Source organism: Sebastes fasciatus, chromosome 7, assembly GCF_043250625.1.
Source record: "Sebastes fasciatus isolate fSebFas1 chromosome 7, fSebFas1.pri, whole genome shotgun sequence".
Taxonomy (NCBI): domain Eukaryota; kingdom Metazoa; phylum Chordata; class Actinopteri; order Perciformes; family Sebastidae; genus Sebastes; species Sebastes fasciatus.
In genome coordinates this window covers 36,859,416-36,931,504 of record NC_133801.1, presented here as the reverse complement: position 1 = coordinate 36,931,504, position 72,089 = coordinate 36,859,416, and the positions used below count along the sequence as shown (strand labels likewise).

The 72,089-nt window shown below is 42.1% G+C and overlaps 2 protein-coding genes across 3 annotated transcripts; one reads left to right on the top strand and one right to left on the bottom strand.

The window, feature by feature from the left end:
• Nucleotides 1–17,869: 17,869 nt before the first annotated feature.
• Nucleotides 17,870–19,936, top strand: LOC141770856 (melatonin receptor type 1B-like). The gene is made up of 2 exons (XM_074640702.1): nt 17,870–17,994; nt 18,318–19,936. The coding sequence occupies exon 2, from the start codon at nt 18,333–18,335 to the stop codon at nt 19,065–19,067; it is 735 nt and encodes a 244-aa protein (XP_074496803.1). The 5' UTR covers nt 17,870–17,994; nt 18,318–18,332; the 3' UTR covers nt 19,068–19,936.
• Nucleotides 19,937–34,992: 15,056 nt separating this feature from the next.
• LOC141770704 (vascular endothelial zinc finger 1-like) lies at nt 34,993–71,827 on the bottom strand. 2 transcript variants are annotated; one of them, XM_074640552.1, is made up of 8 exons: nt 58,170–58,393; nt 56,867–57,621; nt 42,519–42,588; nt 40,672–40,840; nt 37,732–37,773; nt 37,052–37,117; nt 36,021–36,864; nt 34,993–35,914 (listed from the first exon to the last, which is right to left on the bottom strand). In XM_074640552.1, exons 1-7 carry the CDS (start codon nt 58,323–58,325, stop codon nt 36,503–36,505), a joined length of 1,620 nt encoding a protein of 539 aa, XP_074496653.1. In that variant the 5' UTR covers nt 58,326–58,393; the 3' UTR covers nt 34,993–35,914; nt 36,021–36,502. The 2 variants fall into 2 exon arrangements, with proteins under 2 accessions (XP_074496653.1, XP_074496654.1); XM_074640553.1 differs by lacking the exons at nt 37,052–37,117; nt 58,170–58,393 and adding an exon at nt 71,666–71,827 and having other exon boundaries at nt 34,993–35,898.
• Between the last annotated feature and the right edge of the window lie 262 nt (nt 71,828–72,089).

The following is a 72,089-nucleotide window of genomic DNA, read 5'->3' as shown; positions in this document are numbered from 1 at the left end:
TGAACTAAACCCAGGACAGAAGATCCCATATCAATGGGATCTTCTGTTGTGTCTAGTTAAAAGCCGAGCAGCTGCATTTTGGACGGTTTGAAGGCGGTTCAAGGAAGTTTGATTAAGACAGGTAAAAAGGGCGTTACAATAATCTAAAAGAGAAGAAATAAAAGCATGAATAATCATCCCCATCTCAGCCTTGGTCACCACAGATCTTAATTTAGCTATGTTCCTCAGTTCCTCAAGACCGAATAAACTGGCTGACATGATTGTCAGGCGAAAGGGATTGGTTGATGACACCTAAATTTCGGAGCTTATGTTGAATACAAGCACTTAAAGACCCCATATACTGTTTAATAACGGGAATTTGGTTTTCAGGGCTTTTTATATATGTATAAACTGCGGAAAAAAAATTCTGAAACTTGTGTTTGGTCGATTATTTCTCTGTTGTTACAATGCTAATGGTCATTGTATTTTACATCGTTGGAAAACCTGTTTATTTACCTTCACAATGATGTCCAACTTGTTAGGATCATACATTTGTGGGATGAGCAGCACAGCTGATTATGTGGGTAGCATGAGGAGGAGGTGCCAGGCTGTTGTGGCTGCGTATGGATCTTCCACCGCTACTGAGGCTCCTGGCTGTGTATTTGACACTCAGATCTACCTCAGCACCAACTCCCCCCACAACCCTCCCCTCTCCCACATCAACTCCTGCCTCTCTGCAATTAAAACCTGGATGCAACAGAATCTTCTCAAACTAAACAGTGACTAAACAGAACTCCTCCTCATCGGCTCCAAATCCACCCTCAGCAAAACCAACAACCTCAAACTCACCATTGATGGCACCTGTTTCCCCCTCCCCCAAGCCACGCAGCCTTGGCGTGATACTTGACCCCACCTTGAGCCCCACATCCGCCAACTTGTCAAAATATCCTTCTACCACCTACGCAACATTGCAAAGATCCGACCCTCACTCACACCTCCCGCTGCCGAGGAGCTCATCCACGCCTTCTTCTCCTCCCGCCTTGATTACTGTCAACTCTCTCCTCTACGGCATCAGCACCACCTCCATCAATAAACTCCAACTGGTCCAGAATGCAGCTGCCCGACTCCTCACCCACACCAAATCCTGGCATCACATTACCCCAGTCCTCAAAGACCTCCACTGGCTCCCTGTCTCCCACCAGATCTCCTATAAAATCCTGACCCTCACCTACAAAGCCCTCCACCAACTTGCTCCCCACTACCTCTCTGACCTCCTCTCCCCTTACCAACCCCCACGGTCCCTCAGATCCACCTCAGCTGGTCTACTTTCCACCCCCAAGTCCAACCTCCGCAGCTTTGGGGACAGAGCATTCTCCAGGGCAGCTCCCAGGCTTTGGAACTCCCTCCCACAACTCATTAGACAGTCTGATTCCCTCCCCCTATTCCAGTCCCGCCTCAAGACCCATCTTTTCTCCTCTGCCTACTCCTAGCCCCCCTCCCCTTACCCATTTGTCCGTGTGTATGTATGAGAGTGCGCCTGTGTGTGTCGTCTGTCTCCTGTTTGTCTCACACCATTTCCCCTGATAATGTAAAGCATCTTTGAGTTCTTTAAAAGCGCTATAAAAGTTGAATTTATTAGGGCCTGAGCACGAAAGTGCCAGGACCCCAACGGTGTCCTGGCACGAAGTGCAAGGAACCTATTGTTTTTGTCGGTATTATTAGGGCCCGAGCACGAAAGTGCCAGGACCCCAGCGGTGTCCTGGCACGAAAGTGCAAGGAAACCTATTGTTTTTCAAAGTATTATTCTTTTTCTGCTGGGAGATCGCCTTTTTGGAACCTTAGCCATCCCCAAAAACTCACCAAAAGTGGAATATGTGTCAGAACTGGTGGGAAATTCAATGTTCTGGAGTGACTGGGCTCGGGTGTGTCCAGGGGGCGAGATAGCGCCCCCGAATGTAGGCAGTTTTTAAGAGAAAGTTTCTTCAATCGTCACGAAATTCAAGTATTCAAGAAGTTCACATCCTCATACCTGGAATAAATATTTGCGAGATTTTTTCGGCCAGCAGGAAGTCAGCCATCGTGGACTTCCTGCGTTTTTTTTTAAATTTACGAACAGATGTTTGAGGACTTTAGGGTGAACAAAAACTCATGAAACTTTACACGCACATCCAAACTAGTAATTACTTTGATTTAGTGGTGAAATTTTGCTTTGGCGTGGCATGTTGGCTCTCTAGCGCCCCCTTATGTCTTTTAGCATTTGAACATGCCTTTGACGCCCTTGGTATACTCGAAAACTCATGAAAGTTGTCAAAAAGATGGACACCTGTGAACTTTACGTGAACGTACAGTTTTTGGGTTCAGCGTGTTTAGCCGGCTCTATAGCGCCCCCTAACGCGTGGAAGGCTTTAGTTTGGTCAAAGTTGATCCTATATTCATGAAATTTGGTAGGCACATCCTGTTCATTATTGATAACATATTCCTCATTGGGTTTCATTAGCTCCGCCCACCCGGAAGTCGGCCATCTTGAATTTTGTGTTTTTCATATAATTTATGTATTTTATGCATACTTTTACGAACTCCTCCTAGAGATTTAACCCGATCAACTTCAAATTTGGTCAGTAGTATCTTTAGACCTTTGTGATGAAAAGTTAACGTCTCAAATCGTGAGTTTTCATGAAACGGTGTTGACGTGGCGTGGCGGAGAATTTAAATGATTCGCCATGACACAGGAAGCTGTTGTAAATTGACTTTAGATAGTCCAATCTGCTCCAAACTTCACAAGCTGGATAATAGTCCAGGCCTGAAGACATATATGTGGTATTATGCGTGATAGTCATAGCGCCCCCTACAGGAAACAGGAAGTTGTTGTAAATTGACTATACATTGTCCAATCTTCCCCAAATTTGACATGTTTTATAAGAGTCAGCCTGAAGACATGTACATGCCCCGACGTGCGCGTTCCCCAGACGTGCCCGCAGACGCTGCTCGCAGCTTTAATTAGGGCCCGAGTACGAAAGTGCCAGGACCCAACGGTACCTATTGTTTTTGTCAGTATTATTCTTTTTCTGCTGGAATATCGCGTTTTTGGGACCTTAGCCATCCCCAAAAACTCACCAAAAGTGGAGTATGCGTCAGAACTGGTGGGAAATTCAATGTTCTGGAGTGACTGGGCTCGGGTGTCTCAAGGGTGCTCCATAGCGCCCCCTAACGTACGCAGTTTTTCAGAGAAAGTTTCTTCGATCTTCACAAAATTCAAGTATGGCATACCTGGATTAAATGTTTTTGAGATTTTTTTGGCCAACAGGAAGTCAGCCATGTTGGACTTCCTGCATGATTTTAAAATTTACGAACGCATATTTGAAGACTTTAGGATGCACCAAAAATTATGAAACTTTACACACACATCCAAACTAGTAATTACTTTATTTTAGTGGTGAAATTTTGCTTAGGCGTGGCATGTTGGCTCTCTAGCGCCCTCTTATGTCTTTTAGATTTTGAACATACCTTTAGGTACTCGAAAACTCATGAAATTTGGCAAAATGATAGACACCTGTGAACTTTATGTAAATGTATAGCCATTAGGCTCAGTGTGTTTAGCCGGCTCTATAGCGCTCCCTAACGCGTTGAAATCGTAACTTTGTCAAAGTTGATCCGATATTCATGAAATTTGGTATGCATATCCTACTCATCATTTGAAACATATTCCTCATTGGGTTTCATTAGCTCCGCCCACCCAGAAGTCGGCCATATTGGATTTCATATCATTTTTAGCGTTTTAAAGGCCGCGTACTTTAACGAACTCCTCCTACAGATTTAATCAGATCGAGTTGAAATTTGGTCAGGACCATCTTAAGACCTTGAGGATGAAAACTTATCAAAATGGTGAGTTTTCACTTAACGACCTGACCGTGGCGTGGCGGCCATTTTGAGCCATTCGCCATGAAATGGAAAAATTTATATCCGCACTGCGGTTTCACCTACAAGTACAAAATTTGGTAGACAGATGTAAGATGTGGAGAGAAACAAAAAAGCCTGTTGAAGGTATGCCCAAAACTCAACAGGAAGTCAGCCATATTGAATTTTATGTGCGATTTTGCCCATTTTTCGCCCATTTCTGGGGGTTTTTGTAGGCCGTATACTTTAACGAACTCCTCCTACAGATTTGATCAGATCGAGTTGAAATTTGGTCAGGACCATCTTAAGACCTTGAGGATGACAAGTTATCAAAATGGTGAGTGTTCACTTAACGACCTGACCGTGGCGTGGCGGCCATTTTGAGCCATTCGCCATGAAACAGGCAGTTATTGTAACTCAACTGTACATAGTCCGATCTGCCCCAAATCTCTCAGGTATGATGGTGGACCAGTACTGATGACATGTATATGAAAAAATATACTCATAGCCCCGCCCCAAGACGTTAGCCCCGCCCCCTTTCATATCTCATGAACCGTTTATAGTAGAGTCTTGCGGGATGTGTCATATCACTCAGCAGAGAGTGCCTGTTTCATTGGTGAAGGTTATGCCGACAGTGTGTTCCCCGACGTGCGCGTTCCCCAGACGTGCGAGGGCCCGTTCATCGCTGCTTGCAGCTTTAATTATTATTATTAGGGCCCGAGGGTCCTGGCACGAAGTGCAAGGAACCTATTGTTTTTCTGGGTATTATTATTTTTCTGCTGCAAGAACGCGTTTTTGACGACCTTAGCCATCCCCAAAACTCACCAAAATTGGAACATGCGTCGGGAGTGGTGAAAATTGCAATTTTCTGTAGTGATTGGGAACGGGCGTCGCCAGCGGGCTCTATAGCGCCCCCTAACGCGTCGAAATCTAAAGTTGATCCGATATTCATGAAATTTGGTATGCATATCCCACTCATCATTTGAAACATATTCCTCATTGGGTTTCAAGTACCCAGCCACCCAGAAGTCGGCCATATTGGATTTCGTGTCATTTTTAGCGTTTTATAGGCCGCGTACTTTAACGAACTCCTCCTACAGATTTAATCAGATCGAGTTGAAATTTGGTCAGGACCATCTTAAGACCTTGAGGATGAAAAGTTATTAAAATGGTGAGTGTTCACTTAACGACCTGACCGTGGCGTGGCGGCCATTTTGAGCCATTCGCCATGAAATGGAAAAATTGATATCCGCACTCCGGTTTCACCTACAAGTACAAAATTTGGTAGACAGATGTAAGATGTGGAGAGAAACAAAAAAGCCTCTTTGAGGTATGCCCAAAACTCAACAGGAAGTCAACCATATTTAATTTTATGTGCGATTTTGCCCATTTTTCGCCCATTTCTGGGGGGTTTTGTAGGCCGCGTACTTTAACGAACTCCTCCTGCAGATTCAATAAGATCGATTTGAAATTTGGTCAGGACCATCTTAAGACCTTGAGGATGAAAAGTTATTAAAATGGTGAGTTTTCACTTAACGACCTGACCGTGGCGTGGCGGCCATTTTGAGCCATTCGCCATGAAACAGGCAGTTATTGTAACTCAACTGTACATAGTCCGATCTGCCCCAAATCTCTCAGGTATGATGGTGGTCCAGTACTGATGACATGTATATGAAAAAATATACTCATAGCCCCGCCCCAAGACGTTAGCCCCGCCCCCTTTCATATCTCATGAACCGTTTATAGTCTTGTGGGATGTGTCATATCACTCAGCAGAGAGTGGGTTAACCCTAACTCAACTGTACATAGTTCGATCTGCCCCAAATTTCTCAGGTATGATAAGGGTCCAGTCCTGATTATATGTAAATGCAAAAATATAGTCATAACCACGCCCCCTACACATTAGCCCCGCCCCCTTTCATAACTCATGAACCGTTTGTCGTAGAGTCTTGTGGGAGGTGTCATATCACTCAGCAGAGAGTGCCTGTTTCATTGGTGTTGTTATCCCCGCCCCCTACACATTAGCCACGCCCCCCTTCATAACTCGTGAACCGCTTGTCGTAGAGCCTTGCGGCAGGCGTCATGGCGCTCGTCAGAGTTTCGGTTTCACGGTGCCCTGCCGCGTCGGTCGGCGTCCCGCCAGCAACCCCGACCCGCGAGGAGGGGCGAGGGCCCATTCATCGCTGCTCGCAGCTTTAATTATTATTATTATTATTAAATGAATAAAGTGTAAAATAGACAATATGTCTTGTTTGTTCTTTGTTACTGATAGAAAGTTCAATCATCCAATCCACCAAACAACTCAAAAGGAAAGTCAACACCAACAGGAGAATACACTGTTTACCATTGGCAGAGCATTTTGGCAAATTTTTCTTGGGTGCTACCCACATAATCAGCTGTGCTGCTCATCCCACAAATGCATGATCCTTACAAGTTGGACATCATTGTGACGGTAAATAAACAGGCTTTCCAACGATGTAAAATACAATGACCATTAGTATCGTAACAACAGAGAAATAATCCATCAAACACAAGTTTCCGAACCTTCTTTTTCCCGTTTATATATGTGTATATATATATATATATATATATATATATATACACACACTCACCGGCCACTTTATTAGGAACACCTGTTCAATTGCTTGTTAACACAAATAGCTAATCAGCCAATCACATGGCAGCAACTCAATGCATTTAGGCATCTAGACGTGGTGAAGACGACTTGCTGAAGTTCAAACCGAGCATCAGAATGGGGAAGAAAGGGGATTTAAGTGACTTTGAACGTGGCATGGTTGTTGGTGCCAGACGGGCTGGTCTGAGTATTTCAAAAACTGCTGATCTACTGGGATTTTCACGCACAACCATCTCTAGGGTTTACAGAGAATGTCCAATAAGCGGCAGTTGTGTGGACGAAAAAATAAAGAGTCAGAGTTCACCACTTTTCAGAGATTTAGCAATAAACAACAAACAATAGAAATTAAATTTTTTCAGTTCAGTTCAGTTTTTCCCGCACGAGTGAATCCTCTAACAGAACAAATGAATAAAGGATCTTTGTTCAGTTTGTTCTGTTCAGTTATTTCCACATGAGTGAATCCTCTCCCCGGACAAATGAATAAAGGATCTTTCAAAAAGTAAATAAACCCAACATCTCCGACGCTGTGGTAGAGTGAGCCTGGGCCGTTGTTGTCGCGATCGCTTTGGGGGCCCCCTTCACTTTAATCAGCAGGTGGTGAGAGACAGGAACTTGGCTTGGGTCTTGAGGATTTGTAGCATTTATTCACCGACAAGCAGTCTAAAATGTACACACTACTGTACGCGCTATGTTCACAGCTGTACCGCAGCTGCTAACTTCATACTCTCTCTCTTGAACTCACTCGCTAACGTTAAGCACATGGTGCGCGTGTGTGTGTGTGCATGTGTGTCAATCTCCGACACACAGAGAGCAGAGGACAGAAGCCGTACGCCCTTGAATCACACCAACACATGGTCGAGACTCTCCGTGTAACCGAGCATAGTTTTTGTTATAACATGACTGACGTGATTTTGGTCCAAATGTTTACGCCAGTGTGGTGGATAGCCTTCCAAGATTCACTCACCAAATGGAAAATCTAACCACATTCGGTGCTTGGCGGATGTGAATTTTGGACTGTGATTGTAGTTTGTGGAAAGCCTGTTGCGTCTCATACCGACGCTAAAGGGTGCCTTGTGCATCAGAATCTAACGCTGACGGCCATGACAAAGCATCGGTATTTGACGCCCTGGGAATGAGAACGGGCTGGTTGAATAAACACAACAAACCAATTGTCTTTAAGGTGTTTAAAGATGTCCTGACTCGGACTCCACCCCACTTGGACTTGGTCCTGGAACTGCTCAGACTTGGACTTGTACTAGACTTAAGTGGTCTTGACTATAGCCCTAGCTGTCAATGAGCACCACAAACACCAGACATACTATACAATTCAGAGGTCTCAAAGATAAGTGTTGTTGTGGGAGAAACTATTGTGTAGTTTGCTGGTACAATCAGCAGTCACCTCTGTATGGCTTGTAGTGTGTGTGTGTGTGTGTGTGTGTGTGTGTGTGTGTGTGTGTGTGTGTGTGTGTGTGTGTGTACAGTCTTAACATGGCCATACATATTTATTGAAACCTTCAGAGAAACCAAAGAGCACCACTGGATGTCTCTCCTCCTTTGTCCTCCTGTCCCCTCCCCCACGTTCCCTCCACATCCACCCACTCCTTCCTCTCCTATTCTCCCTCATCCTCCTCTCCTTTCCTGTACTTGACTGTCACCATGAATCAGCAGCAAGCTTTGTGTGTGTGTAGGGGGAGTTGGAGGGGATGGGCGGTGAATGCGTGGGTTAAGGACATGGTAGGTCACACAGACATTTATGTGCTGTAAACCTGTATGCCCCGGGTGCACTGTATATGCCCCGGGTGCACAGCTATGCTGCCGTGGAGCGTATGCTACAATTTGCTAAGATCATGTTTGCTTCTAGTGATGTATGACACACTTTTAATGACTCTGTCACTCGAGCTATCCTTACTGATGAATGGCTTCAATTAAACCTTCTGGGCAGTGATAGTGCTACCTCCCAGCCACTTATGCCCATTAAGTAGATAAGGTAAAACAAACTAAGCAACCCCTTTGGAAGAAGTGGACTGTCCAAAAAGCAAACCAAAGCAATGTAGTGGTACATGTTCTATAACCTTCTTGATGTAAGCTCAGTGTTTCCCTGTCCGTTAAGCTGCGTTGATACAAAAGATCACAAATCATCTCTGGGGTTTCTTCCATGGTGGTGCCCCCGGAGGAACACACAGTTCAATAAACAGCCTACATGACCTTCAGCAGCCTTTATGGACAAACCTGTGTTTCCTTTAAAGGATAATTCTGGCTGATTTCAACTTGGATATTATTTTCATAGTTGTGTCAATAATCAGTTATGATAACATAGTATATACAATTTAATTTGGGTTGGACAGGGATGAGGCTGTATAATATACAGTATATGTTTGTCTCTGAAGTTCAGCATGCTAATTTTTGTCTCATCTCCTCTCAGCAGATGTCACCATGCTGTGGCACTGAACCAAATTGTTGTTCTCACACTCCTTGCTGCTGCGGTCCGATCTAAACACTGTTGGCATTTTAGAGAATGGCCCTTCAGATGATGAAACGCTGTGAAGAACCTCTTTGTGCTGTGGAGAACGCTAATCATCAGGCTTTTTGTGAATGCTTTTGCAAAGATCAACTCAGCAGCCCCGTCCAATGAATGTCAGTAATGCCACTACTGACGCCAATGCATATAAATTGTTACACAATATAACATAAAACCTTAAAGGCATTGTGGCCATGTGTTCTCAGATAATCACATATGTTGTACAAATATATTAAACATGTTTTTCAGAATGAGCCTTTACTGTGATATGAATGGCAGTCCCATGAGTCCCCTGAACAGTTTCTGATACACACACATTGATTACGCTAATGGGAATGTTACTGTGGAGAGGGAGAGTGATTACCACTACATTATTAATGCATGCCCTGTGGGAGAGTTGTTAGAGGGAGTAGGTGATTGCACACATCCACTTGGCATGTCTCAAATGATCGGCTTCTCTGAGATAAAAGCTGCAGCCATGGATCAATCTGCCGGTGCGGGGGGTGGGGGGAATCACTCATGTTAAAAAAAAAAGCAGCAAATGTGCCTTCTTGGCGTCCTTAAAGGAAGGAAAACATGATGCAGTGCCCTATAGCTATAGCTGCCCTATCTGTTAGAAAACGTTCCACCGCATGCAGTTGGTTTATTTTTTTTGCCCCTGTCCCTCAGACAGCCTGAGTCTGCCACTGCCCAGAGGTATATTCCCAGCAACCCACGTCTCCAAGTGCACATCGTGTCCATTACTCCCACCCATGTTAGCTTTGGGCCAATAGAAACTCTGATATGATTGGCACACATCACGTCAATCCGTCATGAATGCGTCACTTCACTCAGGGCGCAATGAACTGTGCCTGCAGCTACTTAGCTTAGCTTAGAATATTAGCCGGCTAGCTAGCTGGCAAGCATGGAGAAATATTTGAGTCAGTCCACATCGTCAAGTGACGCTAAGACCAAACTAGCTAAATTAAGAAAATCTGACGACAGTTATATCGAGTTTGGTTTCAGAGAACAGCGACGGGAGACCAATGCGTCATGTGTCTTCAGGTCCTAGAACGAAGCCATGAAGCTAGCCAAGCAGTAGCTACATCTGATTACAAAGCAGCCATATCAAGGCAAAACAAAGTCATATTAACCTGATTCACATTTAAATGTGTTTCTGTTTATCACTATCAAACAGGTCTGAAGTATTTAGGTTAAAAAGTTTTAGAATACAAATATTTCCAATGGAATCTAAGAGTACAAATGGTAGTAAGCATTGTGCTTAATCAGTGTTACAATTATGAGAGGGTCTACAATATATTCCTGTTAACAACATATTACAAATTGACCTCACTGTGAAAGCCTGTCTGGATGTTGAACATTTGCATTTCAACAGATGAAAATGTGTGTGATCAAAGGTGATTGGTTGGTCTGAGCAGAGTGCAAATCCAACCTTTGAATTGCGGTGACCCTATATGTGTGTGTGTGTGTGTGTGTGTGCATGCGTGCGTGCGTGCGTGCGTGCGTGCGTGCGTGCGTGCGTGCGTGCGTGCGTGCGTGTAAAGTTATAAGTCTGCGGCCGAGGTGTGGAAGCTTAGTTGAGCTTTCCTTTTACAGGGTCTCTAGTTTGAGGTGTCTGCAGGGAAAATACATTTAAATTCACAAGGTGAACTGAAAAAAATAACTTCATGGATACTTGCAGGAGAGTTGAAAGAATCTGCACAGAGTTCAGGTGGAATCTACAGTATAATACTGAGGGCGAGGTTACTCTATAAAAGAACTAATTCATACAGTGTGTTTGCTGACCATGTTGGAAGGAAAAAGGGTCTTTGTGCTCAGGAGCTGAAGGGCATACTTGTCAAGCTTTGACCTGGTCACTTCCTTTTCATTCCGATGTGTGAAGGATTCAACTTGCCACAATTTCACGTTCCTCATCAGTTCATTTGCATCCAACAAGGAAGGGGTAGAAGTGAAAAGGCATTGTCCCTCCTGGCAGAGTGTGAGACCAGACCGGTGGGGCCTTGGATGGTCCATCCTAGAGCAGTGAGGATAGCGACAGGGGTTCCGGCCGGGCCAATACAGATTGGCTGTATGGGAACGATCAACTGAGGATAATCAGAGCCAATGAGGACAAGGGACTGGACCTTTTGGATCTGAGGCCTATATACCCTGTAGATGAGAGTAACCTTGTTGCAACGAGAAAAGAATACTCTGCTCGACTCAGGTCTTTAGCAGTAAAGGCATTTTGCATTTGGTAACTGGAGGATTGAGCTCCTTCTGGATATATATGGAAGGTCACAGAGGATCAATGTACATACAAAACTTCTTGTCTGACTTTTTGAAGTCTAAGAACTTCAGGGTGACCCTCCAGAGTTTGGCTGCGGCAGGTAATATGATGGACCGCTCTGACCCATCCAGAATAGCATATGTTTCCAGCTGCTTGTTGTTACCATGGAGGACAGCTGGAACTACCTTCAAGATGACACAAGGAGATCTGTTTGGATGATCAAGGAAAAGAGTTGGTGCTGTTGTACTGACCATCATGCAAGTGATCTCCACTGCTGGAATGGTGTCAAGATACATCGTAACTTGCTTCGCATTACCCTTCTGTGATTGTGATGGTTGAATCTTCTTCACCTCCCTCTTGTCCTTGTCAGGCATATTAAAGACAGCTGCTCAATTTGCGATGCGCCAGGCATGTGCTTTCACCTGCAGCCAAGTTGAGAGGTCTTGCAGTGTCTAGCTCTATTCCACTCCATCCCGTATGATGCCTCTGTGCAGAAAATGTTCCACAAAGGAAACAAAATAGTTTTCAGGCAGCTTGCTGATCAATCTATCCACATGTGACACACATCTCATCTCGTACCCGTTGTATCCCTCCAGAGATTTCAGTAAGCCAACCAGACCAAGGATAGATGAGAGATGAGAATTCCCCATAGGCTTCAATACCTCCAAAGTGAATTGCAGGGGCATTGAGAATGCTAGTTAACTCAATTTGGATCAACTGACGAGGCTGTCCATACTTTGCCTCCAGTGCTCTCATGGCTATGGAATATGGCCGGTTATCATAGATGTAAGCTCTGACTAGCTTATAAGCACTTGTGTGTTTAAGATGGTCCAGTAGGAGCCGATATTTGTATTGCTTCAAAATATGTGTCTGGTTGCCAAGTAGATTATTAAAGGCCATCTTCAATAAGAGGAAGTGACTTTCCTTTCCAGACTCAAAGAAAGGCAAACATGGTTTGGGTATGCCATATGTAGCTGCAGCCAGAAGCTCTGTTAAGTTAGGTTGGATCATTGGTTGTTGAGGGAGTGTCTGTCTGCGCTTAGTTCCCTCGAGGCACGACAGGTGAGCCGGTGGCTCCTCCCAGGGCCTCATCAGGGCCATGACAGACAGGGAAGACTTCCAACACTTTTAGTTAACCCAACCAAGTAGTTTTGTTGCCTCAACGTAAAGTGTTGTAATGTTATGTACTGTTTTTAAAATAAAATAAAACGCTACCTTCAATCATGATGAAGACAAATGTATTTCATCACACTGCAGAGGGCAACTTCTTATTCCTCCTTCTCTATTGGAAAAAATACAAAAAGACTATTGCACATTCACACACATTACGTTTTCTGTCGAGCTTCACAGCATTTAAAACTAGAATGGCACCTCCGCCAAGCTGCCCAAGTACGATTGCCTTCCCCTCTCCATGCAGCTTATGCCATCATCCACGTGTATTTGTGTTTCTGTTGAGATCAGCCATATGCACCAGATCATCGTAAAAAACTTCATTCAAACTGGACAGAAACTAAATAAAACTCACCTAAACCGTCGTCGTTACTCTTTCCAACAATCACCAAGTGTGCTTTGGTCCAACTCCATTGTGATTTCACAGAGTTTAATGTTCAAAAACGCAGAATCTACGGGTGTCCCCCCCCCTCCCTCCACCCCCCGCTCTCTCTCTGTTCTTCTCTCTGCAGGCGGAAGGAAAGAGGCTGGGTGACAGGTCATGAACGCATCATCAGTTACACTGCGCATGTCCTAAAGCCTGTGGTGTTAACGCACAGGCTGACCGGAGTTATTAAAGAAAAATCCCGAAGCCTGGATTGTTCATTGTGCCACACCCCACCCCTCCAAAAAATTCAGTTCATTCAAATCCATCCCGGACTTTTGGAGTAATCCTCCAAACGGAAAAACCAACAAAAAAGGCGCCGGTGAAAACATAACCTCCTTCCTAGGCCTTCGGCCTTGGCGGAGGTAATTATATTCGGGGTGATACACTCAAAACTTTCAGGACCTGGTGACATCAGAATAGCGTCTGGGCTGAGCCCCAGACAGCCCCGACCCAATTTAACTCCTTGCCATATCCATGAGGAAAAAAATGTATCAAGACGAAAGGTCACCTTTACTAACTTCACCTCTTCCTGCTATCTCAAGCTGCCCGTCAAATAGCTGCAGACGAGCCCTTCCTCTGTAAATGGAAAACAACGACATGTTGGTTGTTAAGTCCGCCAACTCCACCTACCTAATTTGCATATTGTGATCTGATTACAAGGCAAATAGAATTAAGACAAACAGAACTTGCATTGTGGACACCTACAGTGGACACCTATTCAAAAGTCCTTTTCTTGTATGTTTCTGCATACATTACAGCTCCATACATACAACATAGTTAACATTATATAAAGCTAAAAATGCTGTGTGTACTATATTTACACTGTATAACAAAAACATGCATCATTCTGTGACATTTTATGTTTTTGCACACATTGATGATGTCACTATCATCTCCTCTCTCTGTAATCCTCCAGAGCTGTAACCCTCCACCCATTTCTAACACCTGAGCTAATAGGTATGCATTGCTCCCGGGTCTGACCCAGGTCGTATCTGAATTGTTCTGACATGGGTTCAACCCGGGTTGACTGGCTTGGTTTGAATTGACCAAAGGAGGGTTGGACCAGGGTTAGGTAACCCTGGTCATTGGTGTAAAAAGGGTATAATACACACTCTCTCTGTGTCTGCCTCCCTGTGGTTGGTTTTGCAGCATAAAGTGTGACATAAAACATAAAGACAACATGAACTCACACAGTAAAAACAGCACAGTCCCAGCAGCACAGACACTGCATCAATGAATAAGCATAATCATCACAACAGCAATAGAAAACGAACCAATGATGACTACCTGTCATCCCCTACTAAATAGGACCACTACAGCATTCTAAACAAGACACCCAACAAGCAAACTAAATCATCCAGCAACAATGACACAACAAGAAATAAGAATCAGTAACAACAACAACAACAACAACATCATAAGAAGTCAGCCTGAACATCATGCACGAGCTGGCCAAATTACCTCCTTTCCCTTGCATTGAGCATGGTGATGGCTGACAAAATGAAGGAGTGTTTTTCTGTTTGTCTTTACTGAGATGATTCTGAAGCAGGTGCCAGACGGTAGGGATTGAAACTCCTGATATGATATGATATGATATGATAAGATAAGATAAGATATTGCTTTATTAGTCCAACAGTGTGGAAATGTGTGTACAGCAGGTGTACAGTTACAGTCGACTTACCTTCTGCCTGTCCCCTACTGGTCCGTCTCCTTGGACCGCTGCCTTTACCTGAACTGTACTGTGTGTGTTTGGGCAAACGTCACCGCCCACTCACCTGTTTCTCGGTCCAGTTTGGCCCACCGAACCCACCGGGTAGTCAGAGACTTTTTGGAGATTCACTGCTGGATTATTGAACGTTTCTGTGTGCTGCTTTACCTGCCCTGCTGTGTAACTACTGAGTTTGGCATTAAAAGTCCTTACCAGCTGTTCCTGGTCTCCTGTGTGCTGCTATCGGGTCCTACCACTACCCGTTACACTAAGTCCGCTAGCCATGTCTCCATCATGGCCAGAACACAGACATCTCTAAATCTGTGTTGGAAACATACCTGGGCTTGACGTTCATCAGTGTTGTTGCGAAGAGATGGGGCATTTATCAGAATGATAGAGGGCAAGGGGATGTGAGACAGGGATTGACATTTCACACTTTCCAGAGCTGCACCCCTCTTTACCCGTTTCCTCACTTTCCTGTGAGACTCGCTGAAAAATGACTTTTGACCATGGATATCATCAAATATATCCAAGTCTGGACAGGTTAGACCGTGGGTGGGTTGAGATTCAGTTGATGATTATTCCATTGGAGAAGAAACTTTCTGCTGTTCTGGATCCGGGAAGATCTTGCCAACTTTTGGCTAAGTGGAACGCTGTCCACAATAAAAACACGGCTGTCAACTCCATACCTCTGACGAGAAGAGGCATTATGTTGACAACAACCTTAAAATGTACGTGATTGATCTACTTGATCATTGTATGCAGTGCTATAAAAACAGATCAAATGAAAAAAAAACAAAAAAAACAGGACAAACAACAAGGGAGAAGCAGCTGGCTGCTGGTCGCTGCATGAGCATACATAACACACACTGTCTCCACATCAGCTGGGGCTCAAACTCCATACCCACTCTACTAAGTGTCATAGCAAACATTTGTCTAGCTGAATAATTTACTGTATATGTGTATGTATATATATATCTATATATATATATATATATAAACTGGAAAAACAAAGTTGGTAAACTTGTGTTTGGTTGATTATTTCTCTGTTGTTACAATGCTAATGGTCATTGTATTTTACATCGTTGGAAAGCCTGTTTATTTACCTTCACAATGATGTCCAACTTGTAAGGATCATGCATTTGTGGGATGAGCAGCACAGCTGATTATGTGGGGAGCGCCCAAGAAAAATTTGCCAAAATGCTCTGCCAATGGTAAACAGTGTATTCTCCTGTTGGTACTGACTCTTGTTTTGAGTTGTTTGGTGGATTGGATGATTGAACTCTCTATCAGTAACAAGGAACAAACATGACATATTGGCAATTTGACACTTTATTCATTTAATACACCGTCAGGAGCCTCAGTAGCGGTGGAAGATCCATACGCAGCCACAACAGCCTGGCACCTCCTCCTCATGCTGGTCACCAACCTGGTCACATGTTGCTGTGGGATGGCGTTCCATTCCTCAACCAGGATTCGTTGCAGGTCAGCCAGCGTGGCTGTGTTGGTCACTCTAACACGTACAGCCCGCCCAAGCTGATCCTACAAGTGTTGAATTGGGTTGAGGTCTGGACTCTTGGCAGGCCGTTCCATTCTCTCTACTCCCACATTGTGGAGGAAGTCTATGATAACCCTGGCTCTGTTGGGGTGAGCGTTGTCATCTTGGAGGATGAAATTAGGTGCCAGATTGTGGAGATATGGGATCGCCACTGGCTGCAGAATCTCATCCTGATATCTCCCTGCATTGAGATGGCCTTCAATGATGACAAACCTTGTTTTGCCAGTGAGGGAGATGCCGCCCAACACCATTACACTGTCCCCACCAAAAGCTGTTACTCCATCGGTTCAACAATCAGCATATCGTTCTCCGCGTCGTCTCCATACTTTGACCCTGCCATCCAACTTTGGCAGGCAGAACCTGGACTCATCACTGAACATGACATTCCCCCACATGTTCAGGTTCCATTGCCTGTGTTGTCGACACCAGCGCCAACAGGCCTGACGGTGAAGGGCAGTCATTCTGGTAGCCTTATGAGAATACACTGTTTACCATTGGCAGAGCATTTTGGCAAATTTGTTTTGGGCGCTACCCACATAATCAGCTGTGCTGCTCATCCCACAAATGCATGATCCTTACAAGTTGGACATCATTGCGAAGGTAAATAAACAGGCTTTCCAATGATGTAAAATACAATGACCATTAGCATTGTAACAACAGAGAAATAATCGACCAAACACAAGTTTCCAAACTTTGTTTTTCCAGTTTATATAAAAGATGCCTGAAGAGACGTTGCAGCCTAGAGCAGTCATGTCACATGATTGATACATAAAACATGATGATCTATGTGGCAGGGTGTTAGTATACATAATGGCTGTGGGTTCTTTTTGTTTTGTGTGTGCACCTATGCTAACTTATCGTGTCAGTTATTGGCAGTGACCAGGCTATGACTTGGTATCGGTCTGCGCAGTGTGGGTTCCCGGACCGCAGATGTTAAAGTATCTGACAAGAATGGACATCTCTTACTGTCCCTCCGCCAGTCACGGACAGTACGAGCAATACGCACCAGGCTAGATACAGTCACTGACATTAGGGATGTGGGCTTAAATGTGAATTCAGTTTAACACCTCTCTCTCTCTCTCATCAGCACCAATGCATACTCTGCCTACCTTTTGTGATCACATATGTACCTCATGGGGCTATATGCAAATGTTTCACTGTATGCAGCAAACTGGGGAAACTAAAGCAGGCTTCCGCCAAGATAAATGGTATAGGTGGATGGTACCTCAATTGACCATAAATTCTTTTTGTAAAAAAATTATAATATTTGGTTACATGTGAAAGGATCTTGTAGAAACTGAGCAAATATTTTTAATTTTTAATTTTTGTTTTGCCACCTTGTTGGGATCAGTCTATGTGACAGATTGTAGGAGCTACTGAGACCACTAGAGAATCGAGGTTTGGACCAGCTTAAACTAGAACACATTATACAATAACAATTATGCTTTAGGTGGAAACATAATCCTGGTATTTTGTCCACCTTCCTGACAGAAGTAGGAAACTGTAATGAAGTTTGGTGCTGTGACAGGACATGAATGTGTAGATACACTGCACAGTGATGAGCTCACTGTTGGTTGTTAGTGGGATTGATTGGTTGACACTGTTAGGAAGCCTTCCATCGGTGAGGTGTGGCCATACATGGACCTGCTACTGCTACACTAAACGTTGTTCCAGCTTCAATCACAGCCTCATGACTCTCCTCTCATTCTGTCTTTTACAGGAAATGTCTTTGTGGTGAGCCTGGCCTTCGCTGACTTGGTGGTTGCATTCTACCCCTACCCTCTGGTGTTGTACGCCATCTTCCATGATGGCTGGTCACTGGGGGACACCCAGTGCAAGGTGAGCCATGACTGAATATCTAATGCTGACTTGGTTTTAGAAGTGTTTGGTTTTCTTTGTTGGAAGTTGTTAATACAGCAACACTAGACTTGTTATGTGTGGCAAGCTACACTAACGCTACTCTGAAGATGGAGCTTAACACTCTGCAGCTATTTCTCATCAAGGGACAGCTACTATTAATTAGTACAATAAACAAATGCACTCATTATATTGTGGTGTTATTATTACTACATTCAGCTGTCCTCTCTCTCTCTCTCTCTCTCTCTCTCTCTCTCTCTCTCTCTCTCTCTCTCTCTCTCTCTCTCTCTCTCTCTCTCTCTCAGGTGAGTGGCTTCCTGATGGGTTTGAGTGTTATTGGCTCCATCTTCAACATAACAGGCATTGCCATCAACCGCTACTGTTACATCTGCCACAGCTTCAGCTACGACAAGCTGTACAGCTACCGCAACACGCTGCTGCTGGTTGCACTTATCTGGCTGCTGACAGTCATAGCCATAGTGCCAAACTTCTTTGTCGGCTCGCTGCAGTACGACCCACGCATCTACTCATGCACATTTGCACAGACAGTCAGCACGTCCTACACCATCACAGTGGTGGTCATCCATTTCTTTGTGCCCATTTCCGTGGTCACCTTCTGTTACCTGCGTATCTGGATCCTGGTCATCCAGGTGAGGCGAAAGGTAAAGTCAGAGGTCCGCCCTCGTATCAAGCCCAGTGACCTGAGGAACTTTATCACCATGTTTGTGGTGTTCGTGTTGTTTGCTATTTGTTGGGCGCCACTCAACTTGATTGGGCTTGCTGTTGCTATCAATCCTGAAGCAGTGGTGCCTCACATCCCAGAGTGGCTCTTTGTGGTCAGCTACTTCATGGCTTACTTCAACAGTTGCCTTAATGCCATCATCTATGGCCTGCTGAACCAGAACTTCCGCAGGGAGTACAAGCGGATTGTCATGTCTGTGTGGATGCCACACCTCTTCTTCCAGGAGACGTCCCGTGGGGGCACTGAGGGCTTGAAGAGTAAACCCTCGCCCGGACTCAATAACAACGAGCAAGTAAAAGGAGAAACTCTGTGACACTGGTTTCCTCCTCTTTCATCTCCTCGTCCTCCTCTTCTGTGTTTACTTGTGCAGTGCCATCGATCAGACTAATCTCTACTGTACCAAAGCAATTAACTCTGGAAATACCGATACAGTTACTGAGATTAACATGAAAACACAGATAAGAAGAGGCCTATTGACTACAATAGCTGTGGGATCCATTCTTTTAAGAGTGACATTCATAAAACCTAAGGCTCATCAATTTCAGTTTGTACTGATTATTATTTTTAAAATAGTAGATAGGCTTAAATTCATTTGCAAAAAAAGATTGATTTAAAATAGATTTATGTTTAGATGTCCAAAACATAGCTCATCTTAGTTTACAGTAAATCACCACAGATGATGGCGAGCACACCTCAGAAAAGGTTTCTGCAAACAAAGTCAAGAGAAAATGGCAAATTGACAAATTACAGATAGTATGCTGCAGAAAAAAAATCAAATTTTTGCACCATAAGGCAAAAGTCTGTCAATGTGTCTATCATTGTATTAGAGAGCACAACATTTTACTGGCAAATGAAGTCTGACATGGATTTTTACGGACCCCAAATGATGAACCCTAATGAATCTTGACACCTCCTTGACTACCACTAATGCTTTAAAATGTCACTCATACAAAGGACTGTGAAAATGAAATGTGCAGATTGCCATGAAATTTACTGAGCACATTCACATAACCCAGACACTAGCTCTAGTCTCCCTATGAACTCACTATTCTATTGTTACCTCCGCCAAGGCCGAAGGCCTAGGAAGAAGGTTCTGTTTTCACCGGCGTTGGTTTGCTGGTTTGTTGGTTTGTTGGTTTGTCAGTTACCAGGATTATTCCAAAAGTCTGTGAGGGATTTGAATGAAATGTTTTGGAGGGCTGGGATGTGGCACAACAAACAATCCATCAGATTTTGGTGGAATTTGGTGGAATTATTTTAAGGATTCCGATCAGCTAGAACAGTAAGACCTCTGGGTATAACATATGTGCAGTATAACTGATGACATTGATGATGCATGACCTCTTTCCTTCAGAGAGAGAGCGTGGGGGGACTGTAGATTCTGCGTTTTTTCACATTAAACTCTGTGAAATTCCAGTTGAGTTGGACCAAAGCTCACTTGGTGATTGTTGGAAAGAGTAACGACAACGGTTTAGGTGAGTTTTATTTAGTTTCTGTCAAGTTTGAATGAAGTGTTTTACAATGCTCCGCTATGTACAGCTGAGGTCCGCGCTCTCCGCGTGCCATTCTAGTTTATTTATGATTCTGCAGCACACGGTTTACATTCAGTGCCAATGTTTAATATCAATGCAAGAAGCAGTGTGATCTTTATAAAGCAAGAGTAAGGGTGTGAAGGTTGAAGTGGTGATAGGCATGTAACATGTCTAAATACAGGTCAGACTTTGATGCCAGTATTTTTAAAAATACACAATATTTATATATATATATACAATATAACTCTCAAAAATGCTATCATTGAACATAATTTGTGGTGTAGCATAATTCAGTACAAACACTCTTCTGGCAATAGGGTTGGGTCACTGACCTTTCCTCTTGCACCTTTTTCAAGACAAACAGTTTTAATTGCACTATTGTTTAGACTAGCAGCATTGTCTGTACCTAATTTCACCCAAGTAGTTCCAGGAACTAAGGAACCCTAGAAGCTAAACTCTGGAACTAAATCAGGAAAAACATTAGACATATTGGCCTGATAGCAGATTGAAAAAAACAGCTGAGTTTTAAACAGTTTTCATGGAAGTAACAAATGGATGCAAAAGAGACCTGCAGAGACAATGAGCAACTGAAAACTCCAAAGAAGTATCTTATTATTTCTTTTTTATAATATAACTACATTAAATTAAATAGCAAATTGATCTTGTTTAGTCTTATCAAATAACATAGAACTTTTTTTAAAATTAAGAAATTACAAGAAATCTCGACTGGTCATCATGATATTGATACCAGTAGCACTGCTTCCTTGATGAATGATGCTGTATACAGCAGTATAAGTGACAGCAGTCTGAGGCTTGTGTTAGACTAAACAGCGATGCTCAGTCCTGCAAACTCAGCCCCAGTAGTTCCTGGGTCGTTAGAAGGTACTACTTCCAGAGCAGGGCCCTTAGGGGGTCCAGGAACTAGACTTTCTTGAGTTCCTATAAAGGGTTCCTGGGAACAGGTTACATGTTCTTTTCTCCAACACTTTTATAAAGTGGGATGAAATGAAAATTGCAGCCTTCAGGGGCCTCCTTATATTCCTGCCATTATTTAATTTTCACACAGATTTTTGCATTACTGATTTTCACCTGGTTTATAGTATTCAAAATATTTAAAGTTAGGGTTGGTAATATCCTTCAAAAACATTTTTTGTTATATTAATTGAAATTGTCATTACATCCCGACAGCAATCAATAAATCAATCTAATGCTCTGACAAAAAAAAGAAAAACCTGGTATATGTGGCTGTCAGGACAGTAATAAACCCGTCCAATCATTTCATTCGGCCCGAATCTACATACAAACCTCTCTACCTGTCTACATACCTTCCTGTCTACCTGTTTACATATCTACCTGTCTACATACCTACCTGTCTACATACCTACCTGTCTGCCTGTCTACATACCTACCTGGTTTGAAAGTGGAGGCACCAAGAGATTAGTAATTTAGGTGTTTTACATCATGAAGTCCATGATGGTTGACTGAAAGTCCAGACAGTGGCTTCTTCATCCTTCTGGATTTCTGTACTGTATTAGTATTGTACTACTGCGTGTTTTGGCACACCAAATGTTTTTAAGGGTGTACTGTATGACAGTAATTATTGTATCTTTCATTTCTATTATTTTCTCTCTTTTTGATGATAACTATGGGTAAATGCACTACAGCATGATGAATCCCCAACAGATGTCTTTCACTTTGTTACAGGAGGATGCCTCAAATTTCTAATGGGCATTCCATCGTTTGTCAAAGGTGCCTGATCTATTGTTTGTCAAAATGAGAAAGATTTTACCAAAAAAAAAGAACTTGCTGACATAATGCTATTATGGAGTTACAGGTGTATTATAATGAAGCTTTTTACCAATGTCACTCATCAGCTCACAGGGTAGTGTCAAAGTGTGTTCACACCGAACAGGAAGACCATTTTTGAGGCCCTGCACATCTGCATGAAAAATCAAAGTAAAGATGCAGCTTGACATGAACACTCACACACACACACACACACACACACACACACACACACACACACGCACACACACGCACACACACACACACACACACACACACACACACACACACATACATTGTCAGTGCGTATCACAAGCCAGGTTGTGTGTTTGAAAGGGTTAACCCGCATTGACCGACTCGGCTTCACGACCCAGGTCGAGAGGTGGGTCTGACCAGGGTTGGACCAGGGTCGCTAACAACCGGGGTGGGACAAATCTATTCGGTTGCTAATGGGGCGCACAGCTGTGACGTAACTGTCACAGGTCGCCGTAGCTCAAACAAACGGTGCGACGGTAGCATGAATGTTACAGATACACTGGAGGTGAACAACGGACGGTTTGAACAACACAGATGTGGAAGAAATGAATTTAGCAACCGGGACGGTGAGGGACAACATTATGTTTATGAACACAACGAGGATGCTGAATGAGAGAGGCATCCATACACAGAAACAGAAACACACCGTGGAAGCCGACCACCTCATGGTAGAGATCACCTTTTCTAACTTTCTAATTTTCCAAATAAACCTGCAAAGAAATCCATCTGTCGCCTGTTCCATCTTTTAGAAAGTACCGAAGCCAGTCCTAGTTAATTACATTATTGAGCAATTAGCAAACTTCATGAAATATAAACCCATTTTATTACATTTACATTATCCAACATGGTTGCCACATGCCCAGCTGAAAAAACTTTAGTAGGTCTACCATATGTAGCAAATGTTTGCTGGGATGGTGGAGTGAGTCATCACATTTCAGTCTTCAGAAGTTTCTGTAATACTTTTGTAAATGTGCCCTATAGTATCACATTTGATGGCATACTGTATATAACACATAAAAAACATGCATCATAATGCAAGACAAAAATGTGCTCCTGAATTCGGTGTGAACACATCGTCATCGTCATCAGACAAATTGTGATTAGTCTGTTAAAGTGTTAGAACATTTAGGTATGAAAGCCTACAATCAAGTCATAAAACAAACACCCTGAAGGTATATAAAAGCACAATGATCTATGAAGCCTGGGTGACAGTGTACTTATGCAGTTTACAGGTTTAAATCTTAGTAAAGTTGTAATCTTAGTAATGATGAGAATCACCAATTCTTCTATGCATTTCATACTTCATATCAATACCAGAGAACATGACAGCAAAAGAGGCTTACTCGTGAATAATGCTACTACTGTTGTTATCCAGTTTATCTTAGTAAAAAACAAGGAAACCGGTGCAGGCTGACCTCCGGGCCTGTTATGCTGCATTATTCCATGTTGGTAAAGAATGTGCATGACTTTTTGAGTGACCTATAATGTTTGAATTGCCTTTTATTACTTCTGCTTTTACTTTGCTTTGGACATAAAAATAAATAAATAAATAAATATAACTGTGAAAAACTGCTGCTGAAAAGACTATGATGATGATAAATGGGTTGAACTGACATGCAGTATTAAATATATCTGCTGTAAATGCAATGATTAAAGGAAAAATAAAATACATTGGATTGTTTTTAAAGGGTAACTTTGGTATTTTTCAACCTGCTAGTTATTTTCTCATGTTTTTTTTGTCTAACTGACTAATGGGGACAATAATCTCTGTATCAGTCCAGTATTGAGGGAGAGCGCTGCCGACAACAGCTGCTCACAGGCTGTAATATGGTGCTATTGGGGCAAGCTGGCACCGTCATTTAGTTTTAATAAATGTATATTGGTGCACCAGTATTGTGAAGTGTTTCTGCTTTACTTCATACAGACGCCACTGCTGTATGTGTAAAACTAATATTTTCTTTTTCCTGTTTTTAGTAGCATTGTTTAGAAAAGTGCTGTACATATTAACAGTTTGGATGTCTGTTTTGACCGACCCCCAAGCATTTACTGTCAGAGCCTAAAACAAATATTCAAAACAGAAGCTGACTATTTCAACCACAATTCAAGTTAAAATGGGGAAGAAGGCCCTGTGGTCCCCTGGTTAGAAACAAGTGGAGCTTTTTGAGTTGTGAAACCCATTCTCTGGCTTTTTAATGTATCTGGTAAAGAAGCAGACTGAAAGAAAGTCCATCGGATGCAGAGGAAAGTGCTCTGAGGACACCAGATGGACAGACATGGAATTACAGGCTCCACAACCCAGGACAAGAGAGACATCCAGACACAAAGGGACCACTTCCCATATCTAGACTCCTATTTTAGCATCATTCCCAATAAGTCTGTGAGACCGTACACACACACACGCACACACACACTCTCCGGTTGGAGACGTTTAACCATGGTAACCTGTGCCAAGCTGTGATCAAACAATGATTTGTGTGAATCAAAGTCTGAACTAATTCGAAACAATTATTATGCCTAGCAAAGTGAAATCTTATAATTACACTTAAATCCACCATTATGAACGTTGGGTTAGGGTTAGGGTTAACCCTAACCCTAACCCTCGTAGCATTGTGGCATATTCATGCCGGCATAGTGTCCTGTTTTTGAATACTGCAATATTTAACCTGAAATAGTATGCAACTTACTGGTTTCATACGAAGGTTTCAGACATACTAAAACAATCACATATCTACTCTTTTAGCGTACTAAATAGCATGTAGGTATGGAATTTTGTACGCAACCAAAATTCAGTGTTTTCAAGATAAAAGGGGAAATATGACAACGTAACACACACGTAGTATGCACATAGCGGAATAGCGACACGTCGCTCTTTATTCTACGAAGGCATGATCATGTCGATTTGTTTTCACTGAATCAATGGCGTCACATTTTACCGGCCGCAGAAATGTCTCTGCGTAGGAAATGTGATTTCACAGCTTCTGGAGCTGTTAAACCTTCTTTCACACAGACACTCTTCCTTGACCAGTATAACGATGGGAAGGCGTGTAAGTTCATCTTCTAGATGAACCCTCTGTCTGGCTGGATGTCATCAGCTCTCACTACTCCCCAGCAAAGACCAGGTATCTGCAATGGATGGAATGGCAAATGGTAAATGGTCTTGTATTTATATACAGTAGCTCCTTTCTAATCTTCTGACCACTCAAAGCTCTTTACACTACATGTCAGCATTCACCCATTCACACACACATTCACACACTGATGGCAGAGGCTGCCGTGCAAGGAGCCAACCTGTCAATCAGGATCTGATCCAAATACTCATTCACACACTGATGGCTCAGCCTTCAGGAGCAACTTGAGGTTCAGTGTCTTGCTCAAGGACTCTTCGAAATGCGGACGTGAGGAGCCGGGGATCGAACCTCCGATCTTCTGATTAATGGACAAATCGCTCAACCTCCTGAGCCACAGCGCTGAAGATAAGTGTATTGGAGGAAAATGGTCCAGCCAACACCATCTTCTTCCAGAGGGCCTGACAGAGAGCCTGCAGATGCTGACACTGACTCCACCCTGCTGGAGGCCCTGAACATCAGGAGTTCTCCCAGACGGAGGTAGAGCTGACATTGACACTGCTCCGGAGCAGGTTAGCTGTTCAGCATCAGTTACCATGGCGATCTACCCGGGTAAGAAGTGATCCACCTTCGTAGGACAGAAAACCCTAAAGGGTTAAACCTGAAGTTACCTCATTAACCCCAAATCCTGCTTCGTAGTACAGGCCTCAGAAGTCAGAAAGCTTGGCCTCAACATGAGCTCCACAGGAAGCTTCAACTTGGCTGTGAAAGATCTGAGAGACAAAGCAAGTAGAGCTTTCTGAGTAATTAGAAGAAATATTCCAGTTCAAATCTGGCTATAAATGTTCCACTTTGTATTAGAACCAATAATTCTCTATGACAGTGAAATCTGGGGACCAAAATAAAATCATGAATTTGACAAATGGAACAAAATAATAATAATAATAAACTTTATTTGTATAGCACCTTTCCAAACATAGTTACAAAGTGCTTTACGTAAGTTAAAATAGTGCAAACATCAAGATAAAAACAATACAGAATAAAAACATAAAAACATAGGCCAAAATAAAATGTTGAACATAAGACTTGTGTACAAAAAGTCAACAATAATGAAATTTAAAACAAGGGATTGCTATAAAAAGGCCTTCCTGTAAAGGTAGGTTTTGAGGCGTGATTTAAAAGAAGAAACAGAGTTTACTAGCCTAAGTTCCTCCGGAAGGGAGTTCCATAGCTGTGGGGCTCTAACAGAGAGCGCCCGGTCTCCCTTTGTAACAAGACGGGCTGTGGTGACAGTGAGGAGGGTCCTACCTGAGGAGCGCAGGCAGCGGCTCGGTTCGTAGGGCTCGAGTAATTCTAAAATGTAGTCAGGGGCAAGGCTGTGAAGGGCTTTAAAAGTAATTAGTCAAATTTTTAAATCAATACGATACCTGACTGGGAGCCAGTGAAGTGTTGCAAGGACAGGTCTTATCTCTTAGAGTTTGTTAGTAGTTTGGCCGCCGCATTTTGAACAAGTTGGAGACGGGATATGGCTTTTTGACTGAGCCCCGAATAAAGGGAATTACAGCAGTCTAATCAGGATGAGATGAATGCATGGATGACTTCTTCTAGGTCCGTTTGGGAAATGAAATGTTTGATTTTAGAGATGTTCCTTAGCTGGAGAAAGCATGACTGAATTACTTTGGTAATCTGTGCATCAAAGCTGAGCTACAAGTAGATAGCCTATGAGCAGGAAGTGGAAGCAACATATTAAAGGTCACAGCCTTGTGATCAGAAACATTAAAATCCAGCAATTCAATATTATTTAGAGAGACCTGGACCTGAGGAAAGAGGCTCATAATTGTGGACAGAAGGGGTTTCTGGAACGAGGTCATGCTGAGATAGCTGTCAGTCAGAGTTAAAAGCAATATGCTGAATTAAGTTTTGAGTGAGCTGTCTGGTGCCCATTCTGTTAGGGTGCAGGCCGTCTCGTTTGCAGAGGTCATATCTAGTCCAAAAACAGTCAAAGTTGCTGATAAAGCCCTGCACCGTTGCTGTGGAGAAAGTTTTTAGCTATTCATGCAAGCTATACAGGCGGCTAAAACGCTCAAGGGTTTTTGACAGAGTGGGGATGGGGCCAGAAAAGATACATGTTTTGCCCAGGCTCTGGATTGTGATGGCAAGAGACTCCAGCTGATTTGGGAATTTGACTGATTGTTTATCCATGATGTCATTAGTCCCCACGTGAACAATTATAGTATGAGCTGAGGGATGGAGGGCTGTGAGCACCGGTGTCAGTTCGTTAATGTCAGCTACTTTGCTGCCCGAGAGACAGTAGGTGATGGCGCCTGGGAGTTCAACAGATCTGACAAAAGAATCACCAATTATGAGTATATCGGGTTGCCTGTCCTTGCAGCCCCCCTTGTAGACTGAGAGATTAGAGGACAGAGGATTGCCGGTAGTCAGGGCAGCCTGAGGGACATCATTGTTAATTAAATGATTTCCACCTGTAGCGCCGCTGGAGGTGACGTCACTACTAGCCACAGCAGCGTTCAGTGCTCCTTTGTGCAGGTGAGATGATGGCTGGAATTCAGCAAGAAGGCACTCAGAGTTGGACACAGCGGGGGGAGAGAGGTATCGCCGACGTTTTCCAAGGGAAACAGGTGTCATAGGGGATTTCCAGCGTTTTCTCGTCGCCTTGGAGCGACCCGGGACAGGCTGCTCCGGTGTAGTAGGCGAGCTAGTGGCTGCTAGCTCAGTTAGCTCCTCAAGTGGAGCAAAGTAATTGGACACGGGGAGGGGATCTTCATCCCCGTCTGGTGAGAACAAAGGGAGAGAAACTCTTCTCCCCTTCTTCACGACAGAAGCCCATGAGAAGGAATGGACAGCTGATGCGCCGGGAGCGCTGCCCTTTGCCGGGCTCTCGGAGCTGGAAGGTGCATCTCGTTGTAGCACGGCCAACTGGGAGAGGAGGAGGGATTGCCGCTGGAGGACGTTGTCCAAGAGGTTCTCAATGGAGTGGACTTCGGACCTCAGGCTGGACAGCTCGGAATCCGTTTGGGTGAGTGGAGGCATGCTGGGATGTCTGGTTGTCTGAAGAACCGGACCACCGGGACCGACAGACAGACGGCCTCAGGAAGCCGTCGGGCGACGTTGACTCCAACGTGGGGTGAATTGTTTGCTGATCAGCAAACAAATCACTTGAAATGTTTGCTTATCGGCGTCCTCCTGATTAGTTTCACCAAACAGTCCGGTTGCAGAACACTAACAACATTTTACTGTTGAAAAGCTGGCATAAAGTAGACTGAGGTGACAAAGTGAGACTGGAGCTGCTGTCACTGCAAACCTGTCAATACAGGCACAATATACAGTATATATCTATGGTCTGGTCTAGACATAACAATACACTTTACACACAGAGTTCTGTAAGAACATCAGGCTGATAAGGACTGTGTTGTTTTAAGTCTGGATTATGTTCAAGATAAGGAGTCAACTTGTATAAAAACACCTCCTTCTGACCAATCACAGCTCAGTGCGGTGATCATATGATAATATTACACAGATATGAAGAAGTTACCATCATAATCCAGACTAAAAACAACACAGTCCTTATTATCAGGCTGCTCCAATAAGTCTCTTAAGACTCTCCAGTTGATCCAGAATGCTCCAGCACGTGTACTGACAAGAACTAGAAAAAGAGATTATATTACTCCTGACCCGTTTATAACATGTCCCGGAGGACAGCTTTGGGACCACAACACCAACCCAACCAACCCAGACCACAAGCAAAAGAAAACTAGATCACATATTGAAAAAGAAAACATGATTGCATATTGGAAGGAAACAACTAAAACACAGAGTAAATTAAAATGAGACTTCACATTAGCAAATCATCTGACCAAAAACTCCAAAAAAGCTGAGACTATGTAGGGACTCAGTGAGCACAGCCTGGCTGTAGAGAAGGGTCGGCAGAGACAAAGCTGGCTGCCAGAGGAGGAGAGACTGCTGGACAAGAAGTAGTCAGAGCCAAGCGGCAACCTCCGGTGCTGAGAAATGAAGCCAACTTGGAAGTTCCTCAAATGACCACTTGAGGCTCTAAAAGGGAGTCAACCCCCTCAGACCTCCATGTTCAAACGGCCCACTTTACAGCACAAAGGTGTACGCTTTTGTTTGGTCTGTTCTGTTCATGACAACAGTTTATAGAACTCACCTGTTTAATGATATCAAGGCATAAAGTTTGGCGTGATTGAGGGCGTGGCCTCTATGAGTGACAGGTGGGTGTGGCTAGCTGCTAGCTGTCCGCTCTGCTGCGTCACCCGGCCCGCCTCACCTTTTTGCCCATTTTATAATTAGCTTTGAGTTTCTATATTCACAGCATTAATATATCATCAACTATTGTCTATGTAAAGATATAGAGGAGTAATGTCTACCTGAGCAGAGAAAGAAGTTTCTCCCTCTGTGTGTGTGTGATGTAATCAGAGCTTCTCTGGTCTTTTAGTGCATGCGAGCGTGCCCCACTGGCTCGCTAACAGCCGCTGCTCCGCACTGCTCTCATAAGATGGGTGATCAGGTCTGGCTCCAGCCAACACCAGCGATGGGTGATCAGGTCTGGCTTCAGTCATTAATCCAGTTCATCCTAAAGGTGTAGGATGGGGTTGAGATCGGGGCCCTGTGCAAGACAGTCAAGTTGTTCCACACCAAACTGTGCTAAATCATTTCTTTCTGGACCTGTTTTTTTTGCACAGCAGCCTTGATATGTTGAAACAGGAGAAGATCTTTAACAAGCTGGAAACACACTATTGCCTAAAATATCATTTCAAGCTTTCCTTCCTGGAACTAAGGGACCTGACCCGAACCAGACACTTGAGTATGTGGACAATGAGGTCCATATAAAATACATAGTGTCTGTGGTATGTCAGTAAACTGTACAGCAGCTAATCTTATTCAGATGTCAGCTAGCCATTGAATGTCAAACAAAGACACACCTCACACAGCCCCATCACATTTTCCAAGTTTAATAGTTAAAGAATGAAAAAACACCGAAATGTTTTTGTCGTCACATACAGACCATGGTTTGGCACAAAATCCCCCACAATCCATTCCAATAAGCAAAGTCCCAGAGGCACTTTCATCATGAGCAGGCCAACTGTGAGCCAGTGAGCCGGTGAAGACACGGCGGATTCTGGAGGTCACAAACATCCATACAGACCATCTCAGCCTCCCACAAAGCTCTACTAAAGCCAGGAAGAGCAACTGAAAGCAGAACGGAGGACGTCTGTCCTGATCTAGGTGAGTGTCTCGAGTGCAGGGGGGGGTCAGTCTGGAGATTCAGCTGAGATGATCAGTCCTGACTCTCCTCTGTGGAACTCAGCATGGACAGTCCACAATCATGTTTTATTGTTTTCTTTTATTTAGACAAACCCAAATAAAAGGCACATAAAACATTGCGCATATGTTTACAGAATTATTCTCAATGGACATACATTTTAAAAAAAAATGTAGGAATGTTTTACCTTTCTGCTAATCAGAAAGCCTAGCCTTCGTATATACAAAAATTACCATTGTTAATGTTCTAATACAAAAAGATTTATAAAAGGTTATTTTTTTTCTTGCATGTGTCTGTCATAACTAACATCCTCTGAACTAAATGGTTTGTACAAAGATATACATTCATTTGCCTTCACATCTGCCAAATTCATCATACAAACTTCACAGAAAATAAAAAATTAAAATAATCTTCCAAATCATTATTTGGCCAAGTAATGTTTTTCACATTAGTTTGGAGTCAAATTAAAAAAAGATTAAACCACATGGTTAAATGTCATTGATACATTTACATGACCTTGACCCAAGTAAAGATCTCAATTCATGTTTCAAGGATGTTCCTGAAGTAGAGTAACTTCACAATCATTAGGTTTCAAAAATAAAAAGGAGAATCACAACATAGTTTGGTGTCCAGACCTGCGGGGCCCTGTGGGGGGGCCCTCCAAACCGATGGAGGCTTCACTCACACAGCACATCTAGAGGAGGAAGCATCGACGTGTGGAGAAGTCTTGTAAAGTATTTCAGGCACACTCGTTTACGGCCACTGGAGAAGGACAAATGACGCCACACACTTCCTTTCATCCTCATTTTTTTAGTGTTTTGTTTTCATTAAAAAAATCTCTATTCTTCTAATAATGGTTGTTGAACTCAAACCTACACCGGCCAAGCTCAGTCATCCACATGCAACATTGTAAAAAAAATATAAAATAAAGATGGGAAATGAGTCAAAATCCAAGATCATAATGCCATTCCACATTAGAGCATTTCCCTTGGTGGACAGTGTTGGCATGCACACAATGAAATGAAGGGGCCAAACATCAGGGATGTGGTCAGGTGAACTGTAAAACTAACACCAATCATGGTCTCATTCCACCCAACTGAAATGCCCCTCTACGTACCACTCGTCTGTAGTGTGCACATCCTACAGTTTACAGCAAGTGCTTCAGAGTTCCTGCACTGAAAAAGCCCCTCAACTACAAACTAAGTCACTTGTGTTCCTCTAGAGTCTAGACCCGCTCCACCAGGGAACTGTGGGACATTATGTGAGCCTGGAGCAGAAACTGTGGAGGCTGAGATCACAAAAGAGTCGGAACATGTTCGCTGCTTTGTTCAGCACGTCTCCGACCTATCCAGTGGGATTCTGGACATTGTGCTTTCTAGTTGAACAAGTCTCATCACATCATAGATCTTACAGGGATACTCTAGGTGGAGCTTTCGGAAGATCAGCTTCATTTTCCTTTTTTCTCCCCGTCCTTCATTAACAGAACATGTGGTTCTGGGCTGTTTACAACATGGTTATCCCACTCTGTTGTTACATGTTAACACGCTTACAATTAAAGCTTCAGCACGCTTCTAATGAAGTGTTTTATCAAGTCGTATAAGAGCATCTGAAAGCTCCTTTCTGATGTCAGAAGTCGTGTCGATTCATGACATCGAGACTCCAAAGACATACAGAAGACGGAGTTCTTTGAGAAAGACACACGGTCGATTAATGTATAACCTTCTATAATCTTCTTTGTTAGAAGTATACTGAGGCATTTGCTCTCAGTGACCCAAAAAGCAGAGATGGCTGTTGAGCTCTGGCTCTGCATACGGTGACAACCCTAACACACCGAGGGTTGAAGTTAGATGGTCCATTCTACCGATGCTGCATTCAAGACCGTCTCAGGCCGCTGAGGTTGGACTTTGAACAATCAGCAATAGTCAAAGTATTTGGTCCTCTGACCTTCATCTGCTCCGGCATCACGGAGTCTATCTTCAGGAGCCTACTGTCAGCTGAATGCACAAATAATCCATGTACTTATTAGCTGTCATACTATGACAGAACTGATGGTTTCTGCAATGGCCCGACACGTCCAACATCTCCCACATTCATATAGTAGGTGCTGCCCACCCCCCCGTTTAAATGAGGTTTGTGTTCAGATCCAATCACTGACTACGTTTACATGAAATATAACAGGTTTTACCCTTATTCAGAAAAAGACTTAATTCCTTCTAGCTACATGGCTAATGAAAATGAATATTCCAATAATATACAGTACCTACATATAAGCAGCCGTGCATACTCTGATTAACGGAACCGCTGGTGGACTTTTTGGACCGTACAAACACCTCTTTCATTCCTTCAACCACCTTCTTGAAAAGGTGGATGTTGTGATATCCTGTTAATATCCAAGTCTTTGATCAGGTTTAAAAGTAGGTGTGTTTCTCCTTCTTTTCTTTTAGCCATGCAACTCTAGTTGGTTTGTGTTTGACGCACAGAGCTCAGTGTAAACTGGAAGAGGCCGTGTGTCACAATCACACCCTGACTGAGACTCATGTTGTGGTATACAAGTCCAAAGAGTGCTCCTTTAAACCACCATAATATCAGCATATCCCATGTGCGTCTATCGGTACACGCTCCATTCAGAGTAAGCCTAATTCAGAATATGCTGTTTACATGACCCGCATCATATTAGGAGTACTGTCATATTTAGATTAATAGTGGAATATTAGTGTGCATGTAAACATAGTCAGTGTTCACCTCCGGGGTTGCCACTTCAAAACGTTCATCGTTTCAATCTTGAAGATGCTCAAACCATAAACAGCCATTCTCAGTGATGACGTCACATGGAAAGCACGTATCAATGTGCTTCTCTCACATCGGGCTCTGTCAGCTACACTTGAGCTTTGAGCGGGAAATAAAGCCTCCTTTGTGATCACAGCCTCAATTTCCCAGTAAAGATGAACTGCCAGCAAAACAATAAATAAAATAACACTGGACTATGCAAATGAGCTCTACAGAGCAAATCCAGCTTTAACAGGACATGGCTGGGGTTTCATATAATAATATCTAATAACTGATCATGTTCCTGGACAAACTAGAAGCAAGGAGTTTACCCTGCCGACAGGTGGATCTGTGGAGCTACAGCCTGATATGGTTACCACTGGGCCAAACGAGAGCCACGCTGGGTGACATGGTCCTCCAACATGAGCCCTGTTTATTCTCCACCAGAGTTAGACTGTGAGGGGGAGCACCATGTGTGTCAGATGACATGCACAATGTGAGGGGAATAAACTACACTCAGTATTGATGTCAATGAAAGAGCATGGTAACCAGTTCAGTGGTAGGACTCCTTATTGTGTTTGATTGGAGGCTCCACAGATGACACTAGTTAGCAGGGTCAACGGGACACCAGCCTTATCGTTTAATCAGTCTCTGTCCTCGGATGGACAGCCACATCGGTGCTGATATAGTTGTTGCATTACTAGCCTACGGGGAGTAGAGGGACGCTCCCTCTGCCACAGGTTAAAGGCAATAAAATAGTGTTTGATATTTACAGAGATGACCAGTGTGTGAATTGCTGAACTTGGTTTTAAAAGACTCTTGTCAGTAACCTTCCTGAGTTGGACTGACAGCGATGGGATCCTATTCCTGCTAAAGTAATCTCTAACTAACTGAACATAGCACTAGTTCACTGTGGGAGTCTCTCTACACTTAGTGTCCTCAGTAATCAACACTTTGAATGATTTGACCTTTGATAATACTCATCATAGGGGACATGCTGTCAGTACCAGACATCGACCTTCACCCGTCACATCCTGATAGAAATACAAACAAAAAGGACCAAACAGATGTCACAGATAAACTTGTGTAGAGTATCCAGCAGTGACAACTGACTGGTTTCCAGCAATGTTAAAACACAGAGGGGGGGGGGGGGGGGGCATCAGCAAAATCCACAATATCACTCACCCTCTCTCACACAATGGAAGCTTGTTTTTTTTGTCAAACTTTAAAAATACATAAACTATCAAATACTGATAAGTCCACTAAAGTAACAGAAACAAACAGGAAACAAAATGAGCCTTAACAGGAAGCATTAAAGAACAACTCCAGCAATACACCTCAGTTTAGGGAGCTGTTAAACAAAGCCTCAAGGTACAGGAAGGATCCCCTATCACCATGTTCCAGGTCAGAGGCCAGTTGAAACCAGACCGACACGGTCCGTCAGCGGCTGGATAGCAATGAGAGAAGAACTGTGGAAAAGGGTTTTCCTCTCCACAGCATATGTATTAATGAGCTGGCTCAGCCTCGACCATCCGTCATCCTCAAACTAACTCCCCACATCTGAAAAGAGATAAATAAAAACTAACTCTCTGTCCAAGACTACGTAGCAGCTGATAGTGGAATAACTGCCCAATAAGTGGAAGAAAATACTCTTTTGGTTTGAAAGTGTAATGAAACTTGTTCAAGTGATGACCTGCCAGTAATGCAAACATTATGGAATATTAAAAAAAAGGAGAATTATTATTGCAATAATAGAATGTGTATTGTTGGCTTTTAATGAGAAGAGTCAGGCAGACAGGGGTCCCACAGCCCCTCCTGAGGCCACCGTTCATCACTGTGGGATTCAGAGAGCAGAATTTAGTGTCCGATGATGGTCCAAATGCCCGTAGCTTTTAAAATATAGCATTTAGGGGGAGACGCTATACTTGGAAAATCTTTGGCATAAAATGTTAATTATTTACACAGAATATCTGCACAAAATGTCACCCTTCAAACATCCCCCCCCCCTGCATCATGGGGGTCACCACAGCATGTGAAGGAAGTTCTCCCCGGTGTTCTGAGGCCTGTCACATCGTCGAGGTTAATCAGGATTATCTGAGCAGGAAAGTTCATTCCTCACCTTGGAGATAGTAGTCTGACAAATAATCTGGACTTCCAGGGCTTTCAACTATATATCGCCGTCTTCATCAGCAGATGGAGATCGGAGGCCACTCACATCTGGCACTAAAGACCACCTCTGAGCAAACCCCCCCCCCCCATAAGATCACCGGTTATCACGACCACACAATGACAGCTCTACAACAACTGACGTACACTGACATGTGGTTGATAGCTAGGAGACAAATTAATAAGTGACATTAAGTTTCTGTCAAAGCAGTTTATCTGCTCGTATCTGAGACAGACATGGCCCTCAGAAACCCAACTGTATGACAACAGTCTAGCTATACGGTGGAGAACACCACAGATATGATGAGATAGATAGACATCTATATCTAGATATCTATATCTAGATCTAGATATAGATATCTAGATCTAGATATCTATATCTAGATCTAGATATATATCTAGATATAGATATCTAGATATAGATATCTAGATATATATCTATATCTAGATATATATCTATAGATATCTATATCTATCTATAGATATATCTATCTATAGATAGATATATCTATAGATATAGATATAGATAGATATAAATACTGATAAGTATATAGATAGATATCTATATCTATCTATAGATAGATATCTATCTATAGATAGATATATATAAATACTGATAAGTATATATTTATATATCTATATAGATATATTAACTTGATATCTGTCACTGAGCTATCTCTCTGTGTTACTGGATGAGGCCAGTGTGGACAACGTTGCTAATCAATGAGCAGGACTGCTTCATGGTGATATGGGATTTATAGATTTTTTTGCATCAATGTGATGAAGTACCTTAATTAGTCAGGACATGAACTCACTGGGTTAGCCAAGAACACAAACTCCCATCTGGTATCAATAAAACGTCTCTATTAAAGTTCTAGAAATGTCCTATATCACAATATCTAAAATAAGAATAAAAATAACCTCCTGCAAGTAACAATCCTCAGTTACTATCCATGTGGTTGAATGACAGTAATCACCTTTTCAGGTTTAACACACCATCAAGCCATCCAGAGGGTCACGTTACTAAGCTGTGACCGACTCGTCCATTATTAGGCAGTTAAAACATTACCGGCTCTGACGAAGACTAAAAACAGTTCTACCACGGAGGGGAGGAAGGCAGAACTTGGGATAGAAAAGGCATGCTATCCATGGGCCTCATGGCGATGTTGAGTGGCCCCGTGATATTCATGGGCATGGGAGTGGTGATGGCCACCGGGTGGGCGATATTCATGTGAGCCGTAGTAGGGATGTTGATGGAGGCCAGGTTCACGGGGCCGGTGATGGTGACGGGGTGCTGCAGGTTCACCGGTGACGTGATGTTGACCGTGCTGGTGGCGATGTTCATCTGAGCCGCGATGGTGACGGGATTGCTGCCGATGCGGTTCACTGCCGAGGTGATGGCCGTCGAGTTTGTGACCGGCGTCGTAGTGGCCGAGTTGTTGTGCACGTTGTTGGCATCTGTTTGAGAAAAAGACAGATAGGAGAACATTTAGGGCTGGTCAACCTACTAGAAATATACTACCCCTCCAAAACAGGGAAGTCAACAGCCCTCTCAGCTCCTTGGCTGTTTAGCTGGGTCACTGAAAACGTCAATACATCATTAATGCATTATGTCAACTGTGGGAATATTGTTGAAGAAACCTACCTTTGTGGGAGTAGTCAATTAGGACTTGGAAGGAGTTATTTAAAATCTCTCCTACCGTCAACTCACCTGAGGGGTAAATTCAAAAAGCAGGATCAATAGACTAACCAGCTAACTGTCCATCACTTTAAACAGTAACACATTATGAAGGACATCTAGAGCTCTGTGTATGCCTACGGCTGGACGCACACTACGCTGCAGGACTTCAGGGCCGGCACATCACGGGGTCATTATGGACCCGTCTCCCCCACGCTAGGGAGGAGAGGTGGCTGGCTCATTTCTGACCCTAGCTCAACTGGGATAGCCCCATTATTGTTCTTCTGATAGGGAGATCTGAAGAGTGGGTGGATGAACAAGCTCATTTATCAATCTGGTCAAAGTCAGGACAGAAATGACAGTTAATGCAAGATGACCTCTGATGAGAGGTCAGGTAGTGTGCATCTAGCTGACGTGTTAGGGTCCAGTTTGTGGTTCATTTGAAATCATCTACTGATCCTGCTTCATGAAATTTTACCTTACATTAGCAAAACACTATCTTCAAAAGAGACGAACCGTAATTACAACAGTGGTCAGAGAAAAGAAATGCGTCTGGACTCGAGTGACATGGTGCGTGAAGAAAAACTGGCCGCTTATGTTTTGACAATTCAGTGTTTAGGGGTTTCTGCTACGAGCTACTGGATTACCTTTTCGTGGCCCTGAGTGGTTCCACTGCCAGTCACTTATGCCTATTCAGAAATACAGACACATATGGGGTTACAAGAGCACAGGGCAGCAGTGGCAGCATCTGGGAGTCAGCTTCAACAGTTGGCATGGTTAACTTGTGTGAATGGGCTGTTAAATATTCAACATTGTATCATGGGCTTCACGGTTTTCTAGAGGGTCAGGACATGCTTCTGTTCTGTGATAGCTATCACTGAAACCACAGTCACAATACCAAGCAGATATCCATAGCACTTTCAAGGGCATCTGGAACATACACGTCACAGATTAGTAAAGAAAGTTAGATTTAACTCTTTAATGCAGCAGCAGTCATGAAGAACTTCTAATGGACAAACGCCTTGTTTCAGTATAAAGCTGTGCATCATTTCACATGTGGAGGGATCTTTAGTCACTTCAGAGGGATGTTGGAGAACACAGCAAACAACAAGAGCACGTACAAACATTAACCATAATGTTGTTCAGGACATCTAATGAAAGGCTACGCAAATTATTTAGTATTGCACATGCATAAAGTTGGGAATACACACTAGACAGATCAAAAAGCTATAGAGATATCTGACTTGTTGTCCTTAGTATGGGTCAAGATCCAAAACTGCTGGATCATACAATTCCTATAGGTCAACTTAATGTCTTTAACACTTTAACACCTTTCCAAAGCCATTCCCGCACTTTGTACCGCCTGCAGGCCCCTGGTGACAACCAGCTGTTCACAGACTCCACCTGACTGACTAAGCCCTCGTGTATTAGGACAGGAAATTGGGGCCGCTTTGCTTTTTTTTTTTTTTTCTTTCAATAGTTTTACGAAACGGAGGGGTTTGGGAAAAAGGATTGTGCATCAGAAATCTAGCAATAATGAGGTACTCTGTAGTCTGTTGTGGATGGTTAAAGACATATTAAGCAATATTTTTGAAATTGACATTGAATCAATTAACTCTGGGTTAGGTGAAAGGGTTTCTAGCACTGCCGATAGCAATGACAATATGAACACCCCGTCATAGGGTTGTTGAATGCTGTTCCCAAAGTTAACATGGACAGCTAATCCCACCAGAGGAGCAAACACAGCAGGACATCTAATGAACAACTGATGTACAGATCTCACAGAAATAGTGAGAGAAAAGCAGCCAGATATTAGCAGAGACTCATTATTAGGAGTTGGTTTTGAAGTATCATGTGTGATCTAGTGGTGAAAACACACTTCACTTCAAACTGTTTTAATGACATGTTAACTGTGGTAAATGCCTGTAGTTGCAACTATTTCTGTGGGATTGGGATTTCTCCATCAACAGGAGCCATGGACTGAGCTAATGTACATGCACGGATACCACTAGCAAGAAGAAGCACATACCATTCAGAGAAAGAAATAGCTCTCTCTCTAGTCAGGTAGGCAGGTACTTAATATGTGCTAGGGATGTCACGATAACAGACATTTAATATTCAATACCAATACCAGTCAAATATCACGATTCAATACCGGGGTAAAAATACAATAAATCCAGAGTCAGTGGGGCCTGAACGCATTATAATGTAAATGTTGAAACCAGCAGGAGGAGAGCTAGCTAACATGAGCTGTTAGCAGCCGGTGAGCAGCACAGTCCTGTACAGAGCTAACAGCTAATGTTACCAAGCTCTCATCCTGCCCATTTCAACATAGATTAGTTGTTCACAGTGTAGCGTGATCAGGGAAGGTCTCGGGCCTCGCTGCCTCAGCTGTCCAGGTTGGCCACACTGCGGATCTATGCTGCGGCGGCCCGACCTCCGCTCTCCTGGGACTGGATGGGTGACGTTTTCAGAATCTTGGCATGGACTTGGTACTGAAGTATCGGTTCTTGTGACATCCCTACTATGTGCTATACTTTGACTCGAGGTAGGGCTTTATACTTTCAAAGGATTAGAAACTGGTGACACACTTAACAACATATCGAAACGGACACATTTACATGACCAACATCCTACAATGAATAAAAGGTATGTTATGAGGACAAGGTGACAGTACATCATGAGTTTAAGATAGCAAAAATTGGATTTTAAAATGCTAACTAGCTGGTAGTTTGCAGCACGGAGCATGTGCATCAGTTCAATGAGAGTTAAATAGAACAGGAAGTATTTAGACGGACTTCAGGCCTCATGAAAAAACAGTAATTGGATTTATTATATTAAAAAAAGACTGCTCAGATTTTTTAGCATGTTATACTTACTGTCATCTTTGACAGTCTTCAGTTGTTCTGTGAGATATCCTACCTCAAGTAATTAATGCCAGAAATTCTTATGTTAATTATTGAGTGAATAAGGAATATATGGCAGTGGTTAGTGCTAAAAGAATAATAATAATAAAATGCATCAGATTCATCAGCCTTATAAAGCCTTATAAAGACAGAACTAATGTGTACCGAATTGGAAAGGTCATCGTGCCCTGAACAGTTTGTGAGCCTGTGAAGACTGCAGGTCCACTCTACAAACTGCCAACACACACACACACATTACTTTACAAGTTTAAAGCATCACAACCATGTTACATGGTATCACGGTGAGGACATTTAGTAATATTGGAAGTAATGTAATCGGTGTGTGCCCGAACGTCATGTAACACCAGCAACACCGGCAACACCTGAGAGCTGATGAAGAAGGCAGATCAGTTTGGGCACTGACTGGAGGAACCACTGAGTTCTGGAGCAGCCATTGAGGCAGTGGTAGTCTGTAGCTCAGTTCCACTCTACATTAAATCATCACTGGATGAGTGGGCTAGTAGAACTCACATCAGTATGCAAATAATGCATCAGTATGATAATGGCATTAGGGAAGTTTACAGATGTGTGGCTGGGGTGTTTTCACAGTTTCAACTTGTCTATTGATGAAGTGTTAAAGTGAAAACGTGGACAAAGTAGTGAAAGGATACTATGGCCTACCTTTATTGTTACATGGGTTGCTGAAGCTGGCCTGGCCATGTGTCTTGAGGTGACTTGTGATGTAGGCAGCGCTTAGCATTTTGCCACAGATGTTGCAGGTCACTTTGCCTTCATGCCTGATCATGTGGGAGCGCAGACGGTCTTTGGTAGCGAAGGCGGAGGTACAGGCCTGGGACAGAAACCAGTGAATATTGTTTTTTCTCTGTTAACACATGAGGAATCCAACCATGTGACTGGAGTGCTTACATCAACACAAAGACAAAAGTAAGCTCCTGGCTTGCAAAGAAGGGAAGATGTGTATTAAGGCTTTCTGATACAGAAGACTAGACTGGCTGTAGCAAAATGTGCACATAGTTAGATAGGTGGGCAATGCTTTTCAAACTCATACAGAATTGCTGCCTCTTCAAAGTCTGTCAAGTCCATGAGGATCATGAGTGATCAGCAAGTTATGTTGTGGACTGACTTGGCCACTATAGGACATCAACACTGTTGATTTAAAGCATGGAGTGATCACAGCAGAGATCTGTACTGAGGGATGCAAACACAAGTATGGTAAAAAAAAGAGAGAGAGAGCGAGAGAGAGAGAGAGAGAGAGAGAGAGAGAAATGTGACATTGTAATATCATGTACCCATGTGACGAAGGCCTGTGCTATACGCTCAAAGAAACAGGAAATTCCACAGAGACATGGAGTGGCCAGCCAGTGGGAAGAAGGGGATGATTAATGGATCGGTTTACTACAAACTGAAATGCACTCTTATTCAACGAAAATAAACAAGGTTATTTTAAGTGGGAATATGTTTTAATCCCCTATCTTATTCAGCCCATGTATTGGTGGGAAATTAAATTATTTATAAAATAAACCTAGGGCTGTCCCAATACCATTTTTTGGGCTTACTGCTGTTGCTGCACACACACACACACACACACCTCTACATACAACAAACAGCAATATCCGTCTGATAATAACTAATAATAATTCATGTTGAATATGAATAATGTGAGATTATGTCATAATTCATGGGCTATTTGAGAATTATACTTTATTTTTACATACTATATATATCTTTTTTTTTAAAAGCATTGGAATACTGATTTGAAAGCTGATTACCATGGCAACGGTCGAAGCATTCGGGTCAGCCCTAAATAAACCTACTGTATGCCAAAAATAACTCTAAATAATAATATGTGAATCACTCGACTCAAATCATGTGAATCTACTGAATCAACTAACCTTCTGGAAGCACTATGTAAATAAAGATCATGTGTTCATACATTAGGTCCATAAACACCATAAAGGCAGCCCTTTCAGTGGACTTTTTAATGCTTACTGCATCGTCGTGTTGCTGGCTGGAGGGTTCGAGTGAGTTTACTAGAAAATGTCGTGGGTTTGGGAGAACACGGCAAAAAAGCAGCGTTCAGAGTTATTAATAAGTTACAGAAACATTGCGTTCATCAGACCACCTTCTCTTCCTCTCTGTTAAACACACACTATCACACCCGATGTGATGGTGGTACGTCATTTCAACACATTCTATGCCACCACCATGTCTTGAGCAGCTTAGAGCTGTCAAGAGGTCATGGTAACGCACACAACACAACACAAGTCACCCACATTGACATGAAGAGTGGTGAGTTGTTTGCATCCCCCTGTCCAGTGGAACTGACCCGTAGTGTAATGTTAACTACACTACAACTAGAAGACCTGCACCAATGGTGGCAGCTGATGTTGTCTAATGTGATCTGGCCTTTATGTGTTGATCATCATGTATCAATAATGGCACACGTTTACAGTAAGATTAAACATGAAATCAATATGCAGAGAGGAAGACTGAGTAATGACTCTTACCGTTACTTGGCACTTAAATGGCCTCTCTGAGGAATGGACGTGCTTGACATGACAGCTTAGGTGATCCGGTCTGCAGGGTGACATGAAGACAGGGCAGAAAATAGAACATCAGATGTACATATGAAGCAGTTTATCTAATCTTTCACTTCCCAGAATACAGATGTCGGACCAGTGAATGGGTCTTAGGTCAATTAGCTTAACAACATTCTTGAACCCTTTATTTTTAACAATGCTTGTTGACACGCCTTCCTTGTTCCACTTAAACAATCAGAAACTTCTTTCAACAATCCCTGCTGGTTTTGGTAGTTGTTTATAGCTGACTTGTTTTTTACAGCAAGATTTATCATCAAACAAAAACATTTTACAGCTAATTGTGTAATTTCAGACCACCATAATTATTACTAAAACATACTGACTTTATTACAAGCCAATGGCTGAATACACAAAATGAATCCCTTAATGAGACTTTAAGAGGCTGTGGCTGCTTTTAAAGCTTGACTGAAGACACTGGTATGGTATGAAAATAGGTGACCTCAGGCATCCATTGGTACCATGTCATGCTAGCTTGTCGGGAAGGAGGCTAAATAACACTCCAAAGTTAGACTACATTTTGGCGAGAGAAAAATTGACATGGCCATCATCAAAGGGGTCCCTTGACCTCTGACCTCAAGACATCTTTCTAAGGGTATGAAGGTTCTATGGGTATGAAGGTTCCTTGGGTACACACAAGTCTCCTCTTTACAAAGAAAACCACTATGATAATCACATGCAGTTTTGGGATTTTTGATTATTTTTATGAATTTGAGTTGTAAAAAAGGGTTCAATTTAGCACCAAATCTGTGTAACAAATGGTATCAAACCCAAAATGTATCAATTCATATGTATTTCTGATTTATGACTAAAACAATTTGAGCTGCATCTCAAATTAATCTTCAGGTTCCAGCTTTCAGATGATGTACACCACTTCTATATGACATCTACTGCCGACCTTCTATCTCCCCCTAAAGACCCCCTGGAACCCACTAAAAAAGACAAAAATAGGTCTGTGGGTCTCTAAGGGTTAAGGTTTATGCAAATATTAAAGGGACTTCACCTAAGACCAGCTGTTGTCAATGAAACCCAACCAAGCCAAGTCAGATACTTCTCAGAGCATACAAGAAAATAAATGAAATTGCTGCTCTCTTTACTTGGATTTGTAATAGAGATGTCTTGAGCCAATCCTAACGAGATCAGATTAAATGAAGCCGATGAAAACCGATCCTTTCTTTACTCTACTGTGTTTTGCCCACCTTTGTTCTTAGATATGGTAGGCATTTAAAAAAAGATATATTATACAAGATATATTGGTGGATAGCCTAGAATTTATATTAGTAAATCTGTACGCACCTAATTCTGATGTTCCACTCTTCTTTCAAGATATATTCAACATGTTGCAAGAAAAAAAACTACATGATAAATATTTGATTATGACAGGAGACTACAACACTGTGTTGGATGTAGATCTGGATCGAAAAGGCATACAAACTAAGAATTACCATTCTAGAGCATATAATGCTATTTCTGGCATCATGACCTCACTAGATTTAATTGACATATGGAGATTGCAAAATCCAAAGCAAACAAGATATACATGGAGACAAGGAAATCAGGCTAGCAGAATAGATTATTTCTTAACAATTTTCATTGACTCCAAAAATTTATAAAGTCGAGATTAAAGAGAGATTTAGGTCAGATCATCATCTTATAACCTTGAGCATTTGTACCACAACGTTTCATAGGGGTCCAGGATACTGGAAATTAAATCAGAAGCTATTGAAGGATAAAGAGTTTATAGATACAACAAACAAATTCATAAAAGATTTCTTTGTAGTGAATAATGATACAGCGGATCCTTTGATTATATGGGATGCTTTTAAATGCACCTTAAGGGGACACCGCATTCAATACAGCTCCAGGAAAATTAAAAATCGTTTGGAGACAGAAAAAACATTGATAGCTGAGATAGAAGATTTAACAGAACGGGTAGACAATAATACAAATGTGTCACAAGCTCTACTGGACAATCTTGAGCACAAGGAAAGAGAGTTAGAAAGACTATATATGCAGAGAAAGCCAACGTATCATATTTGAGAAATAGAATAGAATGGATGGAAAATCGGGAGAGATCAACCAAATATTTTTTAAATCTGCAGTATAAAAACACTGTAAAGAAAAATGTTTTGAAGCTTGTAGTAGGAAATAAAATCATTGAAAAACCAATGGAAATTTTGCTGGAACAACAATTATTTTTCAAAATTGTACTCCTTTCAGAGCCCACCAGAGGATTTATTGCATCAAAATACTAGCCCCAATTCTCAAGACGATAATACCGTAAAGTTAACAGAGAAAGAAAAAAAATCTTGTGAGGGCTTGAAAAAGGTAAAAGTCCAGGAGCCGATGGCATACCTGTAGACTTTTATCAAACCTTCTATGAGTCTGTTAAAACACCTTTGCTGAACACCTTCAACTGGTCATATAGCAAAAAACAATTTACAGAAACTCAACAGGAAGGTTTAATCTCACTATTACTGAAACAAGATTCAGGTGGAAGGTATAAAGATCCAACTACTCTAAAGAATTGGAGACCAATCAATGTAACAATGCTAAAATATTAGCCAAATGTCTTGCAAACAGATTAAAACTAGTACTGCCCAATATTATTCACCCAGATCAGTGTGGCTTCTCACAGGGTCGATCTATCAGTGACAGTATTAGACAAGTAATCGAAATAATGGAATATTATGACTCAACAAAAACCCCTGCTTTAATATTTTTTGCTGACTTTGAGAAAGCTTTCGATAAAGTACGTTTGGATTTTATTTATAAATGTTTAGAATATTTTAACTTTGGAGATTCTTTAATTAGTTGGATAAAAGTAATGTATAGTAATCCAAAGTGTAAAATAATAAACAATGGGTTTTTTTCTGAAACAATTAAGCAATATAGAGGATTGAAACAAGGATGTCCGCTGTCTGCGTATCTATTTATTATAGCTATAGAAATCTTAGCCCAAAAAGTAAGAATGAATAACAACATAGAAGGTTTGTGAATAAATAGTTTGGAATCAAAAATCTCAATGTATGCGGACGATGTAAACTTTCAAATTCAACCAAATGTCGCATCCTTTACTGCATTAGTTAAAGAGTTGAATAACTTCTCAGTAATTTCCGGACTAAAACCTAACTATGATACATGTACTGTGCTGCGAATTGGATCTCTGAAAGGTAAAAATTTTAATATCTATAGTAATCTGCCACTAAAATGGTCAGATGGCCGAATAGATGTCCTTGGTATACATATCCCTAAAGACATAGAACTTATCACGAAGGAAAACTTTGATAGAAAGCTACATACAGTCGACAGAAATTTAAAAGTTTGGGGAATGACTAACTTAACTTTATATGGAAAAATAACAGTGATAAATTCCTTAGTGATTCCTCAGTTTATCTATATCCTCATGTCATTACCTTCCCCAAGAGAGGAGCTGTTTAAAAAATATGAGCAAAATGTGTTCAACTTCATATGGGGTGGGAAGCCTGATAAAATGAAAAGAGCTTATCTGTACAATGATTACAAACACGGTGGACTTAAATTGTTAAACCTTAAGGCACTCAACTTTGCACTAAAAGCATCCCTTATACCAAAATGGATCTTAAATCCGCAGTGGTTTTCAGCAAAATTATTGAGGTCTGCTCATCCTCTGTTCCACAAAGAACTCTATCCTTACCTCCAGTTAACTGCTTTTCAGTTCACTATATTAAAGAGAAAGTCATTTCCATACTTATCAGGCTTTTTGGAAGAGGCCATAGTCAGTTGGCTTCAATACCAATATCATCAACCAGAGTTAAGTTATGAAATCCAGAGCCAAGTGTTGTGGTATAATAGAAATATTTTGATTAATGATCACTCCATCTTTATTGAATCAATGTTTGAAAAAGGAATATTATTTATAAATGACCTCTTGAATAGTGTGGGCGAAATCAAGTCTTATGATGAATTTAAAATAGTATACGGTAATGTTTGTGACCTTTTTACATATAATCAACTCTGTGCATCTATACCTCAGATCAGGAAAAGGAAGCTATCATTATGTACAAAACAAATGACATGTTGCCCCTACATTAAGGACACAACATGGATGAATAAGAGGAAAATAAACAAGAAAATATATCAGTTATACATGCAACTTAAACACATTTCTGCTGCACCAGTAGCTATCCAGTCAAAATGGGAGGATTTGTTAGACAAATGTATCCCATGGAGGAAAGTATTTACATGTATTTAAACAACTTCTTTTGATGTCTCCATTAGAATTTTACAACTAAAACTAATCTACAAATTCTTGCCTACTAAGAGAATGCTAAAAAAATGGGGCATCCAACAATGTGACTTCTGTAGATTGAGTGAGGAGGAAGAGGAGTCAGACATTCATTTATTTTGGTATTGTAAGGAAGTTGCATTATTTTGGATTAAAGTTGAAAAGTGGATCTCAGTCTACCAATCGAATTTCGATAGCTGTCCTTTATCTATAATGTTTGGTGATTTAAGGGATGATGAAAAGGGAAAAGACCTGAACAACATCATCATTATGATGGGGAAAGCATTTATATTTAAAGCTATAAAAAGACAGCAGTTAAACACTGAACGTTTCAAAATGTTTTTGAAACATCAGTGGGTTCTTGAGAGGGATGTTAATAGAAATAAAGAACAGAATATCATTTTTGAGCGTGGGTGGGATACTTTGAGTCAGGGTGAGGATTGGAGTTAAACAAAATTAATTAATAAATAATGTCGATAAAAGGTCAACTAAAGGGATGTAAATATGTCCCTTTTTTTGTCTGTAAAATAGAATAGATAACTGTGTAAGCGAATGTGTCTAAGTGGATATCTATATGTATGCGCGTGTGGATATAGACATATGTATATACTGTATGTGTGTGTGTATCTATATATGAGGTTGGATGTATGTATATAGACACGAATATGTATATGAATATGAACTTATCTCTTGACACTGCACTATTACAACGGGTAGTACTTTTATTTATTGTTTTTCTTTTTTTGTTTTATATATATTGTTTTTGCTGCCTGTATGTCCCTTTTACAAGTATGTGTATGCATTCCTTTAACCTTAAATAAAAATAAAAAAAGACCCTGACTAGTAGGGGTGTAACGATTCATCTTCAACATCGATGTACTATTTACAGACGTAGGCAAAGTTGTTGGTAACGTTCCGTTAAAGAGAGAAAAACCCACAATGGTCACTGAAATAACTTGAAACTGACAAAAGTAATAAATAAAAATGTACTGAAAATTAACTAATGAAAATCAGCTGTTGCTTTTGAATTGTGGTTCAACAGAATCATTTTAAAAAACAAACTGATGAAACTGGCCTAGACAAAAATGATGGTAGCCCTAGAAAAGATTGAAAATAATTTGATCATAGGGACATATTAAACTAAGGTGTGTCCTGTAATTAGCATCACAGGTGTCTTCAAACTTGTAATCAGTCAGTCTGCCTATTTAAAGGGTGAAAAGTAGTCACTGTGCTGTTTGGTGTCATGGTGTGTACCACACTGAACATGGACCACAGAAAGCTAAGGAGAGAGTTGTCTCAGGAGATCAGAAAGAACATTATAGACCTTCATGTTAAAGGTAAAGGCTATAAGACCATCTCCAAGCAGCTTGACGTTCCTGTGACTACAGCTGCACATATTATTCAGAAGTTTAAGATCCATGGGACTGTAGCCAACCTCCCTGGACGTGGCCGCAAGAGGAAAATTGATGACATATTGAAGAGACGGATAATACGAATGGTAACCAAAGAGCCCAGAACAACTTCCAAAGAGATTAGAGGTGAACTCCAAGGTCAAGGTACATCAGTGTCAGATCGCACCATCCGTCACTGTTTGAGCCAAAGTGGACTTAATGGAAGACAACCGAGGAGGACACCAAATCATAAAAAAGCGAGACTGGAATTTTCCAAAATGCATATTGACAAGCCACAAAGCTTCTGGGAGAATGTCCTTTGGACAGATGAGACAAAACTGGAGCTTTTTGGCAAGTCACATCAGCTCTATGTTCACAGACGAAGAGATGAAGCATCCAAAGAAAAGAACACTGTACCTAATGTGAAACATGGAGGAGGCTCGGTTATGTTATGGGGCTGCTTTGTTGCATCTGGCACAGGGTGTCTTGAATCTGTGCAGGGTGCAATGAAATCTCAAGACTATCAAGGCATTCTGGAGCGAAATGTGCTGCCCAGTGTCAGAAAGCTTGGTCTCAGTTGCAGGTCATGGGTCCTCAAACAGGATAATGACCCAAAACACAGCTAAAAACACCCAAGAATGGCTAAGAACAAAACATTGGACTATTCTGAAGTGGCCTTCTATGAGCCCGGATCTAAATCCTATTGAACATCTGTGGAAGGAGCTGAAACATGCTGTCTGGAGAAGGTACCCTTCAAACCTGAGACAGCTGGAGCAGTTTGCTCACGAGGAGTGGGCCAACATACCTGTCGACAGGTGCAGAAGTCTCATTGAGAGTTACAGAAATCACTTGATTGCAGTGATTGCCTCAAAAGGTTGTGCAACAAAATATTAAGTTAATGTTACCATCATTTTTGTCTAGGCCAGTTTCATTAGTTTGTTTTTTTAAATGATTCTGCTGAACCATAATTCAAAAACAATATCTGATTTTCATTAGTTAATTTTCAGTGAATTTTTATTTATTATTACTTTTGTCAGTTTCAAGTTATTTCAGTGACCATTGTGGGTTTTTCTCTCTTTAACGGAACGTTACCAACAACTTTGCCTACGTCTGTATATTCCTATGATCCAACTACATCGATAGGTCCTCAGCAACATGTGTATGATATCGTAAAGACGTATAGACGTATATCGATCTAAAATTGATTTGCAAGGTAAATAATCTATTGTATCGATACTAAGAATTTGCACCTCGTATATAAGCACGACAAACATATGCAGGGTCAGCAATTTGCACCTGCCAAATGCAGGTAAATTGTTGGCAGTGGCAGATCAAATCTTTAGGACGTCCGCCACTTTGGCAGGCAGGGAAAACGCTAGGGATGGGAATAGAGAACAGGTTCTTACTTGTCTGAGTTCTTGGCATCTCATACGTCCGTGACTATCGATTCCTCTTATTGATGCTTTCCAACGTTACACATGCGCAGTGACTCATACGCACGCTGTATCATGTTTGTTTGTATGGGACCGGAGTCATGGCGGAGAGGAAAAAAAGCGCAGCTGAGGAGATGAACCCAGTTGTTTCCCTGATAATGCTGCACTGTGAACAACAAATGTGTGTTGTAATCAGCCGGAGGAGAGTTAGTAACGTTAGCCGTTAGCACAGTCCTGCTTGGTTAAATAACGGAGCTACTATATTAACAGAGGTGTCATTGAGTTACATTATGAGGTGCTCATGCTCTGCTCAGTAAAAATGACGATTGAGCAAAGATAAATTACAACACTATCATGATGTGTTCAAATGTAATCTTGAAACTTGAATAAATCCAGTTGTTTGAAGGAGATGTTTTCACAGCAGTATAAAATAGATAATAGAGAGAGCATTATGACTTCCTAACACTAGCTCTAATCAGCATTTTCTTTTTTTAAATCAAAGTAAATATTTAAGTAAGGGATAATGTACAGCGAGCCGGTCAGTGTTGTGAAAGAATCCCCGACAGGGCGATGCAGCACCCCGACGTGGGGCAGAAGGGTCTCTCTTCGCCCTGAAGGGGATTCTTTCACAACAATGACCTGCTAGCTGTACATTATCCCGCTTATTACATGGCTACTTACTAAAGAAATAAATATTTTGACACAAAAACGGTCCGCTAGAGTCCGACATCTGAACTGCGCCCATAGCAACGGTCTGTTATAAATAGCAACGGTCTGTGATGAGAAATTAGACCGCAGAACGCAGCGATTGACCAATCAGAATCGAGTACTCAACACAGCCGTGTAATAAATAATCATAATTGATCGAATTGTGTGTTTTTACAGTGCTGTGTACAATACCCCACCTCCGAAAAATAGGGCTCTCCCAGAAGCTACAGTGTAGTTCAAACACTGGAATTTACCATGCATATATGACCCGCTCTATTAAAATGAGTCGGAAGTCATGGCAGCGCATTCTTGTAAAAACACGGCCGTTTTTTTTTTTTTATACGTTTCGGAATAAATAAAGTCTCAGCTTTAATACAAAGTAAGAATCGATGTAAAATTAAAATGATAAGTATAGTTTTGAAGCTCTTAAACATAACGACGTAAAATTTTACCCGGAAGACAGCTGTTTATTGACTCGGCTCAATAGAGTTGATTGACAGATGACAGATTGTGGTTGACATAGGAGATAGCTGGCTTGACAAGATGAACTTACATGAGGAAAACATCGCTCGACTTTTAAAGGTCTCATATTATGCTCATTTCCAGGTTCATAGATGTATTTTAATGTTGTACTAGAACATGTTTACATGCTGTAATGTTCAAAAAAACCTTTATTCTTCTCATAGTGTTCTCATCACTCTGCCTGCTCAGAGCCTAATTCTCCCTCTGCCTGACAGACCCTGATTTAGAGCCTGTCTCCTCCCACTCTGCTCTGATTGGTCAGCGTTTCCTGCTGTCCTGTCAATCAAACGCCCTCAACACAGTGTCACTTTCTCCCCCTTCCTGCAGCTCTGACTGCAGCTAGCTGAGCTAGAGAGAGAAGCAGCTAGGAAGAGTTTATAAACTACTTTAAAGTTTATAAACCAGAAACTTCACCCAGCGCACGTTACCGGAGGAATCTGATCCGAAATCGGCGACAAATGAACATCTGCGGTCCAGATTCCAGGTTTTCCTGACGGTTTTTCTCAGGTAAATAATGCTATTTATAGCTCTGTTAGTTAGCTCAGTATTTATGTTCTGCATAAACTCTGTAAACCGTAAACATACAATCTGTTTTACGTTTGTCTTCACAGGTCCATCTGTGAGAAATGACCGACAGAATCATCCCAGAGGACGAGAAAACATTAGCAGTGAGCAGATGGGAGCTACAGAGCTAACATGGTAGCATGTAGCTACATGCTAACGGGTTAGCTACATGCTACCGCTATGTGACGGTGTGTAAACACAGCAAACATCAGGGTGGAAAATAGAAGATGTGAAACAGTAGTCAGTTCATTATTTCTGGTAAAAGACACCTGATAAACGTAGTAAAGTAATCGGAGTAATGGTATATTATTTACTGTAGGAGCTGTCTCTGTGTTACCATGACTTACGACCGGTTAACGTTACACTCACCGGAGCTTAGCTTGCCGGAGCTGAAAGACTTTCTCCTGTACCATGTCAATATAACTGAAGGTGGAATTAAAAATGCTGTGAATAATTAATATTGTCATCTCTCTACTCAAATAAAGTTTGACTGTGAAACAGAAATGTGTCGTGTTGCTTACAGTCACTATTTACTACCTGTACCCTGCTACATGCATGACATCAAATATATATAATATATAAATATCACCTTATAGCTTATTTTGTATATTGTATATTCTTAAAATTTCTATTTTTTTAATTATTTTTTATTCTAACGTTTTTATCTATTCTTTTGTTATTATACTGTTTGACTTGCACCAACATAACCAAAGCAAATTCCTAGTGTAAATCTCTTACACCTGGCAATAAACACAATTCTGATTCTGATTCTGATTCTTCTGTTGAAACAGTGTAATACATAAAGCCTTTGTGAAAGAACATGTTATATTTAGATGATGGGAGTACATGAAGCCTTTTCTGCTGGTTCTTGCAGACTAACAGAAGTAGGAGCAGACTTTGCTCATAGTTAGGAGGCGGACTGAGAGTGTCACTCTGTGGGCGGGGTCACCTAGCGGCAGGTTCTAACCGTTCCACCAGGAAACCCTTATATGGCCTGCAATTTGCCACCGACATCACAGATGCTCAGCAATTTTTTAAACCCATTTTCGGACAGATCGAGCGGGAGAAAAAGAGAGGATGGTCTTTTATGATTCTATGGTGGCCTGTAGACACACTGGGGACCTATATTGATGTTTAAAAGACATGGAAAAGTGCATTTTGCATAATAGGTGACCTTTAAATTAAATTCCTGTTAGAGGTGCTACATCTGACTACAACTGGACCAACTTCATTTCGGTTTATTTCACCGCACCGAGTGATGAGGACACCGGGTGCGCCCAGTCGGGTCGAACGGCCCGGCTAATGCTAGGCTAGCTCTTAATCCGCTGATCATGACGGAGAAAGGGAGTTGGAGGAAGGCGAGGAGGAAGATATTTTACTCATGGCTGAGCCGATGATGGCACACAATGTCTCCGATTATCGTTATTTAAATCATGACAATGTTAAAGAGATTAAAGGTCTCATTATGCTCATTTCCAGGTTCATAGATGTATTTTAATGTTGCACTAGAACATTTTTACATGCTGCAATGTTCAAAAAACCCTTTATTCTTCTCATACTGCAGCCTGAGTCTGCCTGCCTCAGAGCCTAATTCAGCCTCTGTCTGAAAACCCCTGATTCACAGCCTGTCTCCTCCCACTCTGCTCTGATTGGTCAGCGTTTTCTGTCAATCAAACGTCCTCAACAACACAGCGTCACTATCTCCCCCTCCCTCCCGGAGAAGCTCTGGAGAGAGAGGAGTGGAGAGAGAGGAGCTAGAATAAAGTTTATAAACCACTTTAAAGTTTATAAACCAGAAACTTCACCCAGCGCACGTTACCGGAGGAATCTGATCAGAAATCGGCGACAAATGATCAACATCTGCGGTCCAGATTCCAGGTTTTCCTGACGGTTTCTCTCAGGTAAATAATGCTATTTATAGCTCTGTTGGTTAGCTCAGTGTTTACATTATGCATCAACTCTGTAAACCGTAAACATACACTCTGCTTTACGTCTGTCTTTACAGATCCATCTGTGAGAAATGACCGACAGAATCATCCCAGAGGAGAGCAGACAGCTGAGAGCAGATAGCTGTGAGCAGATGGGAGATACAGAGCTAACCCGTTAGCATGTAGCTACATGCTAACGGGTTAGCTACATGCTACCGCTATGACACGGTGTGTAAACACAGCGACCATCAGGGTGGAAAATAGAAGATGTGAAACAGTAGTCAGTTCATTATTTCTGCTAAAAGATAAATGTATGGAAGATCAGAGTAATGGTATATTATTTACAGTAGGAGCTGTCTCTGTGTTACCATGACTACAGACCACCGGAGCTTAGCTTACCATAGTTTACCAGAGCTGAAGACTTTCTCCTGTACCATGTTAACATAACTGCAGGTGAGATGATTACAAATGCTGTGAATAATTAATATTGTCATCTGTCAACTCAAATAAAGTTTGACTGTGAAACAGAAATGTGTTGTGTTGCTTACAGTCACTATTTACTACCTGTACTCTGCTACATGCATGACATCAAATATATATAATATATAAATATCATCTGTTTAAACAGTGTAATTACATAAAGCCTTTGTGAAAGAACATGTTATATTTAGATGATGGGAGTACATGAAGCCTGTTCTGATGGTTCTTGCAGACTAACAGTAGGAGCTACTTTGCTCAAGTTCGGTTGAGGAGGAGAGACAGTGACGCGCTGTGGGGCGGGGTCAGCTACTGAAGGTTCTGCTCTGGTTCGACCAGGAAACCCTTACATGGCTTGCATTTCTCTAACGACGTCAGAAGAGAAGGAAAAGCTGCGCAGCGTTTTTCGACACCCATTTCCGGACAAACGGAGCAGGAGAAAAAGAGAGAGGATGGTCTTTTATGATACTATGGTGACTTGTAGACACACTGGGGACAGATATTGATGTTTAAAAGACATGGAAAAGTGCATTTTGCATAATAGGTGACCTTTAAGATGGCCCTCAGTGTAGCTGCTAACTGTACAACAGCGCCGCTCTCTACACCGGAGGAGATGGAGAGAAGACGTGATCAAATTAAAGCAAGTTCTTATAGTTAAAGGGACTATTTGTAACTTTCAGAAATGCTTCTTAACAGCGACACCTGTGGCCGTGAAATCAACGAAAGTCAGTTTCGGGCTCGTGCTTGTGCTCGCTCTAAATGGACATGAACGAGCATAGCTCAAAACAGTGAGGCGACACACGTCAGCTAAAACCACAATATCACTCTATATTTCAGCTGCTTGGCAGACGAAGGTCTCTCCATGAATCAATGCTGATACTGTGTTTGCTTCTCCTGCCTCAGCGCAGGCTTCAGCAGCGGGGCTCCCCAGAGAGAAACTCGTCTCTCTCCGACTGCGGCGGAGAGAGACGGTAACGTTTCTCTCTGCGGAGCCCCGTTACTTCCCAAGACACGGGAAACCTCTGTTGGTCTGGAGGAGCTGCAGCAGTTATTTCTGCACAAACGTCCACTCATTCACTAGATATTCTCAGAGCTAACTCTTCTGCAGTGTGGAGTGAGCGCGCGTTCACGTCTAGAGGTGGAGCGAGTACGCGAGAACGCGCGCGCTGTCTGAGTGAAGGCGAGCAGGCAGAGGAGACGAGACAGTGGCCACACGCGAGCGCGCATATGGGAGCGCGCATATGTGCCGACCCGCTACATTTATATGCTTAGAAAGTTATAAACAGTCCCTTTAAGATACACAATCCTTGTTTTATCTGTTTGTAACAAAAGAAATAGCGTAACATATAGTAAAATTACATGTTGTTAATTCATCTGATATCACATGGTGAATAGGCTATGTTTCTGAATATAGGGCTGTATTAATATGGAAATGATCAGGCCTCATCCAACAATGGTTCAACCTGATTTAGCCAGCCTAAAGTCTTTGAGATGACTTGATTTTTCACTTTATGTCGTATTATAGTCGTATTATTATGTCGTATCTGATGGTTTTCAGATACTCTGAAAACCATCTGGTTGTCCTCGGGAAGATCAGCTCCCATATGACCCTTTCAAAAGGATACATTGAGCTCCAGGAGAAGCCAGCAGAAAGAGCTATATATTCTATATCTATAATATATCTATATTTCTATTATATAAATTATATTATATAACATTGTACATACATAATATTTGTTCATATTCTATCCATTTTCTTGTATGTTTTTTATTGTTTGGATATGGACTTGTACGTTTGTGCATGTACTGTACCTGTGTGCACGTGGCTCCATTTACAATATTTTTCATTATATATTCTTCATATAATTAAATTATTATTATATTTAAATGCACAAATATATTATATCATATGTACAGTATATTTTTAAATATTTTATCAATTTTATTCCATACATTTTGGATTCTTTTCTACATGGACTTCTAGCCCTATCTACTGTAGTGCTTGTGGTCATCAACCTGCACGTGGCCACGTGCACATCAAGTGCACATGTATGCATGAAGGTATGTGTAGACTACATTATGAAATGTTGGGTGTCACTTTTGACCAAAAAATATTGTGTTCATTTAGACTTGAGTCTTAATAAATGTGTTTTAATCCATGTGAAAAATGGCTGAATATGAATTATTATCTTTAATGCCCTTTTTCTCAAGAGTAACGTTTGATGACAGTCAAACTTTCAAAGTGCATATCTCATTGAATTTTTGCCGTAGAAACATAATCTGGGTATTGCCATAAAACTGAGACTTTCCTCTTTACAGACAGATGGAAAACTCAAAATGTGTTTCTGAGTCAAAGTGACTCAAAGTGATGGAGCATGTCTCAAATGTTCTTCATGTAAAATATATCAACCGTTGAATGACAGCACTAATCTCAGAAAGAGAGCCAGATGAGACAGAGATTTTCAGGCCGTGTTTGAGGTCCAGCGTGTGGAAACATTTTGGCTTTTGCAAGAAGGGAGATGTCCTCGATAAATCACTCACCGTTTGCAGAATATGCAAAGGCCAGATAAAAGTCTGTCCACGCTCCTACTGAGACACCATGCTAAACCCAACGCCTAGGTAAACCTAGCACTATTTGCCTTTATTTAACTTGTTTATATCCATAATTAATTTATCCCCGATTCCCTTAAAAGAAAACCTCTGAGGAATCCCGACCTGCTCTGTCCAGTATCAGATATTTAGTTCACAGTCACACTGACTGAATTTTCGGCAAAAAAAAGTTACTGTATGGATTTCAAATCATTGAATCGTATCGTATCGCTCTAGATTAGCCAAATAGCGTCCTTGAATCATATCGGAACCATGGACAGTGATACATATCGTATCGTTGTAAAAACGTATCATTACACTCCTATAAACTAGTGTTTCCATGTTCCTTTGAAGAAGTTCAGAAATGATGTCCACATACCTGGAGAAGCCCTTCCCACAGACAGAGCAGATGTAAGGCTTGTGAACTCCACCATCATGGGAGCGGACATGGTATGTCATGCGATCCTTCCTCTTGAACCTCTGCTGGCAGATGGGACACTCAAATGGCTTCTCATCAGAGTGCGACAGCTTGTGGCGGTTGAGGTGGTACACGTCTCTGAAGGCCTTACCACACATGTCACAACCGTGATTCTTTTTCACCGGTTTGGGGGGCTTCTTAGGGATGCTCTGCTGCTGTTGGTGTTGCATTGGGGTCATGATGCTGGTGCCTGTGGATGTGGACGTGGTGGCTGTAGTCAGTATACCAGCTACAGTAGTAATGTATGAAGGGTTTCCGCTATTCTCACGTGGTACAGTGGATATGAGTGGCACCATGGTGGGGGCTGTTTGTGTCTTCTTAGGCCGCGAAACCATCTTGATGCCAGTGTGGCAAGACTCGTGCCGTCGGAGGTGGTAGCTGTCCCGGAAAGCCTTGCTGCAGTAGCCACAGATGAAGGGCGTCTTTGATTTGGGCTCCTTTTTGACCACGGCAACTGGAGGCCCTCCTCCCCCTCCTCCCCCAGTCCCACTAGCCACATTGTCTTTAAGAAGTTCTGCAGCACTGACGGGGGGTTTCTGGTCCAAGGGAATGGGCAGCACCGGTTTCTGATCAGGTGGCTCCGTTCCAGAACTGAGCAAAGGCAAGAGGCTGTTCCCGGCTACTTGGTGCTGGTGATGCAGAGCCTCATTGGCCTGCTGTAACGAGAAAGACGGAACCATGTAAAATTATGTTAATACACATCCATCCTCAAACCACAAATGAAGCAAAGAACCAATAGAATGGGAAAGGAAAGGAGGTTCTGCTCCATGGCGTAAAGTATTGGCCATCAGGACAGCAGAAATACTACATTTAAAGAGCAACTGAACCCCAGAGTTTTGGCTGAAGTGCCTCTACCCTGGAAATTAAAAAAATGCATCTATAACTGAAAAAGTATGAATATGGGTAGGGCTGGGTGGGGGGGCTAAGACACGGCCAGTCGCAACTATCGTCGACACAGCACAAGCTTTCTCTCTACTGTGGACTATTCAAATATCAGCACGTCACAAAATCTGGTGAATGTATCTGCGATAGCAGTTCTTTTCTCTGCTGTGGCCAGAGTGTGTGGATGAAGCATTAAGTTGTTCAATTTTACTCATTTAGCAGCTGGTTAGTTACTAGTGCTTCCCACCGGTTAATAAAGTCGTGCAACACCGGTGTTACCGATTACACCGGACATTTTACAAGAAAAGATGGCGGTCAATACCTGTAGCGAGCTTATTTTGATCGTTAACGTCGGGTGGCGGTGTGTCTGGCCTCTCCGGTCCAGCTTTCGCTGCAGGACCGCAGGTTTCCACCCTGCGTTGCTCCGCAGCGCACACCGGCTGTGACCGCTCTGTCCTCCGCACAGCGATGGCCTCATTTACGTTACGGTTCCCTCATAGCATCGGGTTTAAATCTGAAATATTGTCCGTCTCTTGTGTCAACTCTCTCATCCTGCTTGTGTGAAATATTACACCTGATACTAGGGATGCCAATTTTCAAAAATGTTCTTAACCGATAACTAACCCGCGTCAACCAATTATTAACCGTTAACTGACAAGATTTGTGCCTCGCATGCAACGGTGCGCCAGCTGCAGTGTATGAGCACAACAGACAACCGAGTCCCAAGTTCACCGTCAGCAGAGTTACTGTAGCAGCCACGGTGTTGCGTTCACTGTCTCCAGTTCACCGTCAGGAGAGTTACCGTAGCAGCCACGGTGTTGCGTTCACTGACTCCAGTTCACCGTCAGGAGAGTTACTGTAGCAGCCACGGTGCTGCGTTCACTGTCTCCAGTTCACCGTCAGGGAGAGTTTCTGTAGCGTCCACGGTGCTGCGTTCACTGTCTCCAGTTCACCGTCAGGAGAGTAACTGTAGCAGCCACGGTGTTGCGTTCACTGTCTCCAGTTCAACGTCAGGAGAGCTACTGTAGCAGCCACAGTGCTGCGTTCACTGTCTCCAGTTCACCGTCAGGAGAGTTACTGTAGCAGCCATGGTGTTGCGTTCACTGTCTCCAGTTCAACGTCAGGAGAGCTACTGTAGCAGCTACGGTGCTGCGTTCACTGTCTCCAGTTCACTGTCACAAGAGTTACTATAGCAGCCTCGGTGCTGCGTTCACTGTCTCCAGTTCACCGTCAGGAGAGTTAATGTAGCAGCCATGGTGCTGCGTTCACTGTCTCCAGTTCACCGTCAGATAGACAGCTTGATTGATCCCCGTGGGGAAATTTGATTGCCACCAAGTCAAACAACAAAACCACAGTATTTACAATACACCAATAAATAACATCATAAGAAGCTCTTTTGAGACATAATCTACAGCTGAGAGGTACCATGGATCTAGGCCACATCTAAAACTGTTCATTAAAAACAAAAATCTGACCGCTGCTGTAACAAAAGACCTCCTGAATGGTTCTGTAGAACACTGAGGCATCACTAGTCGCTCATGAATGAGCTTCTGTGTCCATTAAAAACACCATTTAATGGGCGGCCTTCAAAATGCAGAACTGTTTTTAGTTTGGCCTTGGCCTTTTTTCTGGTGACCTCCAGTGAGTCTGGTGCAAGACCAATCACTGAGCCAGCCTTTCTGATCAACTTATTGATCCTGTTTTTATCATCCACAGTGATGCTCCAACAGGCTCCAACAGACTCCAACTCCGACTCTCCATCTCCCGTCCTCTCCCCTCTCTGCTCACCTGTCTCCATCTCCTGTCCTCTCCTCTCTCTGATCACCTGTTTGTTTCTCTCCATCTCCCATCCTCTCCTCTCTCTGACCACCTGTCTCTGTTTCTCCATCTCCCGTCCTCTCCCCTCTCTGATCACTTGTCTCTCTCCATCTCCCGTCCTCTCCTCTCTCTGATCACCCGTTTCTCCTCCTCTGCCGTCTCATTCAGACCGTTCATAGACAGGGTCGCTAAGACTCAGACGCTCAGTCAGTCTTTCACTGTCTCTTCGTTGTATCTGTGGAACTCAACAGGCCATTCTTGTGACTTCACAGGCGGTGCTCTTGCTACGAAAGCTGCAGTAAATGCTGACATTTGTAATGTAACTATTCATTAGAATGGAAATCCATTTAGTAAACCAGCTGAACTTGGTTGAATAATTCACTTCCACTTTAAGTATCTTGGTTTCAACATAAGCCTCTCCCCAAAACAAAAATACAAAATAACTGAAGAACCTATCAAATGAAAGACGTGATGAGGGATGTTAATAATTAACCGTTAACCGACGTTAAGAACTTTAACCGATTAAAAGAAATATTAATAATGAATTAAAAAGCTGAGCAAAACTCAGGGGGGGCGGCTCGTCACTTTAAGGAGAAAAGCTGGTCCACCTTAACAGCGCACCTTAAGAGCGTCTGAGGTGGCGTTGCAGGATAGAGGAAGTTGGCTCCGGTCTCGAGCTCGCTCGAGCGCAGTGGAGTTGAGGAGTTGTAGCATGTAATTCACAGAGAAATAAACTGTACACACCTACGTTCACAGCTATAACGCCACCGACAACCCCACACTCACCGCCGCCACACACACACAGTCGGACACTCGCTAAAGTTACGCCGCGCTGACAGACTTTATGTGTGTGATAATGGCGAGCACGAAGCTGCTAACGTAGCACAAACACATGGGTCGTCGGACACTCGCCATCGTTACACTGGGCAGACACACAGCTGACAACCTGCTTAACTAAAATAAATGTGCGGTGGAGAGTTACTGTGGAATTTGCTGCATGTTCACGACACTACACGCAGCACCGTGGCTGCTACAGTAACTCTCCTGACGGGTGAACTTGACCCGTCAGGAGCAGGAAACCCGGATGTAGTCACACATGTATACTTCATCTAACTTCATCGCTATCTCTGTTCTCTTCATCCATCCTTGATCAGCTTCATCGGGGCCGTTTGAATGCATTTAACAGAATTGTCAGTATATGGGTGTTCTACAGTTGTAGCGTCGGCCCATTTGACCACATAATTGAGAGCGACGGCCGGCTCCACCGCACGTTAGCGCCATACGATAACGTTTCCTTTCCGTGACAGAGTTAGCATGCAGCTTTAACCGTGATGTCTAGCTCTGCTTTTCCTGCAACGTGTGAAACCCAAAGTGTTTCCATCCTTTACTGGATGTGTAGTGTTTACCACTTTAGATTTAACATGGGAGGGTGCAGGTCGTATCCACTCTGACCCTCCAACGTTTTCTACTTTATTTTGTTATATCAGAGTCAGACAGAAACAGACTGTGTGATGTAAAGGGAAATCATTCCACAGGAAGGTGGTATGATAGGAAAAGGCCCTTTGGCCTGTTGGCATCTTTTAACTGTGTGTGTGTGTGTGTGTCAGCCTGCTCTGATTACTTGATCTATAACACCTGAGTACCAGCAATCAAAGGTTACCAAGGAAACCTTTGATCTTAACTGCTTTGATGTTAATGCTAAAATGATCTCCAGTTAGACAGTTTTACATGGACTCAAAGAGAGAAACACCTACCGAACAAGTCCTTCTACGACAAAAAACGTGACTGCTATCGCTTTGATTCTTTATGAGTAGTAAGGACTCCCAGATGAAGATATGGTGCGAAATTTGTGTGTGTAGTGTCAAAAATGTTCCCTTGGCGATAGTTTCTAAAAGCAGTAACTTTTGCTCTGATCCAAAAAAAATTCCAAATATAATATGGGCTTCTATGTGAGCGTAGCCTGGAGATGCTGTTACTTCCACGCATTTATCACCAAATGTGTAAGTCTGACTGATTCCATAGCTACATGACTGCAACCAGCACAATATTTCCAACATTTCTGTGAAGATATTATGTATGAAGAGTGAAAATTGTGGAAATGGGAACGAGTTTAAAATAAACTGGGGAAAAAAAGTTCGGAAACTTGCGTTGGAAAGCCTGTTTATTTACCTTCACAATGATGTCCTACTTGTAAGGATCATGCTTTTGTGGGATGAGCAGCACAATTGATTATGTGGGTAGCGCCCAAGAAAACTTGCCAAAATGCTCTGCCAATGGTAAACAGTGTATTCTCATAAGGCTACCAGGAAGCCTGCAATGACTGCCCTTCACCATCAGGCCCGTTGGCGCTGGTGTCGACAACACAGACAACGGAACCTGAACATGTGGGGGAATGTCATGTTCAGTGATGAGTCCAGGTTCTGTCTGCCAAAGTTTGATGGCAGGGTCAAAGTATGGAGACGACGCAGAGAACGCTATGCTGATAGTTGCACCGATGGAGAACAGCTTTTGGTGGGGACAGTATCATAGTGTGGGGGGGGGGGCGGCTATCCCATACCTCCACAATCTGGGACCTAACTTCATCCTCCAAGATGACAACGCTCGCCCCCACAGAGCCAGGGTTATCACAGACTACCTCCACAATGTGGGAGTAGAGAGAATGGAACGGTGTGCCAAGAGTCCAGACCTCAACCCAATTCAACATTTGTGGGATCAACTTAGGCGTGCTGTACATGTTAGAGTGACCAACACAACCACGCTGGCTGACCTGCAACGAATCCTGGTTGAGGAATGGAACGCCATAGTACAAATGGGATATTAAAAGTTGAATAATAGCCAGAATCTACGGAAGATGTGGAATATTTTACAGTTTGAATGGAGTTTCTAGGTGAAAGTGTAATGGAGCAGTGAAGAGTTGAAAATGCTTGAAAATGTTTAAATTCTGAACATTTCTTCCATTCATTTCATTGGAGAATTTTTGATGAATTATGGTTAATAATTATGAAAATATTAAAGTTATGAATGAGAAAAGTAATAGCCATCGACTCCTAATTGAGCTGCACGTTTTGATGTTTGAATGGAGTTTCTATGTTGAAAAATGTGGAAGGAGTAGCGATGCAAAAAAGTGGTCTGAAGAAAAATTATTTAAAAAAAAAATTGTAGTAAAAGAACATAGGTTATTATTATTATTGGTGTGAATGCAATAGAAGAAGAATTATAAACAGTAGTATCACGGTATTGTCAAAATGTGATGTTAACTGTATGTCAGTACTTTAACATTTTCGGCACAGATTAACAATACCATGATACTACTGATAACTTTGCTCAATGTGATCGTGAGATGAAATTTTCATACCATTTCATCTGTACTCCTGAGGTAACTCCACATTAAGGGTGTAACAATTCATCTACTATATCGATTTATATTCCTACGATCCAACTACATTGATAGGTACTCTGCAAGTTGTCCTTCATGGGAGATGTATATCGATATAAAATCAATTTGAAACGCAAATATCGATACTAAGGATTTGCACCTTGTATTTAAGGACGACAAACGTTCTATGAAAGTGTTTTTTTAGCACTTGTATTAGTAAAGAAATGTTAAATGTTAAATGTTACTGCTGTTCTCCAGACATGCGCCAGCTTGCCAGCTCTGCCCACTGCAGCGCGTGCACGCAGCATGCGGACGAACGGCGCACTAGACTCCTCGCTCTCTTACCCGGTAACGGCATGGAGGGAGACGGGCACCGGTCTGCATGAGCTTTCATTTTGGGCATCATCAGCATCAAGCGAGGCAAATTATCACAACGGGAGTAAAGTAAAAAACAAAACAGAAATTCAACTTATGTTATTCCTTACGTAGTTTTAAAATGTTGTTCCAGATGTTTTCATGTATGAAAAGAGCCCAAATGAACCCTGTAGGTGGACTACTGGATCACTATCAGCAGATTATTTAAACAGCGTTTGTAGAGGAATGATTCTGTCCCAAGCTGTTTGATCACTATCAGCTGTTTGATCACTATCCAAGTTCCTATTTGATTGTATCGTATCGCTCTACATGAGCCAGATATCGTCCTTGAATCGTATCGGAACCATGGAAATCATATCGTATAGTTGTAAAAATCGTTTCACCTCTACTCCACATCCACCTTTCTGATGGGCTGCGAGTTAAACTGGACTGCATTTAAAGTGAGCTGCATCTAATATGTTTTCATGTACGTGAAAAAAGCTGAACATAGCTTCACCAAGGTAGAGTTTGTTGGGAGGCCAATTCCTGTATTGGATTATATTAGCCTGTACAGATGTAGTGTCGTCACGATACCAAAATTCGGACTTGGATACGATACCCTGCCTAAATGTCTCGATATCGATACGATTCCATGGCAAAAAATCTAAAACATCAGGAAAAGTAATGGAAAAACAGATGACAGAACGTCAAATTACTTTTTTTATTGATTAAAAATGTTTAAATGTTAACGTTTATAAATTATTAATTTATTTATTATTAATTATAAAAACAAATGAAATGGTATGCAGTAATCTGATGTCACCTATACTTGAGTTTGTGATTTCTTTCATAGTTAATCTTTGCATTTATTTTTGATAATGCACACATTTACATTTCATCTGTAATTGTATTTCCTATTTGTTTTTGTTAGTGTATGTTATTAGGATTTAAGTAAATAAAAAGACAAATCTATCTTCTTATCTTGTTTACTTATAGCCTAATAACATCGGACGCTCTGTCTCCTCACCGTTAAATATGCACTTATGTTACGCCATGTACACAAACCACGTACCTATCAGCTGTTCGGTCAAGACTAGAGACGTAACCACTTAAAAGATGGGTGTTTAAGTGTTTCTAGTGAAATGAGGAGGTATCGTATCAGATAACTTCATTAATATATATTTATATCATTTCAATTTCACCAATCAGCCGTTCCTCATATTTTGGAATAAGGAATAAATAGAAACAGGAAGTCTGACACTCATTCTAATAGAAAACAATGCAATCGGACTGATTTAGTCACTGACGCTGGCTCGCGTTAAATAAAGATATTCCACGTCGTCTTTCACCTCCAGAATCCAGGCTGTTGGTTGTCTCCTTAGACTCTACTTCTATAGCTTTAGACTGTAGTTCTGTCAGCTCATGTGAGGGAATGTCGCCCCCTCCTGGTGAAGCTAGTAAATGCACCTCTTACTTAGATTGTTTCTACAGACCTGCCACGGTACCAATTGGACAAAATTACATAAACAAACAGGAGGGAAGTTGCAAATGTCACATGGCCCACAAATGCACAGGAAGCGATCGGCAAATGCGCCAATATCATTCCACGTGTAGAAATGGATGCATAATGTGTATACATCACTTTGAATGTAAACCTTAAAATACATATTTACAGAGTAAGTTATGTGTATTTGCAAATCGCCCTGTATTTTTGTGGACGTGACTTTACACAACACAAATACAAAAATAAGTTTGTAGGCAGTGAAATATTAGCAGATCATGGTGCATATTTGTGAATTGTCTTCTGTGGATTACAACTATTATCTACAGATCTGCTGCGGTACCAATCGGACAAAATTCGGTAAACAAACAGGAGGAAAGTTACAAATGTCATGTGGCCCATAAATCCACAGGAAGCGATCTGTAACAGCGCAAATATCATTCCACGTGTAGAAATAGATGCACAAATGCGTATATATCACTTTGAATGTAAACCTTAAAATACGTATTTACAGAGTAAGTTATGCGTATTTGCAAATCGCCGTTTATTTTTGTGGATGTGACTTTACACAACACAAATACAAAAATACATGTTTGTGGATAGTGAAATATTTGGAAATCATGGTACACATTTGTGGATCGCTTCTGTGGATTACAACTAATATAGTCCAATAAAAACTCCCATACATTCACCCATTCTCACACACACACACATTCATACACTGATGGCAACATTCACCCATTCACACACACATTCAGCCATTGATGGCAACATTCACCCATTCACACACATTCATCCATTGATGGCAACATTCACACACACATTCATCCACTGATGCAACATTCACCCATTCACACACACATTCACAAACTGATGGCAACATTCACACACACTGATGGCAACATTCACACACACATTCATACACTGATGGCAACATTCATACACTGATGGCAACATTCACCCATTTACACACACATTCACACACACTGATGCTAGAAGCCAATCTGCCCATCAGGATCTAATCTAAAAACTCATTCACACACCGATGTCTCAGCCTTCAGAAGCAGTTTGGGTTTCACTGTCTTGCTCAAGGACACTTCAATATGTGACTGAAGGAGCCGGGATCGAAACCCGACCTTCCAATTGGTGGGCGACCCGCTTTACCTGAGCAACAGCCGCATCATGCATTGTACATCATACAAAATGTTTAAAACATACATTAGCAGTTTCTAAACATTAGACACAGCAAACACATTCTGTCCCTTCATCCAGTTTGAATAAAGAGGAACTTAATCTAGGAACCTCTAGGAAGTCTCAACCCATAGGAAGCAGTTCAGCATCAGATCGTGCATTAACCCTTCTGCATTAACTCTTAACCCCAAATAAAGTGGTCTGAGGAAAGCTGGTGGAGCAAGTGTTCTGCAGAGGGATACATACAATTAGAAACTTGTGTAGTTTGAAAAGCTAAAACAAAAAAAATTATGTAGACTAGGGGTTGGAACGGTTCGTGTGACTGTTCGGTACAGGACGTTTGGCTCGGTCCGCGACATCCTTTCGGTTCGCTGTTACCCAAACAGCTGTTTATGTCTACTACTCGCATGCACGGAACAAAAGCTCTGGAGCGTGAGTTTTACCTGGAAAGTTTTGGCAGCGCACCAGGAATGTTGCACTGTAGCGCCCAGTAGCTCATGATAGTCGAGCTAAACTGACAACGATTTGTGTCAAATTGCACGCCGACACTGTTCAACTGAAGTCGGGTTTATATGTGGACACACAACATTTAATTACGACTGCATCACCCGAATGTGTTGATTAGCGGAGCGAAACAAGAGCAGACTGGACGGAGAGTCCGTTCCCCCACAGCGTTCAGACAGTCTCCCACTGCAGATTCCCACCGTGCCAAAGTAGTATCTGATGCTATAAGAATGTTTATCACTGCATATACAACCACACACCATCACAAACAATGCAGAATTAATAATATCTAATGCTATATGAGTGTTTATCGCTGCATATACGACCACCCTCCATCATAAACAATACAGAATCAAAGCATATGGTCAAAGTACGTGAGCCTTCACGTGTGAATTTAAGTCTGCTGTGCCTGCCCTGCATAAACTGTTGAGGATTTACCAACAGCCTTAAGATGGAACATTACATTTACAACACAGACATTTGTTATTTTATTTTTGTAATTTATTTTTTCTTATTGACAATATGTCAGTATTTGAGTGCCTCAACTGTTATAGTAAGAATTATGTTGAATACTGTTGAATGAGTGGGAGATAAAAAGCTCTGTTTTTTAGTATAATTCTGGTTGAGCTTATGCTTTAATGTATGGCCTTAGTTTATAATTACATCATATTTATATGAAAATAACAAAGCTGCATTTTTTGTTTGCACTAATTACTGTAGAAGACCTATTCTTTCAATTAAGATTTGACAATGAGGAAGTGTATTTGTTCTTTATGTAAGCCATACTTTTGTTAAGGCAAACATTTGTTTACTTTCATTTTGCCAAATAAATGAAAAGCATGTTGAAATCAGAACATGACCTCCTCGCTGTACCATAAATGTACCGAACCGAAAACCGTGATCACAAAACCGTGATATGAACCGAACCGTGAATTTTGTGAACCGTTCCACCCCTAATGTAGGCAATAAAGAATTGAAAAATGCACTGCTCAAATAAATAAAGCAATGACAGGAAGAGAAAATGGAACCCAACAGCAGTTTAAAAAAAATGTGTATGGAGGACATCTTCAGTCTGCAGCTGCTGGCAGGCATTGTCCAATTGGTCATGGCAGATCCCCAATGGGATAGCACCAACAGAAGGTGGGGGCTTGTATGAAAGCAGAGATTCACATTGGAACCACCGACTTTACAACAGGTCAACCCAGAGATGTGGTGATTGAGACAGCCTTGTTCTTTTCTGGGTTAAAGACCTGACCCATGGCTTTTCAGGTTCAGCCAAGCATCCCAACCCGGTCAGCCAGGAGGGGGGTTGTGGTCTGAGGGGGCCAGGATCCCAAGTGCTGCTTTTTTCCAGTGTGTTCTTTTATGAAGGACACAAATCCAAGGGGGGTCGGGGGGGTTCGTTCAGCTGCCGGCCCCATCCCTACTTAGTGAAGGCAGCCACGCTATGTGTTTTAGCGTGCTGGAGAGAGCTGGGGGCCGTCACAGGTTGTCGACTCGCTTTTATATCCTCCCCACTGTAGCAATAATCGCACTACAATCATTACTGCAATTAGCATTTCTCCTAGCATATGTGTATGCTAGTCAAAGACAGCCAAATGCTCTCCCTCTCCCTCTTCCTCTCCCAGTAAGAAGAGGGAGAGCAGCCTGCTGCTCCATCACACTGCTCTGATGATTTTGATAGAAATCTGCTGTGAAGGGTGAGGTCCCTTCCAAGATAAAAAAAAAAGTACTGAATAAGAGTAAGGAGCATGGAAATAGTACAAATAAAACTAACCAAGTCATTGTTTTTTTTCCACTGAACGGCGGGGTATGGGTTCACCAGGACAGAGTCCCATTTGATAATCTGTCTCTGAGTGATGCCGTATTATACTGCCTTTCAGTTGTCTCTATACAATCCTCAGATGACAACACTTCTGAGTAAAAACTGCATTTGATTTGCTTAAGATTTCTTGTTTTAATTAGATTTATTTCAGTTTAGTGGTTAGCTATTAATTGTGCTACCAAAGATTTTTGTTGTGAAAATAAAAGGGTACAAATATAGAAATAATCACAAACTCTAAAAACATATCGACCAATATGGCAGTAGTTTAGATATAAACTGGGCCGTCCCCAGGGATCCCATTAAACCCCATCATAACAAGGCCGAGAGAACAATAACAGCGCTGCCTCATTAGATGCTTCATCACATGAACTGAACCAAGTGGACCCCCAATAACAAACCTCCTAATAGGCTCCTTGTCTCTCCAGGTATTCCGTCACAAATACTAACCACCAAAAGCTGCACTTATTTAGCAGTGGAGCAAAGTAGCAGCCTACACATATGGCGAGCGTTGCTACATACGTATATGGCAAATACCATGGCAACTGAAGCGGAGTGTGTAAGGGCTGTAAACCTGTGTCTTGCAGTCAGATTTAACAGTCTGAAGTTGAAATCACAACATTTCAATTTACGTATGGGAAAAACGCAGTGGGTTCTAATTTTTATTAACAGTCCTATTTTTGAGAGAAGAGAGACAGGCCAGTGGATCATTTCCAACCCTAGGTGGGAAAAGAAACTCTCGGTTAAGTGAGTACTTACAAGTAGAAACCAGGTTAATAAAACTTCCGTTGACTGAGTCTCGCTGTCACTTTTGTGTATTATGTCAGAAATAGCAACAAAAGTAAATATAATGCATGGAATTAAAAGGCCAAACAAACCATCAGCATTTAACAATGCAAACAAACAAAGTTGAAACAGTGATATAATCAAACTAAAGATTTAGAAGAACTACCTGCTCAAATGTTGGCATTTGTAAATGGTAAAATCTTCACTGTTCCCTCAAAATAAAAGAGCCCCCTTCAGTCTCACCTTACTTAGGACATTTAACTAGATGTGATTAGGCTAACAAAAATGAGGTATTTCACCAATCGTAATTTACCCCATTAAATGCATCTCCGAGTAAAAGCAGATTACGAATGTATTCAATAAACACCGCCTGTTAATCTTAAATGTCAATAATAATAGTCAGAGGTGTCAGGTCCTGTCAAGGCTGCAAGGCTGTGTACAAAACAACTTTAGAAAAGAAGTAACTGACCAGGTCCAGAGAGCACTGTAGTAAGAAACATCCAATCCCACAGCTTTACATCCTGCTGCCATGCTGGCAACGCCACCAGTGAACTTAAGCTACATGTTAGGTTTTATACAGGTCACTGGAATGAAACATAGCACAATAAGTCAAAGCTGTAATCTTACTGATCTGATCTGCTACCCTCTTCACAGCCCGCACTGCTGAGGCTCATTACCTAACCCTCATTAACTAGATTGAATTTAATATTCTTACCATTAAGATGTGTAGAACTTCCAGGGAACTGAAACATTTAGCTCCATGGTGTTATCACCATATTATATTCTGTGGTAGTAACATTTTGTTGAAATTTGACAGTACTTGCCAACAAAAATGAAAACTGGAGATCAGTTTCTCTAGTGAGTTGGTAAAAGATACTTCTGGATTACCCAAAAGCCTCGGATGTGCATTAGCTGTAATAAGATAAACTCTATTGTCAATAAGTATGAACAGTTTGTACTGACTGAGGTCATACAAGCAATACGTCAGGAGCAGGACTTCCACCAAAACTGCATCAACACAAATGACAACCAAAGACTGATTTACTGACCTAATTACTACTTATAAAAGTACTCTAGTAGACCCCGTATAGTGTCAAAGCTACGCTACATAGCATCCCTGTATTTTCTCCTAGAATACATCGTGATCAAGGCCATAGATGGAACACTGAAGTTAACTTACAGGATGTGAGACAGACTAAGGAGTGCTTTCCATCCATTCAAAACAAGTTACACATGCTGGAACGTTACTACGGTTGAAACAACAAAAGGCCACATTCAACTTTACACTTTACCTTCCATGGTAGCTGAGTCCATGGGGACTCGGGGTGAACCTTAGTAGCATTATGGTTTGCAAACCGTGGCTCCACATTTGTAGTAAAAGAACAAAGTTTGGCGTCTTTAGTGTTGTCCGCGTGCTAGGTAGCCTCACTGCTAGTGTTAGCGTATGCTCACTTCAAGTGTTATAGCTAACTGTTAGTGTTAGCCCTAGCTCAGTGCCAGTGTTAGCCCTAGCTCACTGCCAGTGTTAGCCCTAGCTCAGTGTTAGCCTTAGCCCACTGCTAGTGTTAGCCTTAGCTCACTGCTAGTGTTAGCCTTAGCTCACTGCTAATGTTATAGCTAACTGTTAGTGTTAGCGTTAGCCCAATGCTAGTGTTAGCCCTAGCTCACTGCTAGTGTTAGCCCTAGCTCACTGCTAGTGTTAGCCCTAGCTCACTGCTAGTGTTAGCCCTAGCTCACTGCTAGTGTTAGCCCTAGCTCACTGCTAGTGTTAGCCCTAGCTCACTGCTAGTGTTAGCCCTTGCTCACTGCTAGTGTTAGCCCTAGCTCACTGCTAGTGTTAGCCCTAGCTCACTGCTAGTGTTAGCGTTAGCTAACTTGTGGTGAACAGACGGCTGTCTGCTGGCAGCTTAACACCATTCTAGGCAGCAGCTGCCTCTCTTCCTCTCTTCTTTTTGTCTACTCATCACAGTAAATACATGTCTGCCTATCATCGCTATCTTTCTAGGGATGATGATTGCTTTGATGCAGACGAGAGAAGTACCCGGGTTAGCCAACCCATTAGCCAACTAGCTTAGCAAACCCTAATGCAATAGCCACAGCTACTTTGCTAACGCGCGCGCATAACAGCTATGGTAGCAGACATTAGCTTCACGCGGAATCATTGTGAGGTGATACACAGCCAGCAATATCAGACTCTGGTTGAACACACACTTGAGATGATTTAACGGCCTCGGAGACTCTCCGTAGATCCCACCCAGCCGGAGGTATCGGCTCCGATAAAGCTGGTTAGCATTCTGCTACAGGGACTCACACAGCGCAGCTAGCTAGCAGGCTAACACCTTTGTGTTGCTCTGCTAACTCTGATTCATTTTACAAAGTCATAGAAACACATTTGGCAACCGCGTTTACGCCATTTCAAAACCGCGTATGCAGTTCCCGAGACTACTGTTGTACTGTGCTACTTACTTGGAATAAAAACGTACTCCAGCTCGGTTCCATTGCAACACTTAAAATCTGCAGGAAACCTACAAGGAATCTACAACAAAGCAGCTAAACATGGCAGCTACAACTTCCTGTAACCCCCAGGGCTGGAGCGGGCTGGAGCCTTTAATACATCCAGGGCTGGAGCGGGCTGGAGGGGTGGAGGGGGCTGGAGCGGGTCCACTGGACCGTTTGTTTTTTAGGACGTCTGGATTCACAAAAAAAATCATTTCAAATATTTCCACTTCCATTACAAACGTCTTCCAAGAGACAAAATAGGCCTACTATGTTTCACGATAAAAACCTAGTAGATAAATATAATGAATGACATAACATGGTTTCATATTACCATAAAATGTAAAAATATAAACAGAAAAGTGTAAGATGAGGATGCTCTTGTTATATATTA

Bases quoted from the DNA above. Each gene is read 5' to 3' on its own strand.
- LOC141770704 (XM_074640552.1), bottom strand. From the start codon at position 58,325: ATGAGGCCATCGCTGTGCGGAGGACAGAGCGGTCACAGCCGGTGTGCG. The intron at 40,841-42,518 runs GTAAGAGTCATT...TTTCTGTCCCAG, and splicing joins CATTTAAGTGCCAAGTAACG to GCCTGTACCTCCGCCTTCGC. The intron at 37,774-40,671 runs GTAGGCCATAGT...ATTTCTGAATAG, and splicing joins CAACCCATGTAACAATAAAG to GCATAAGTGACTGGCAGTGG.
- LOC141770856 (XM_074640702.1), top strand. From the start codon at position 18,333: ATGGGTTTGAGTGTTATTGGCTCCATCTTCAACATAACAGGCATTGCC.